This window comes from Rhinatrema bivittatum, chromosome 8, assembly GCF_901001135.1.
Source record: "Rhinatrema bivittatum chromosome 8, aRhiBiv1.1, whole genome shotgun sequence".
Taxonomy (NCBI): domain Eukaryota; kingdom Metazoa; phylum Chordata; class Amphibia; order Gymnophiona; family Rhinatrematidae; genus Rhinatrema; species Rhinatrema bivittatum.
In genome coordinates this window covers 202,311,782-202,383,724 of record NC_042622.1, presented here as the reverse complement: position 1 = coordinate 202,383,724, position 71,943 = coordinate 202,311,782, and the positions used below count along the sequence as shown (strand labels likewise).

The 71,943-nt window shown below is 46.3% G+C and overlaps 1 protein-coding gene across 1 annotated transcript; it reads left to right on the top strand.

Moving 5' to 3' along the window:
- Nucleotides 1-29,886: 29,886 nt before the first annotated feature.
- MYL10 (myosin light chain 10) lies at nucleotides 29,887-60,522 on the top strand. The gene is made up of 7 exons (XM_029612828.1): nucleotides 29,887-29,996; nucleotides 38,389-38,478; nucleotides 41,402-41,477; nucleotides 43,945-44,049; nucleotides 49,817-49,895; nucleotides 58,847-58,895; nucleotides 60,001-60,522. The coding sequence occupies exons 1-7, from the start codon at nucleotides 29,994-29,996 to the stop codon at nucleotides 60,103-60,105; spliced, it is 507 nt and encodes a 168-aa protein (XP_029468688.1). The 5' UTR covers nucleotides 29,887-29,993; the 3' UTR covers nucleotides 60,106-60,522.
- Nucleotides 60,523-71,943: the final 11,421 nt, after the last annotated feature.

The following is a 71,943-nucleotide window of genomic DNA, read 5'->3' as shown; positions in this document are numbered from 1 at the left end:
AAAATAGAACCTAGACATGATGATCCAGTCACAAACTTCACATGCACTTTGTGGTCATTCTGAAGCTCTAAAACCATGAAGGATCAGGTCTAGATTGACACATAGACCTACTAGGCCTCTGCCTAGGGTGGCTACATTTTGAGGGCAGCCAAGTCCCTGCTCCCTTCCTTTCCATGGATCAACAATCCTGCCCCGAATCTCCAAACCCATCAGTCCCACACTACCCCTTTCCTCCCCCCCACACCACATCTCAAGGGCTCTGCTTCTGCAGAGACATCATCAGGCTGCAGTGAGCATGGGAGCAAAGTCAACTTGCAATCGCATGCTCTGCCCCCTCAGGATGGGCCTTGAATGTAGGCTGATTTAGTCTCTGCATGCACTGCAGTCTGCTGACACTGTCACTGGTGCAGAGCCCCTGAGGTCTACATATTGGAATAGGGAAGTGGGAGGAGGGAAGGGTTTGGAGGTCTGTTGTGGGGAAGGTACAGTGTGGCAAGAGCACTCACTCACAGTGCCTAGGGAAAACATTAGCTGAAATCAGGCACTGTGGAAGGTGCCAAGGAATATTCAGATGTCCTGCTTGAAACTGCACGAAAATTAAGGTCAATAAACAAACAAACAAAAAAATAAGGTGATACCTGTAATTCCCTACTTCGGTATTTAGGGCTGAATTGGTGCAGGGGACACACTCAGTCCTGGGGAGTTCTCTATCGCCAGTCCTTTCAACACTGGGGCGTTAATCCTTCGGGGGTGGGAGTGGCTGGAACCTCCAGGACCCAAGGCATAGCAGGGGGAAAAGCCCAGCCTCTTTCTCCCGTTCATTCTCTCTCTTGAATGTACTCACTGCTGGCTGACCTTTGCTTCAGGAATCACCTGCAGCTCCCAAAACACACTGGACATTCAAGTGGGGTGTTCCAAAAATCAACTTTACTGAAACAAAACTCTTCAATGTCAGTCAACTGGTACTCCTCAATTGATCTTCAAAACAATCCAGGCCCACTTTTGGTCTCAGTTCTGCGCATCTGAGTGAGTGTCCCTCAAGGTGTCAGGCACTAAGAAAAAAATCCAGCCCTCCAGGTGGTGCAAGATGGGGCTCCCAGTGTGGGTGCTGGGATCTTCTGTTCTCCTATGATGGTCACTGGACCTTTCAATCAGAAAGTCCACTCTGCAGTAAAAAAAGGATTCTTACTCCTTCTCCACAGGCAGGAACGGTGACAAAAAAAACTTCCTCCCATCAAAAAAACCCCAGAAACAAACTCTTCTCAACAATAATCTTCTCTCTTGCGGCAAGGGAACTGCTGCCCCTCCCTGTACGCTAGGATGGGAGCCGCAGAGACTCTTTTTCCTGCCCTCCTCCAGGCAGGGGGAACATTTCCTCCCCTAAGGCGGGAACAGGAATTAACAAAACCACTTCAAAATAAAAGTCCCATAACTGCTCCAACACCTGAGCCAAACCCAGTCAGATCGGTCGGGTACTGGACCAGAGATCTGCCTCTGAACCTCTTCCTGGTATCAGGCTGTGGGGCCTGAAGTGGGAGTCACTCACTTCCACTGACTCTCCTCCTCCTCCAAACTCAACGAACAACTGTCACGCAGGACCTTCTGTCCTCCTGCAGTTAAGCAGGTGGGAGACACCACCCTCAGCATCCTTAGGGGAGGTGCTGATTTGGAAAAGTGTGCTCCCCTCATTACTCCCTACTCAAAGGTCTGAGCTAGGGACATCTAGTGGAGACCCAGGGAGCCTCTACATACCTTCTTATTGGACTAACAATATATTTCTTGTCCAGCTTTCGGGAGTCATTCAGGTCAAAGCAAAAGATGAGGCTGCTTGAACATAGTGGTAAAGATGGGGCCCCCCCATGATCCCACTGACAGAAGAAATAGACTTGAAGGAAGTAGGTTTAGGGGAAAAAGCCAGGGATCTGAGAGAAATCCTAGATTCGAATTTCAATGTAGGCACTCATATTTCAGGGATTTCGCAGAAAGCATTTTTAAAATTGCGACAGTTATGACCGTTGTTATCTCTATTGAATAAAGGTTCTTTTCGCAAGGTTGTACAAGCATATTTTACTCCATTACTGGACTAGTGCAATGCTATGTCGGTGGGGCTACCGGAAAGATCAATTCGTAAGTTGCAGATAAGTCCAGAATATGGCAGCTAGGTTAATCTATGGTTGTCCAAGGAGGGTGAGTGCAGGACCCCTGGTTATATCGGTTGCACTGGCTTCCAGTAAGAGAACAGATTAAGTTTAAGGTCATGATGCTGGTTTTTAAGGAGTGAAAGGAAGGGGAGCCGGACATTGGTGCCAGCTGCTAAAAATGTATATTCCATCTAGGAAGCTCCGATCAGAAAATGAAAATCTGTTACTTGTACCTACATGGAGGGAGGTGAGTAAGGTGAAGAAGCGAAGAAGCATGTTTTCAGCGTGTGGGGCGGAATTATGCAACTCTGCTCCTGAGGAGGTGTGACAAGAGAAGGATTTTATGGTTTTTAGGAAGGAGTATGGTGGAGAGGGTAGTGTAGGAAACTGAATACTAAAGGGGCAGGTTGTAGGAAGTCAGTTCTATTAATTGAATTTAGAAGCTGTTAGGGTTCTACATTGTTTTTATGTATTTTTGTTGTGAACTGCTTTGATGCAATAAAGTGCACTCAGCCCAGCGCACAGCTTAATGCGTGGTTGGACACTTACAGTGGGAGGAGGAACAGGGTTAGAAGAATTCTTAGTTGAGGGAGGTCCTCACAAGCATTTCCTATACAGGATAGATTGTCATGACAACAGTATACGGTATTTTGTCTTTGGCCAGTTACGTCATTCATTCTGGAAGCTTCGGGAATGTTGTATTTTGATTATATAAGTCAGGGCAGGTCAGAGATTCAGGGAGATGCAAGTTGTTACAGATAGAGGGCAGTCATATTGTATCTCACAGGAACATTTGACTTTTAAGAAGCCAAATAAACTAAATTTGAAAACCTCTTGTTGATTTGAAATGTTCTTGTTGCCCTAAAGCTTTGAGTCCAGCAAAAATTATACAGGACGTACGTTTTGGATGTGCTAGAATAACTCCCGATGTAGTATTAATGGGATTAGCGTGTCCAAAACACGCATCCAAACAAGCGCGTAGCCAATAGCGCTCACCATATGTAAATGCCATGTAGATGAGGCTTTTAGCTATTACTCCTGATGCAGAAACCCCCCCCCCCCCAAAGCACATTTGTTAACGCAGGAAACTTAACGCCAGCCCTGGAGCTGGCATTAACTCATAGCGCGAGCCAAGGGCTCAAGAAGGAAAACAAAAAATCCTGCCGTCAGTGGTTCCTCCTCCTTGGTATCATTGCGATACTCAGATCCACCGCTTGTGGGGACTGAAATTTACGAAAAAAGAAAGAGCTCGATAACAAACAAAAAAATGTGTGATCACACAATATACACGCATAAAAAACCACACTGCACATATATGGAGCATGTGAGTTATCTGTGGCGGGATAAAATGGATGCTTATATTGAGCGCCTGTTTTCCTAACCTGCGCACAGCCACGTCTCCAGCGCACCCGGTGCTTTTGAGCGCTAGGGGTGCACAATTTGTCCTTGGCGAGTCCTTTTTAGCGCAGCCACTAATTTACGTACTGCGTCGGGCGCCCAGGGGTTTGTGGATGTGCATGCATTAGGAAAATGGGCGCGCAACACAAATGCCCATTTTACCATGTGCTTTTATTGCCTCGGCCCGTAAGCTTGGTATGAGTGGCATATAAACAATAAATGAAATGAAAGAGGAGCATGCATTTGCTGTGTTAGGAGAGGGATAAGAAGAGAGGCAACGGGATTATGTCGAGTAGTGAGTTAAAAAAAACCAAAACCTCTAAACTCTGTTATGTCTTTTTATGTTAGTTTTGAAGCATTTGATCATTTTAACGTGAAATGATTTACATTCTTGTATGGTTCCTAATTTCCCTTTTATTATCCTGATAAGAAGGTTATTGATGCAATGGTCTGCTCCTGAAAAATGTTCCCCCCAAGGAGCTCTTGCCTCGCTCTTCTTTGTGATACAAATGTTGTGCCCGTATAGGTTTTATTCTTGTCCTTAATGTCTGTCCTGTTTTGCCAGGGTAGCATCCCTCTTCACATTTTCTGCATTGAATCTCAGTTGCCTGCATAGGGCTAAGGTTTGCATGTATAAAGTACACATTTATTTTATTTTATTTATTAAAGGCTTTTATATACCGACTTTCTTGATACAAATCAAATCAACTCGGTTTACATCGAACAAGCAGTAACTATAGATTTTAGCCCTAATTTTCAAAGTGGACTTAAACACATAAGTGGTTTCCCCACCCCAACTCCGCCTCATCCGAATGCCTATTTCTAGTGCATGTAAAAGTAGGTGTTAAATTGTTTCTGCACAGACATTTATGTGCATACAAACCCACCCTCCCATCCACCCCATGGCAATTTTTAAAAGCCCATTTACACGCATAAAACCACGTTTTACTTGCAATACTGTATAGTATTCCAAATGAGATCTCACCAGGGACTTAGATAGGGGCAAGATCACCTCCTTTTTCCTGCTGACCATTCCTCTCCCCATGCACAAAGGATCTTTCTGACTTTTGCTGTCACTTCATCCACTAGTTTGGCCACCTTAAGATCATCAGATATGATCACCTCCAGATCCCACCCTTCTTTCATGCTTAGAAGAATTCCACTCCCTATTCTGTACCTCTCCTTTGGTTTTGTTTTGTTTTTTCAGCCTAAATGCATCATTGCATTCTTTTTAACATTAAATCTTGGTTGCCAGACCCTGGACCATTCCTCAAGCTATGCTAGATTCTTTCTCATGTTTTCAACACCTTCCTGGCTGTCTACACTGTTGCAGATTTTGGTATCATCAGCAAAAATGTAAGGATGTGCATTTGTTGTTTTCTGTAGTCCAATAACCTTTCTCAACAATCATTCTGTATTGCTGCTCATGAAAATGTTAAAAAGAACAGAGCCAAGGATCAATCACTGTGGCACACCACTAGTAACATCCCTCTCCTTGGATTGAACTCCATCTATCGCTATGCTTTGTCACCTCCCACTCAACCAGTTTCTAACCCAGTCAGACCCTGGAGGGTCCATGCCCAGAACGTTCAATGTATTTATGTCTCCTATGCGTAACTGTGTCAAAGGCCTTACTGAAATCCAAATACACTATATCTAGTGCTCACCCTTGATCCAGCAAATCACCTAATCAAAAAAATTGATCAGATTTGTCTGGTAAAGCCATGCTGCCTCAGATTTTGTAAGCCATTGGATTACCTCTGATATCTACTGCTTTACTGCGTTACAACTAAAGGTGTGAACTCCAGATGGCTACTCCATACTCTTAATTCTAATTAACCTTGATGGTGTTCAGTTTATCATTTTATTTATATTAGTTTACATATATGTATTCTCCTACAACATCTAAGCTAACATATTTAGTTACACTGAATAGGGGTTTTGGATGTTGGAATGGAGGCTTTAAGAGGGCCCTAGGCTGTGTTCTCATAATCAGTATGCAGTGGCAGAGCTGCTATTACTGCCCATTGGGTGAAACCAAGCTTGGGGATGGCACTAAACTCTTTAGCTACAGTTCTGAGTCACGCAAGCATGATTCAACAAAAAGAAAGTCTGAAAGATTTCTCAGAATTGCAGATCTTTCTGGTTTCTTCCCTTTCCATAGGCTAGGGATGCTCAAACCAGTCCTTGGAGGCCTCCAGTCAGTCAGGTTTTCAAGATATCTCTAATGAATATGCATGCATTACCTCCTATGTATGCAAATATTTCTCATGGATATTCATTAGGGATATCCTGACAATCCGAATGGCTGGGGGGGGGGGGTCCTGAGGATGAGTTTGAGCAACCATGCTATAGACCAGTGGTTCCCATACCTATCCTGGGGGATCCTCAGTCAGTCAGGTTTTCAAATTATCCACCATGAATATGCACGTGATAAATTTGTGTGCAATGGAGGCAGTGCATGCAAAGCTATCTCATGCATATTCATTGCCAATATCCTGAAAGCCCTGCTGGCTGGGGGTCCCTTAGGACAGGTTGGGGAACCACTGCCGTAGACGGTCCGAGATAATGGGAAGCTAAATGCAGATAAAGCAGCTATCCGCCCTCTCCAGGGAGTGTGGCTTAAAATAGAAAGCCCATGAAATCAGACACCTCCAAATGGATGCACGGGTCTCCGAGATGACAGCAAAGAAATAAATGTGGCAATTGGCAATCTCCCAGTCTCTATTGTTATGGGAAGCATGAGGAAAAGCCGCTGCTCTTTAGTCCTTGACCTTACTGCAGGGCTGCCCTCTAAGCGCAGCTTAATCTAGCACCTAACATGGTCACAGAAGGGAGCGGAGACAGACTGCTGGTATAATTACACGGGGCTGATATCATCCAGACTAGTTTAACTCCATCGCTAAAAGGGGGTGAGGGAGGAATGCCTTGAAGAAAACAATCCCCAAATACCACAATACTACACATTTGTTAGCTTTGCAAATTTGTTTTAAACTCACTACAAGAGTGGTCAGATGTCTCTTTCTTCCTCTCCTTCCTCCTCCCCTCCCCTCCCCAACACAATCTCTCACTCCTGTACTGCAAGCACAAGGAAGTCTACTTCTTTTGTTTTCAAGGGGAGGAGAAGGTCAAGTGGAGCACAGCCCTGTTTGCCAGTTTATAAGTCAACTGTGTAAAACAAAACTTGTAGCCATCACACCTGCAGCGCTCACCTTCTTATGGCATAAGAAGCATCATGTTATGTTGGCTGGACAAGAGGATAGCAATGTAGAGCTGAGCGGTTTTGGCTATGCCAACCAATGTGAGGTAACTAGGGGGGTCTACATACATACTCACCTGCGTTAAAATTGCATGCCTTGGGCCAGTTCAGTGGCTCAGTCAAGGGCAGCGTGGTTTACCATGCATGTTAAATGTTTACCAACATGTGGAGTACCTAGTTTTCTTTTACAATGAATTTTAACATATAGGCTCCAGTGTGTATCTGTGTAACATCTGAATTTTATTGTTAGCCTTTCAGAAATTGGTGGACATTTAGTACAATTATTTCACCGTTAGATGTCTTGGTAGCATGCAGCCTTCACTGTATATTGTTATGGTCCCGGGCCGTGCCCTGATCCCTCCACCTACCTCGGGGCCGGCCTGGGCCGCAGGAACTCGTCTTCGGCCGTCCAGGCCCGACATGGCTTCCACTGTGGCTCTCCCTTCACGAGGGAGATGCCGCCGACCCAACACGCTGGGCCCCGCCCCCTAGGCGCGCGTGCGCATGGGGGCTCGGCTCTTAAAGGGGCCAGCGTGGGAAATCAAGGGGATGGCCTTCAGATGACGTCAGATGCTGCAGGGTATTTAAACCCTGCAGCTTGGTCAAATCTCTGCCTTGCAACGAAGTTCACTCAGTCCCCTGAGTTGCTAGTTGCTGCTTTGGATCTTGGATCGTCTCTTCTATCTCTGGCTTCCGACCCGGCTTCGTCCCTTGACTTCGTCTTCGCTTCCGCCCCTGGTTTTGGTTTGGACTTCTGACTTCTGGTTTCTGACCCGGCTCCGTCCAACGACTCTGTTTCCAGCTTCCGCCCCTGGCTTTGGCTTCGGATCTCTGACATCTGACTTCTGACCCTGCTTCGTTCCTGAACTCCGACTTCTATTCGCTCCACCTCTTCAGGTATCCAGTTCTTGCTGGCCCAAGGGATTCTCCTAAGTCCTAGTGGCTCGGGCTCTCACTGGCTCCTCCCGGGGGAGCTGCGGGCTTCCGAGGGTGAAGACTCTTCCAGCCTCCTGGGCCCTACCGTCCTCATCGACTATCTCTTCAACCGCTTCCTGGATCCTTGGTCACAAAGGGTCCCACCTAAGTCCAAGAGGTCCGGGTCCCTACGGGCTCCTCCTGGGGGGACCTCGGACTTCCAGTGGTGAAGTCTTCTCCGGAGTTTCTCTTCAGTGCCGCCTCACGGCTGCGACGCTCACTGTGGGTTCCCACAGTGCTTCATCTGCAGTCTCAGCCAGCCCAAGGGTTCATGACCATAACAGTTTGCAAGGCCATGGACCCGGTGGACCTCGCAGGCTTGAAAGCCATCCCGGGCATTGCACAGAGACTGCAACAGCAGCAAACTTGCCTCGACTCCTTGGTGGCAACTTAGCAGAGGTTAGCTGACCGCATTGATGGAGCCGCCGCTTCCAGTTCCCCGTTACCTGGAGTAGTGACCAATACCGGCCCAGCTGCACCTATACAGATGCCAGCACCCTCGCGGTATTCAGGAGACGCGAAGTTATGTCGAGGATTCCTGAACCAATGCTATATTCGCTTCAATCTACTACCAGCTCAGTTTCCCACGGACTAGATCAAGATGAGCTACATTATCTCCCTGTTGGATGGGAGACCCTTGGCCTGGGCCTCTTCACTGTGGGAGCATCAGGACTCCCGCCTAGCTAACCTGGTACAATTCGTCACCTCCTTTTGGTGGATCTTCGATGAGTCCTCCCGTAGACCTACCACCGCATCTGAATTACTCCAGCTGCGTCAGGGTAACCGGCCATTGGCTGAACACGCCGTGGAGTTTCAGACTCTTGCTGCTGAACTGAACTGGGGAAGTGATAGCCTGCACGGCATCTTTTTGGAAAGTCTCTCCCCAAGACTTCAGGATGAGTTGGCGGCCAGGGATCTCCCAGATGACTTGAACGATCTCATCGATCTGGCGGGCCGCATGGACCGTCATATCCAACGCCGGTTCCGGGAGAGGAAACCTGCGCAGAGACCCGGCAGCTCTGGAGACATACCTTCCTGAAACAGGCAATCCCAGTCTGCCTCTCCGGAGGATCAAGATGCAGAACCCATGCAGATGGGCCGGGGTCCTATTTCTCAAGAGGAAAGGAGGAGACGTCGGTCCCAGGGTCTGTGCCTGTATTGCGGTGGTAAGTGTCATTTCCTTGCCCGCTGTAGCGAGCGCCCGGGAAACACCCGGACCTAGGGACAGTCGGGGAGCTAACCCTAGGCCACACCACTTCTGCCTCCCCGTGTACCATTCCGGTGACCTTACTCCTTCTTGAAGGGGAGTTTGATACGCTAGCTCTGATTGACTCCGGAGCCGGGGAAAACTTCATCATAAGACCTCTTTTCCATGCTCAAGACTTCAGAACGATCATCCAAGCAGTCATTTTTTCGAAATTAGACTATTGCAATTCTCTATTGCTAGGTCTGCCTTCAGCCTACTCCAAACCACTACAGATGGTTCAAAATTCAGCAGCCCGAATACTGACAGGCGCAAGGAAAAGAGACCACATTTCCCCCATCTTGAAAGAGCTTCATTGGTTACCCGTATACTTCCGTATCATGTACAAAGCCATATCTGTTATCTACAAAACTATACATCAACTCACCACCCTCGATCTACAAATCCCTCTCCAAGTACTAATCAAGCTAGATATTTCACTTGGATGATATTTCACTTGGATGCAGCTCCATCACTGCTCTCTACATTAAAGGTGGGGATGGAAGGGAAATAGAACCAAGAGCTAAGAGAAACAGATAAGTATGAGAGAAAATATGTGTGAAGCTTGCTGGGCAGACTAGATGGGCCATTTGGTCTTCTTCTGCCGTCATTTCTATGTTTCTATGTTTCTATGTAAGTATACAACTCGACCAGACCTACCAGAGATGTTTACAGAGGCTCCCTCCAAGTTCCCCCCGCGAAAACGACCAGACACATTACCCTAAGAGATCGTGCCACCTCCACAGCTGGCCCTCTTCTGTGGAACTCCTTACCTACAGATCTCAGACTGGAGCCCTGCCTCCTAACTTTTAGGAAAAGACTTAAGACTTGGTTATTCAAGCAAGCTTTCCCGGACACAATCTAATGTCACAATCCAATGACTCCAAAAAAACACTCAGCCCTTAACCATGCCTTTTGTACTTAACATTTAATTTGTATATTGTTTAACCTCTTCTATTCTTCTCTTCTTCCTTTCTCCAAGTTCTGCTACCCTTGTTAAATGTAACTGTATCTTTGGTCACTATTTTTATGTATATAATGCACTCCCGTTTTATGTAAACCAGCAAGATATGTTTTCATGATTGCCGGTATATAAAAACACTAAATAAATAAATAAAAATAAATCTTCAAGGACCTTGTCCAGCAACTCCAGATTGGGGTTCAACACCAAAGACCCTCCCTCCGGGTGTCTTCTATTCAGGGGAAACTCTTTCCTGGGACCATCTCCACTCGCACCAAGCCTCTCACGCTACGCACTGGTATCCTGCATGTGGAGAAAATGTCCTTCCTCATCTTGGAAAAGTCCATGCATCCGGTCATCTTGGGGCTACCTTGGCTACGGAAGCACTCTCCTGTAATCTCTTGGGATATGTTAGAAACGCCGGCTGCGGCGCCCCGAAGCCGGGTGTCATGGCCGCCAGCTGCGGAGGGCCGCGACCAGGGTCGGGCCAGCGGCCACGGCGTTAGTAGTACTCACCGGGAGTATCAGAGGAGAATGCAGCGGCAGGCAGCCTTCTGTTCAACTTCTTCGCGGCCATTGCCACTGCCAAACCCGGCCGCATGGTTCTCGGCGGTCCGGCTCCTCCCCCTCAGCCTCCTAGGAGCCGTGCGCGCGGCTGAAGAGAAAATTTAAAGGAGCCATGACAGGAAATTGTCATGGCTCCTCCGGAGACTCCTCCTTCCAGTTCCTGTATATAAGGCAAGGTCTGATACTCAGACCTTGCCTTGGTATTGAGGCTCTTGCTTGGTTCCTGTGTCTGTGTTCCAGATCCGCTCTTCGTCCCGCTTCTGCTCTTCTCCTCGTTGGACTGACTCTTTGGCTCCTGACCCTCGGACCAGTGGTGATGATCTCTGGTATTGACTTGGATTGGCTCTGGACCCTTCTCCTTCTTTGCTCCTGGATTGGCTTTGGACCATTCTCTCGTCTGCTCCTGGACCGGCTCTTGACCTCTCTCTGGACTTCGACCCTTGGTCTGGATTTGGACTATCTTTCGACATATACTCCTGGACTGATCACGACCTGCTGGAGGCACCAGCCGTCTGGAACCCATGACCTGCAGGAGGCACCTGCATCCAGACCATCTTCACTCTTCAGGGAATCTCCTAAGTCTCAACGGCCGTGTCCCTACAGGCTCCTCCTGGGGGGATCACGAGCTTCCAGGGTGAAGCCTTCATCTGAACATCTTCTACAGGCCTTGCCATCCGACGGTAGAGACCGAAGAGGGTTGACTTCCTTTTCGGTAGCACTGACTCTACTTTGGAACAGGGGTCCACTTTCCGATTCATAACAGGATACCCTCCAGGTGGCATCCTGGGGGCCCTCATGCTTCGACTCCTGTTTGGCCACCATTCCTCGTCCACCGGTACCTCTCCTGATGACTTCATTGTCACTGCCGCCCACTACCAAGACTATCTCGATGTCTTCTCTAAGGAGAAAGCCGAGATCCTCCGTAGTACCGCCCTTTTGACTGTGCGATCAACTTGCTCCCGGGTACCACGTTGCCACGAGGACGGGTGTGCCCGTTGTCTCTTCCAGAGACGCAGGCCATGTCCGCTTACATCCGGGAGAACCTGAACTGAGGGTTCATTCGACCATCCAAATCCCCGGCTGGAGCGGGGTTCTTCTTCGTAGCTAAGAAGGACGGGTCCCTCCGACCCTGCATAGATTACCGTGGCCTGAACAGCATTACCCGGCATGACCTTGATTACGGAACTTCTGGACAGACTACAGGGGGCCAAGGTGTTCACAAAATTGGATCTCCATGGGGCATATAACCTAGTAAGGATTCGTCCAGGTGACGAATGGAAAACCGCATTTAACACAAGGGATGGCAACTACAAATACCTGGTCATGCCCTTCGGTCTCTGCAATGCCCCGGCGGTTTTTCAGAACCTCATGAACGAGGTTTTAAGGGAGATGCTGCATACCTCGGTAATTATCTACCTAGATGATGTGCTAATATATTCCAAGGACTTGGTGACGCACCGCCACGATGTCCGACGAGTACTACAGAAACTGCGAGACAATCGACTTTAAGCAAAATTTGAAAAGTGTCTATTTGAGCAGGAATCCTACCCTTTCTTGGGTACATCGTATCCTCCACAGGCTTCCATATGGACCCAGAGAAGGTCGCGGCAATCAAGGATTGGCCGCAACCAGTGGGAGTGAAGGCACTCCAATGGTTCCTGGGGTTTGCCAATTTCTACCGGCAATTCATTCCACACTATTCACGGATGGTGGCGTCTCTCATGGCCCTCACTAAAAGAGAAGCGGATGCTAGGAATTGGCCAGCAACAGCGCAACGAGCCTTTCAGGAATTAAAGATCGCCTTCCTCCAGGATACGTGCCTTCACCACCCGGACCCCCAATGCCAGTTCATTGTGGAAGTTGACGCCTCCAACATGGCAGTCGGGGCCGTTTTAAGTCAGCTGTCCAACAGGGGTAAAGCCTTACCCTGTTCCTAGTTCTCTCGCAAATTCTCGCCCGTAGAGAGAAACTACAGCATAGGGGACAAAGAGCTACTGGCCGTCAAGTTAGCCTTTGAGGAGTGGCGACAATGGTTGGAGGGGGCTCAACACCCAGTTTACACAGACCACAAGAACCTAAAATACCTGTGTCGCGCTCAACGCCTTAATCCTCGGCAGGTGCGCTGGTCCCTCTTCTTCAATAGATTCAACTTTTCTTTACGCTACCGGCCGGCATTCAAGAACGTGAGAGCGGACGCTCTCTCCCGTACAATGGAAACTGAAGATACCATCGACCCGCCTCAATATATCTTGGATCTGGCCAAAGTTCTCCTAGCCGCATCCGAGGTGACTCCCGCGGGTAAGACAGTGGTTCCATCTCGACTTCGAAAGAAGGTACTGGCATGGGTCCATGATTCTCTCACCGCTGGGCATCCAGGAACAGCCCGGACACTGGAATTCCTGACGAATTCTACTGGTGGCCGCAGGTCAAACGAGATGTTACTCTCTATGTCCGGTCCTGTCCTACCTGTGCCTGGCAGAAACCCTTGTATGGTCGCCCCTGAGGCCTCCTCTGCCATTGCCTTTGACGGTACCGTCCCCTACAGTTCAACTTACAGCACAACAGCTAAGCACCCTCTGGAACTCCACCCAAGAGAAACTCTTTCAGACGGCCGCCAAGGCTAAAGAATATGCGGACAGGCTACGACACCCTGCCCCGGTCTTCCGTCCGGGGGATAAGGTATGGCTGAGTACCAGGAATATCCAGTTACAGATTCCCTAAAAATGCCTGGCTCCCAGGTATATTGGCCCATTCACCGTGGCCAAATGGGTGAGGGCAGTGTCCTACCAGTTACGCCTGCCGTCCACCCTAAGGATCCATAATGTTTTCCACGTCTCTCTGCTCAAGCCAGTGGTCCTCTCAGCATTTAATGCCAAGCCTCCCGAGCCTGCCATCGCCACTGCCGAATAAGATGTCATTTATACCGTAAAAGATGTCCTGGACATTCGCTTCCACCATCGCCGGTGGGAATACCTCCTCTCGTGGGAAGGATACGGTCCGGAGAAGAATTCTTGGGAACCCTCATCCCATATCCTGGACAAAGGTCTTCTCCACCAGTTCCATCTGGACCACCTGGCTAAACCCAGACCCCCGAGAAGGGGGCATAGGAGAGGGGGTACTGTTACGGTCCCGGGCCGTGCCCCGGACCCTCCACCTACCTCGGGGCCGGCCCGGGCCGTAGGAACTTGTCTTTGGCCGTCCAGGCCCGACATGGGTTCCACCTTCCTTCACGAGGGAGACGCCGCCGACCTGACATGCTGGGCCCACCAATTTTCTGCCAGCGGAGAAGTTCCTACTTTGAGCAGGGTTGTACAGGAAGGATAACAGAATTGCATTGTCCCTAGGTGCTTGTGGTAACTGGAATAAGTGATACTATCAAAAGCATGCATCTTCTTACTGTAAAGAACCTATACATTTTATTTTTGCAGGTGCTTTATGGTAAATTACTTTATTTAATGTAAAAAAAAAGTGCCTCAAGGAAAGTTTTCCTCCCAAAGTTCTCAGTGGAACGGTCCAATTGTCAGTCCACTATTTGCACCAAGGCTCATCCAAGAATTCAATGCCAGGGGCATGACAGTCAATCAAGCTAGACTGGGCAACCACCTCCAATGCTTAATCATTAATAAACCAGGTATATAAAAAATAATCATGACAATACTATGTTAAGCCCCTGCCTCTTTAGGCATAAGATAGCATAAGAACATGAGATATGCCATACTGGGTCAAACCAAGGGTCCATCAAGCCCAGCATCCTGTTTCCATCAGAGGCCAATCCAAGTCACAAGTACCTGGCAAGTACCTAAACATCAGATAAATCACAAGCTACTATTGCTTATTAATTAATGTAATAGCAGTTTATGGATTTTTCCTCTAGGAACTTCACCAAACCTTATTTAAACCCACTTACACTACCTGCTGTAACCATATCCTCTGACAATGAATTCCAGAGCTTAACTATGTGCTGAGTGAAAAATAATTTTCTTCGATTTGTTTTAAATGAGCTACTTGCTAACTTCATGGAGTGTCCCCTGGTCTTGTTATCTGAGAGAGTAAATAACTGATTTACATTGACTTGTTCAAGTCCTTTCATGATTTTGTAGACTTCTTTCATACCCCCCCCCCCCCACCCAAGTCTTCTTCAAACTGAACAGCCCTAAATTCTTTAAGCCTTTCCTCATAGGGGAGCTGTTCCATGCCCCTTAGCATTTTGGTCACCCTTCTCTGCACTTTCTCCAGTGCAGCTTTATCCTTTTTGAGATGCAGTGACCAGAATTGTACACAGTATTCAAGGTGCGGTCTCACCATGGAGCGATACAGAGGCATTATGACATTCTCTCTTTTATTTGCCATTTTCTTCCTAACAATTCCTAGCATTCTGTTTGCTTTTTGACCACCACAGCATGCTGAGCTGATGATTTCAATGTATTATCCACTATGATGCCTAGTTCTCTTTCCTGGGTAGTAACTCCTAAGATAGAACCTAACATTGTATAACTACAGCAAAGGTTATTTTTCCTTATATGCATCACTTTGCACTTGTCCATGTTAAATTTCATCTGCCATTTAGAAGCCCAATCTTTACAGTCTTGCAAGGTCCTCCTGTAATGTATCACAGTCCGCTTGTGATTTAATTACTCTGCATAATTTAGCATCATCTGCAAATTTGATCACCTCATTGGTCGTACTCCCTTTCCAGATCATTTATAAATATATTAAAAAGCACTGGTCCAAGTACAGATCCTTACCTTTTTGCACTGTAAAAACTGACCATTTAATCCTACTCTCTGTTTCCTATCTACTAACTAACTTGCAATCCACAAAAGGACATCGCCTCCTATCCCATGACTTCTTAGTTTTCTTAGAAGGCTCTCATGTGGGACTTTGTCAAATACCTTCTGAAAATTCAAATACACTACATTTACTGGTTCACCTTTGTCCGCATGTTTATTCACCCCTTCAAAAAAATATAGGAGATTTGTGAAGCAAGACTTTCCTTGGGAAAATCCATGTTGGCTGTGTCCCATCAAACCATGTCTATCTAAATGTTTTGTGATTTTATTCTTTATAACAGTTTCCACAATTTTTCCTGGCACTGAAGTCAGGCTCACTGGTCTATAGTTTCCTGTACCACCCCTGGATCCATTTTTAAATATAGGGGTTACATTGGCCATCTTCCAATCTTCAGGTACATTGGATGATGTTAATGATAAGTTATAAATTAATTGAAATAGGTCTGAAATTTCATTTTTTAGTTCTTTCAGAATCCTGGGGTGTATACCATCCGGTCCAGGTGATTTACTACTCTTCAGTTTGTTAATCAGGCTTACCACATCTTCCAGATTCACCGTGATTTGGTTCAGTTGATCTGAATCATCACTCATGAAAACCTCTGGAATGGGTATCTCTCTAACATCCTCTTCCGAAAATAGCAAACCAAAGAAAATTAATGTGACGGCATTAATTTCTCTAAGTGACCCTTTGGCCCCTTGATCATCCAACAGTCCAACCATCTCCGTTATATTTGTAAAGCCTGTAGCCGTTTTATGTTCTACTGTTTAACCTGTTATATGTAAAGCCTGTTGCTAATTTATTGTTTCACTGTGAACCGAGGTGATGTATGATTATACGTACCGCGGTATATAAGAATCTATAAATAAATAAATAAAATAAAATCTCCCTCGCAGGCTTCTGCTTCGGATATATTTAAAAATGTTTTTATTGTGAGTGGCCAACTTCTTTTCAAATCCACTCAGCCTGTCTTATCAATGTCTTACATTTAACTTGCCAATGCTTATGGTTTATCCTATTTTCTTCTGATGGATACTTCTTCTAACTTTTGAATGAAGATCTTTTGGCTAAAATAGCCTCTTTCACCTCACCTTTTAACCATGCCAGTACTCGTTTTGCCTTCCTTCCACTTTTCTTAATGCATGGAAGACACCTGGTCTGTGCTTCTAGGATGGTATTTTTAAAAAATGTCCACACCTGTTGCACACTTTTTACCTTTGTAGCTGCATCTTTCTGTTTTTTTCTATTTTTCTCATTTTATTAAAGTTTCCCTTTTGTAAGTTTAGTGCTAGAGCCATGGATTTACTTATTGTCACCCTTCCAGTGATTAATTCAAATTTGATCATATTATGATCACTATTGCCATGCAGCCCCACCACCGTTACCTCTCTCATCAAATCCTGCGTTCCACTAAGAATTAGATCTAAAATTGCTCCCTCTCTCGTTGGTTCCTGTACCAATTGCTCCATAAAACTGTCTTTTATTCCATCCAAGAACTTTATCTCTCTAGCATGCCCTGATGTTTCACTTACCCAGTCAATATTGGGGTAATTGAAATCTCCCATTATTACTGCACTACTAGTTTAGTTAGCTTTTCTAATTTCTCTTAGCATTTCTCTGTCTATCTCACCATTTTGGCCAGGTGGAAGTTAGTATACTCCTATCACTATTCTCTTCCCCAACACACAAGGGATTTCTACCCAAAAAGATTCAATTGTGCATTTAGTCTCATGCAGGATCTTTATCCTGTTGGACTCTATGCCATCCCGGACATAAAGCGCCACCCTGCCACCAAGATGCTCCTCACTGTCATTGTGATATAATTTGTACCCTGGTACACTATCCAAATGGTTATCCTCTTTCCACCATGCCTCTGAGATGCCAGTTAAGTCTATTTCATCATTCACTGCTATACACTCTAATTCTCCCATCTTACTTCTTAGACTTCTGGCATTAGCATACAAACATTTCAATGTGAAATTTTTATTGTATTTACATTCTGCTTTTCAGTTGACAGGGATAAATTGTTTTCAGTAACTAATGTGCTATTAGCAAACAATGCATGCTATTTGCTAATAGCGTGTACTATTTTCTGAAAACACAAAAAGACACAAAAAGCAAAAAGAATAAAAATCCGTGAAAACAAAAAGTGAAAAAACAATGAACTGCAAACAGAAAACTTTTGCCTGCACATCCCTAATCTCCATACCTCATACAAACTTTTAACCCTTGCAACCACTCCCTTTAGTTTTTTTGTAACTCATTTCCTCCATTTTATTGGTCTCTCTTTTTAAAGATAAATGCTATTGCAGTAGTTTTGCTTGATATCCTCCTTCCAGTGATTGCATTATGATCACTATTGCCCAGTGACTCTATCAGCTTTACTCTTTGTGTCAAGTCCAGCATTTCACTGAGAATTAGATCTAAAGTAGTTCTCCCTCTCTTTGGTTGCAGGACCAGCTGCTCCATAAGCAGTCAAGGATGGTATAGAAATTAGGGATGTGAATCATTTTTGAACGATAATTTTAAAATCGTCCTAAATCGTCAGAATGCACGATACAATACAAATGCCCCCGATTAATTGTCATAAATCGTCCTAAATCGTTAAATAGGGCACGGGAATTATTTGGGGGAGGGCGGGAAAACCGGCACACCAAAACAACCCCTAAACCCACCCCGACCCTTTAAAACCAATTCCTTACCCTCCCCCACCCTCCCGAACCCCCCCAAAATGTTAAATTACCTGGTGGTCCAATTGGGGGGGGGGTCCCGGCGCGATCTCCCGCTCTCGGGCCATCGGCGCCATTTTGGCTGCCACTAATTAAAATGGCGCCCGATGGCCCGATAAAAAAAAACCCACCCGACCCTTTAAATCGACCCCCCTTAGCCTCCCCCACCCTCCCGACCCCCCCAAAACCTTTTAACATTACCTGGTGGTCCAGGGGGGCCTCGGGGGATGATTTCCCGTTCCCAGGCATCAGCTGCACTAAAAAAAAATGGCGCCGATGCCCCTTTGCCCTTACCATGTGACAGGGTATCTGTGCCATTGGCCGGCCCCTGTCACATGGCAGGAGCACTGGCACGGATACCCTGTCACATGGTAAGGGCAAAGGGGCATGGGCGCCATTTTCTTTTAGTGCAGTTGATGCCTGGGAACGGGAAATCATCCCCCGAGGCCCCCCTGGACCACCAGGTAATGTTAAAAGGTTTTGGGGGGGTCGGGAGGGTGGGGTCGATTTAAAGGGTCGGGTGGGTCCATCAAGCCCAGCATCCTGTTTCCAACAGTGGCCAATCCAGGCCATAAGAACCTGGCAAGTACCCAAAAACTAAGTCTATTCTATGTTACCATTGCTAATGGCAGTGGCTATTCTCTAAGTGAACTTAATAGCAGGTAATGGACTTCTCCTCCAAGAACTTATCCAATCCTTTTTTAAACACAGCTATACTAACTGCACTAACCACATCCTCTGGCAACAAATTCCAGAGTTTAATTGTGCGCTGAGTAAAAAAGAACTTTCTCCAATTAGTTTTAAATGTGCCCCATGCTAACTTCATGGAGTGCCCCCTAGTCTTTCTACTATCCGAAAGAGTAAATAACCGATTCACATCTACCCGTTCTAGACCTCTCATGATTTTAAACATCTCTATCATATCCCCCCTCAGTCGTCTCTTCTCCAAGCTGAAAAGTCCTAACCTCTTTAGTCTTTAGTGAAGGAATGAAGCAGCGCCTTTTTATAGGGCAGGACCAGGAAGAGCCCTGAAGACGTCATCTGGGAGGGCTGAAGTGGAACTTCCTGCCATGGCCCTTTAAAAGAAGAGAAGAGCTGTGTGGCCAGCCCCTAGAGGGAGCCCTGGTGCACAGGGGGCGGAGCCAAGGCCTGCAGCGACTCTGCAAAGCAAGAAGGAAGGCCGAAGGCGGTGTTGGCGGCTCTCTGCCATGAAGAAGGCTTCGGCGGCAGCACTCGGGCCATGGAGGAGGGGAATCCCCACGGGGGAAAAGCACTCCAGTGATGGCGTTCAGCCGCGGAGAGAAGGGAATTCCCCGACGAGGGGAGTTCCCTCAAAGAGACATCAGTGGTGTGGCTCTGGCCGTGCAGGAGGGAGGAGAAGCAGCTGGCGGCTCACACAGCCGCGAAGGGAAGGGTAGCGCGGTTCGGTGGCAGTTCGGGCCACGGGACGAAGGTGAGGCCCTGTCCGTGGAGCAGCCGCAGGCAGGGGCGTAACATGAGGATAGTGAACTATCTACAGTCAGGAGGATTGCTGGAACCGAGGCAACATGGATTCACTAGGGGAAGGTCCAGTTAGACAAATCTGATTGATTTTTTTTTTTATTGCATGATTAAAGAACTGGATTGAGGAAGAGCGCTCGATGTGATCTATTTATTTATTTATTTAAAAGCTCTTCTATACCGTCGTTAAGTTAGATAACTGTCTCAGCGGTTTACAGCAAGGCACGATAATGAAAAAAATAAGTGGTATAGATTACAATTGATCATGTGCCATCATAGTGCGGTAACAATTCACTTCAATAAACTATGTGTGTACATTAAGCTTGTCTGCAGGGAGCATATTAGGCGGAATGAATTTAACCTTAATGTGCATTTGTAGGTTACAATTAACAATTTCTAGTTTGGTGCGTCCTAATCAATCAACTGTTTTTTTCCTTCTCTTTATCTTTATAATAAGCGTGTTTAAATAGCCAGGTTTTCAGATTGGATTTGAATATTTTGAAGTTTCTCTGCAGCCTTATTTCGAGTGGTATGGTGTTCCATAGTACGGGGCCAGCCAGTGATAATGCTCTCTTCCTAACTTGCGTGAGGCATGCTGTTTTGACAGAGGGGACAGTTAGTAGAGCCTTATTAGCAGATCTTAGGTTTCTTTGTGGGACATGTATGCGCAGAGCAGTGTTAAGCCAGTCAGCTTTTTCATCGTGGATTAGTTTATGTATTATGCATAAAGCCTTATATTGAATTCTTTGTTCAATTGGGAGCCAGTGTAAATCGGCGAGCGTTCCTGTAATGTGATCATTCTTTTTTTTTGCCAGTCAAAATTCTAGCAGCTGAATTTTGTAATATTTGTAGTGGCCGAATTGTGGATTGTGGTAGTCCTAAAAGTAGGGAGTTGCAGTAGTCTGTACTTGCGAATATCATTGCCTGCAAAACTGTGCGGAAATTGTTTAGTGTTAGTAGAGGTTTAAGTTGTCTCAGGATCATTAGTTTCGCATATCCTTCCTTTATTTTCAATGAGATGTGTTGTTTCATGTTTAGCTCAGGGTCAATTATTACTCCTAGATTTCGTACTTTAGTTGCTAGCTCAACAGTTTGGTTATTTTTAGTTGTGAGTGTTGGTTGGATGTGGTGTATGTTTTTAAGTTCAAGGTGTAGGAATTCCGTTTTGTCGATGTTTATTACCAGTTCCATCTGATTTACTACTTGGATTTCAGCAAAGCTTTTAATATGGTCGCACTTAGGAGGCTTGTGAATAAAATGAGAAGCTTGGGAATGAGTGCCAAGGTGGTGGCATGGATTACAAACTGGTTGATGGACAGAAGACAGCGCATGATGGTAAATGGAACCTACTCTGAAGAGAGAACGGTGTCTAACGGAGTGCCACAAGGATTGGTGTTGGAACCGGTTCTGTTCAATATCTTTGTAAGCAACATTGTGGAAGGGATAGAAGGTAAAGTTTGACTATTTGTGGATGATACTAAGATCTGCAACAGAGTGGACACGCTAGAAGGAGTAGAGAGAATGAGACATGATTTAAGGAAACTTGAACAGTGGTCAAAGATATGGCAGCTGGGATTCAATGCCAAGAAGGGCAGAGTCATGCATCTGGGGTGTGTCAATCCAAAAGAGCTGTATGTGATGGGGGATGAAGGACTGTTTTGCACAGAGCAAGAGAGGGACCTTGGAGTGATTTATTTATTTATTTAAGGCTTTTATATACCGATGTTCCTGTACTAGTACATATCACGTCGGTTTACATAGAACCAAAGTTGGAGTGATAGTGTGTAGTGATCTGAAGATGGTGAAGCAATGTGTCTAGGACTTTTCCTCCCTAGCATGTCCTGATGAGATTTTACCAATATTGAAATAATGGAAATATCCCCTTCTTATTGTGTTGCCAATTAGCCTGTTTAATCTGTGTTAGCATTTCAGAGTCTGTCTCTTCAGCCTGGCCAGGCAGGTGATAGTATATCCTCACTGCTATACTCTTCCCCATCATGCATAGAATTTCTACCATAAAGATTCCAGAGTGCAGTTTGTTACCTAAAGAACTTTTATTCTGCCTGATTTTATGCCATCCTTAACATATAGTGACACCTTCCACCGATTTGGTCTGCAGTGACACTTTGATACACTTTGTACCCTGGAATTACAGTGTCTTATTGGTTATCCTCTTTCTATCAGATCTCTGAGATGCCTATTATGTCTATATCTTCATTTAGTGCCATACATTCCTATCTTATTTTTTAAACTTCTGGCATTTGTACACAGTTGTTGTAGAGTTTGGGGTAGAAAGGGGGGAGGGTGCATTTTTGAGCTGGAGTTATGGCGGTTAGGGCACTGATGGGTGAATAGGTCTATGTTTTCAGTTTTTATGTTTTATGGGTTGGGGAGTTAGAATTATTATATGCATTTGGTTAAGGCAGCTAGATAAACTAATCCGGCTAACATATACCAGATATTTAGCAGCACAAACATGCTTCTGAATATGCATGGCTAATGGAAAGTTAGCAGGATTAGTTTATCCGGCTAACTTTAGTGCTATTTAGCTGTATAACTCAAAGGTGTTCATTGTGCAGGAATTTTGTGTTGCATCGGAGGTGGACCCTTGGGCCGAGGTGGGGTTGATGCAACCCGTAGGTAAGGACCTACAGGTCCCCACTGTTGGCAGGTGGAGTGGGCTGACTGACAGAGGCCGCTGGAGCTTCATCTATATCAGCCCTCATTCCCCACGGGTTGAGCCTTTGGGTGCCGGGGCCGGCAGGACTTAGGTGGGCCTCTGTATATAGTTGCAGTAGGAGTTGGTTCAGCCCAGAGACAGCAGGTGAAAGATGGTACAGTCTTACTCCGGACTGGGTAATGTCCTGGAAACTCGGGCGCCAATGGAACAAAGGCAGACAGGGGGCGTGCAAGCAAAAGTAGGCCAAAGCCTGAAGAAACCACGTCCAGGGAGTAAGCTGAAGAGGCGTCCAATGTAGGTGTGCGTTAGGGCTGGCGGCAATCCGAAGGTAGTGACAAGCAAGGCAGAGGTCTGATCACGGAGATAGTCAAGAGCGTAGTCAAGCAAGACAGAGGTCTGATCACGGAGAAGGTCAAAAGCGTAGTCAGACGAAGCAGAGGTCTGGGTCTGGAGATAGACAGTAGCATAGTCAGATGAAGCAGAGGTCTGGGTCTGGAGATAGGCAGTAGCGTAGTCAGGCGAAGCAGAGGTCTGGGTCTGGAGATAGGCAGTAGCATAGTCAGGCGAAGCAGAGGTCTGGGTCTGGAGATAATCAATGGCAATGTCAGGCAAAGCAAAGTCAAAGTCCATGTAGTCAATCCAAAGGATAAGCAGGGTAGGAACGAAGAGACAGGAACCAGGAACAACGAGGAACAGGAACGCAGGGATGAGACGAATCTCTAGGAAGCAATGAGTACTCGACCAGTGAGAAGACCTATTGCAAAGGCATCGCTAGGGAGCGCAGCCTGAGCTTAAATACTGTAGTTAGGTTGACGTCATCATCCGGGGCCGCGGCTAGGTTCCAGCTGCAGTCCCGTCTTAAGAATCAATGATGCGCGCGCGCCTAGGGAGGGGCGCAGTGTGAGTAGCAGCATCTCTCTGCGGGCCATGCGGAGAGGCCTGTAGAGAGGTGGAAGCAGGACCAGGAATGCCGGGGACTGTGGCACAGCTGGAGGCACCGGGGGAGGCCCGAGGACAGAGCTGACGGCCCACTGCCGCCAGCGAGGAGGAACCAGAGGCTGGAGTCACTGTAGAAAGGTGAGGGGGCCTTGCCACGGGTCTGCTGTGGATGGCACGCATAACAATTTGAAACCCTAGGTAGATTTTACACGTGTATGTGAGCCATGCGCGAGCAATGCAAATTTTAAGAAACCGGGAAGTACGTGTGCACATACCTGTGCGCACATCAAGAATAAGGAGGCAGAAAAGGGGCAGAGCATGGGTGTTCTGAGGTGGGGCCAAGAATATTGCATGTAACCCCTGATTTTTGCAAGGCTGAACATGAGAGAGAGAGAACGAGAGAGAGAGAGAGAGCGAGAGCAAGAGAGACAATCAGCACTCTATATATCTCCCACTATAAGAGGGGCACTTTCAACTCAGGGTGAGTTTTGGGGGTGGGCGGTGATACATTGGTCTGCATAGGGCACAAGGGTCTGTAGACCCTTGTAACACCGCCCCCGCCCAAAACCCACCCTGAGTTGAAAGTGCCCCTCTTATAGTGGGAGATATATAGAGTGCTGATTGTCTCTCCAATATGGTCACTTGTGCGGCAGGGATATTTCAAATGATACTAATGCACTTGCATGCATGATATGAAATTAAGCATATCTTTGCTCGTGTGTCCAATGGACACACGCACACTCCTTTTAAAATGTACCTGCTAGTGTTTATGCAGCTAAGTGCTGAACTTAGCTAGACAAACACGCTGAATATTGCCTCCTCCGTTTTTAAATTGTTGTGCACCACCATAGGCAAGTTGTTGAGCCTGGAATGATGGTATATAAGAAATAAATGGAATGAAATGGAAATTAAACATATGCTTTATACTTCTATTGACAACCTACTTATTATTAGCAGTTGATACAGGTAATTTAGAATCATTTGTATTTGTCTGATTTGTATTTAAATCCATCTGAGCTAACTCAGACCCAGGGCTGGTGCTTTCATTAGGCAAACTAGGTGATTGCCTAGAGCACCAAAATTTTGGGGCAGCAAAATCCTGCTAGTGTGAGTATAGAGTGATGCTGTGCCAGATCTAATACTGTCAAAGGAGGGAGCATTTTGCTGGAACCACTGCTGCTAATAGGAGGGAGCACCGTGCTGGAGCTGCCACCAATCGGTAACTTGGGAAGGGGTGTGCATAATTGAAGGTTTGCCTAGGGTGCCAAATACTCTTGCACTAACTCTGCTCAGGCCTCACCACAACCTCTCTATCAGGTTACTCCCCCTTTCCTGGTTAGACAGTATCTGACTCTGAACCATGTGCTTCTGAGTGACCATCAGCTTTTTTCCATGATCTAGTTTAAAAGCTCTTCTATTTCCTTTACGAATGTTAGCGTCAGCAGCCTGGTTTCACTCTGGTTAAGGTAGAGCCCATCCTTTCAGAATACATTCCCCCTTCCCCAAAAACATTCCCCCATTTTTAACAAATCTACATCCCTCTTCTCTGTACCATCATCTCATACATGCATTGAGGTTCTGGAGCTCAGCCTGCCTCTGGGGTCCTGCGTTTGGAACTGGGAGCATTTCCGAGAATGCAACCCTGGAAGCTCTAGATGTCAATCTCCAGAACTTCCCTCCTGCACCTTCCCAAGTAGCTGGTACGTACATGTACCATGACAGCCAATTCCTCTCCAGAACTTTCTAAAATCCTATCTAAGTGACATATGAGGTCCGCTACCATTGTACCAGGCAGGCAAGTTACCAAGCGATTGTAATGCCCACCAGCCACCCAGCTATCTTTAGTCGCTCAAAAAATGGACAGTCCCAAGGGTGAGGATTGAGAATAAGTTAGACGGCTAATGCTTATCTTCAGTGCTAGTCAATTAATTTAGCCAGCTGACTATGATCGCTGGCATTGCAAGCTTAAATCTATCTTGGCATTGGTTTCACACAAACCTGCAAATTTTCACAGTGGATTTATAGATCAACATAGTAAATGGTGGCAGAAAAAGACCCAAGTGGTCCATCCAATCTGCCCAGTTTTGCGGATGTGGACCCTTAGGCCGAGGTGAATTCCCCACTGTCGGCAGAGGGAGCTGGCTGGAGCAGAGGCCCAACTGGAGCTTCGGCAATACCAGACCACTTTCCCCTTAGGTTGAGCCCTTGGGTGCCAGGGCCAGCTGGTCTTAGATGCGAGCCTCCATGGAGATGAAGATCCATCGGGATGAAGTTGCAGGCCAGCACATAGGAAGGAGCAGTGACAGGACAAGCTGCGGACAGCAGCGTCAGGTGCAGGCTGAGGTCTGGGGCAGGTAATGATTTCGCGAAGTCTGGTTCAGGCAGTGGTCTGGGCAGGTAGCGTTCGGTCAGAAGTGAGAACAAGCAGTGGTCAGAGTAGGTGGAGGTCAAGAGGCATCAAGGTCCAGTCTGAGGTCAAGCCAGAAGTCCAATCCATTCAATGCCAAGGTCTGGTCTGAGGTCAAGCAAGAAGTCCAATCCATTCAATGCCGAGGTCTGGTCTGAGGTCAAGCCAGAAGTCCAATCTAAGGAGACGAGGAACCAGGAGGAGGAGAAAGGAGAACAACGAATTACTGGGACAAGATGAGACGTTGAAGAGGGTAAGTCTGATCACGAAGACACAAACTCAGGAGATGACCAAACTACCAGGGAACCACGAAGAGGACACAGGAAGCAGGAATGCTGGCAAAGCACTTCTCCAGGAGAAGTCGACCTATTGCCAAGGCAAGGAGGCAATGCTGTGGGAAGCCTTAAGTAGTCCTTATCCAATGATGTCAACATCAGGTGCCCTCGACCTTTTCCCGCCATAGACCCTTTACAGGAGCTCAGTTAGGAATGTGGGGCCCAGGGAGCAGTGCTGGAGGAAGGCTGTGCATGAGGCCCACTGCCTGCATCCTCTGAGGCTGTCGGCATTGGAAGGAATGGCCGCGAAGCTGGCGGCGCCCAGCAGACCGGAATGCCCTGGAGCAGGGGCTTCCCCAGACACCTGGAAGCACTGCGTTGGGTCCAGAGCTGGCAGCGCCTCCACCCCGGGTGGTGGTGCGGCGCGCAGGAAGTCGCCCAATGTGCCAGGATGCAACGCACCCGCATGGGCTGGCCTGGAGGTGAGAGCGGCGGTCCGAGGAAATAGCCCGTGGACTGCCGAACATAACACCCAGAACGTTTTTTAAGGTAGTAACTGCTGCTTTATGCAGGACACCCCCATATCTTCTGTTAAGGGTAGTAACTTCTGCTTCATGCAGGTTACCCCCTTGCCTTCTGTTAAGGGTAGAAACTGCCACTTTGTGCAGATTACCCCCATAGCTTCTGTTATGGATAGTAACTGCCTCTCCATGCAGGATATCCCCATGCCTTCTGTTAGGGGTAGAAGCTGCCATTTTGTTCAGGTTAACCCCCATGTCTTCTGTTAAGGGCAATAACTGCTGTTCCATGCAGGTTATCCCCATGCCTTCTGTTAGGGGTAGTAACTGCCTCTCCATACAGGATATCCCCATGCCTTCTGTTAGTGTTATGAAAGTGGACCCTTGTGTCGAGGTAGATGGCTACCGTCGAAGGGCGAGGCCTCTTGGACTGTAGAGACTTGCTAGAAGACTTCACCCTGGAAGCACGTGACCCCCCCAGGAGGAGCCCGTAGGGGTCCGGCCGCTGGGACTTAGGCGATTCCTCTAAGGACTGTAAAAGGTCTGGATGCAGGCGCCTCCTGCAGGTCGTGGGTTCCAGATGGCTGGCGCCTCCAGCAGGTCGAGACAGTCTGAGGATGGAATCGAGGAAGAGTCCAAAGCCAGTCAGAGAATCAATATACCAGCGGGGTCCGAGTCCAGTCCAGGGTCAAAGCCAGGAGAAGGGTCCGAAGCTGTACCGGGGTCAAGCCAGAGAAGGGTCCAAAGCCGTACCGGAGTCAAGCCAGAGAAGGGTCCAAAGCCGTACCAGGATCAAGCCAGGAGAAGACATGTCCACCAGTCCAGAGGTCAGCAGCCAAGAATCAATCAACGGAGCAGGGGAGAAGAGCGGGACGAAGAACCAAGAACCAGGAGCCAGGAACACACTCAGGCAGGAACCTCAATACCAAGGCAAGGACTGAATGCTCAGCCCTTGCCTTAAGTATAGGAAACCGGGGGAGGAGCTTCAGGGGGAGCCATGACACTTCCTGTCATGGCTCCTTTAAGAATTCTCTTCAGCCACGCGCGCTGCCCTAAGGGGCAGAGGAGGAGGAGCCGGATCGTTGGAGCATGCTGCCGACAAGGCGATGGCAGCGGCCAAGAGAGGGAAAAGAAGAAGGGCTGCCTGCCCCCGCAGGCACCCTCAACCATACCCGGCGATCCGGGTGAGTAGTTTAGCTGCGCCGTCGGCCTTGCCTCAGTTGCGGCCGACCGCGGCCGGCGGCCATGACACCTGGTCCCGGTCGCGGCCGACGCCACTAACAGTTAGGGGTAGAAGCTGCCATTTTGTTCAGGTTAACCCCCATGTCTTCTGTTAAGGGCAATAACTGCCTCTCCATGTAGGTTACCCCCATACCTTCTATTAACGGTAGTAACTGCCTCTCCATGCAGGTTACCCCCATACCTTCTATTAACGGTAGTAACTGCCTCTCCATGCAGGTTACCCCCATACCTTCTATTAACGGTAGTAACTGCCTCTCCATGCAGGTTACCCCCATACCTTCTATTAACGGTAGTAACTGCCTCTCCATGCAGGTTATCCCCATACCTTCTATTAACGGTAGTAACTGCCTCTCCATGCAGGTTACCCCCATACCTTCTATTAACGGTAGTAACTGCCTCTCCATGCAGGTTACCCCCATACCTTCTATTAACGGTAGTAACTGCCTCTCCATGCAGGTTACCCCCATACCTTCTATTAACGGTAGTAACTGCCTCTCCATGCAGGTTACCCCCATACCTTCTATTAACGGTAGTAACTGCCTCTCCATGCAGGTTACCCCCATACCTTCTATTAACGGTAGTAACTGCCTCTCCATGCAGGTTACCCCCATACCTTCTATTAACGGTAGTAACTGCCTCTCCATGCAGGTTACCCCCATACCTTCTATTAACGGTAGTAACTGCCTCTCCATGCAGGTTACCCCCATACCTTCTATTAACGGTAGTAACTGCCTCTCCATGCAGGTTACCCCCATACCTTCTATTAACGGTAGTAACTGCCTCTCCATGCAGGTTACCCCCATACCTTCTATTAACGGTAGTAACTGCCTCTCCATGTAGGTTACCCCCATACCTTCTATTAACGGTAGTAACTGCCTCTCCATGTAGGTTACCCCCATACCTTCTATTAACGGTAGTAACTGCCTCTCCATGTAGGTTACCGCCAGGCCTTCTGTTAGGGGTAGTAATTGCCGCTCCAAGCAGGTTACCCTCATGCCTTCTGTTAAGGGCAGTAACTGTCGCTCAGTACAGGTTACTCTCATGCAGAAATGTTACAAATAAAGTTAACACAGGTTACCCTTTTTCTTCATTTTCATCCTTTAGCCACTAGGGATCCTCTGTGTTTATCCCACGTAAAAATCAATTTTGAAAATTCGAGCTGGTCTGCAGATAAAAAGTATCTGCAAACTTTAGCCTATGCAGGACTGTTTAAAAGTTACCCTCCTCAAAGTGCATTTACAGAGCTTTTTTTCTATGAGCAAACAGCTGTTTATCCATGGAAAAAGTCCCACTGAGAATTGTCCTCCCCCTGGCACTGTGTACAAGGTGGGTACTTTTACTGGCATCAGAAAGGGACATCTGGGGGCCAGGGTGGGGGATGGGACAAAATGGGCACCCGCACACGGGGAGTTCATTTTGAAATCTCCGCAGGCGAGCCTGATCCACCGTCTACGTCCCTGCTACAAAAGCAGGTGCACAGTCCACAGGTACAAGTGTCCCTGCGGATTCCAAGTAAATGAGGAGACAGAGAGCCCGCTGGCTGACTACCACTAATACACATTTACGGTCACTGCTGAGCTCCAAAGGGGGTAAAATACGTCTCAGAGAAATATTTCCCATTGGTTCTCCTATTTGTGCCTCTGGATTTTGCTGCATCACAGCCGGAAGGCGTGGGACTGGCCTGATGGTCTCCTGCTTCCCGGGTGAAAAAAGGGCTAGAGATGCAGAGGTAGCGCTCACAGCCTTGGGAGAGGGGAGGGAGAAGTCAGTCACTGTCATTGAGCAATGGCAATACCTAGTGGCTGGATTTAGAGCCCATGACTGCAGGGTTTCCCCTGAGTGTGTGTGTGTGTGTGTGGGGGGGGGGGGGGCTCATGTCCTTGCACCTCCACAGTCAGGAACCAGAGTCGATATTTCCATTCTGGCACAATCTGAATTCGGAGGAGTCCCGAAAGTTTGTGAATCCCGGTCTCCTCATTCAAAGCACCTGCGCAAGCTCTGCTACTGAAGAGCAGCCTCAGTCTCTGCCCAATGGATCCCGACTCTCGACTCCTTTGTCTTGCAGCCTGGGACCGCGAGCACATGAGAAATGTCCTACAGCACTGCCTTACTTCTCAGTCTGTGTCCCACCTGCCTCCTCTAGTGTGCTCATTGGCCGATTATTTCTGCGAAAAGCAAATGCCCTGCATGGATCAGATACTTGGAATGGTATTGGGATCCAATTACTGCACTTTCCAACCCTACATCTATTGTCTAAACTTGGAGCAGGCATATTTTTACTCTTCGGTGACACTATATATAAAGAGACAATCTCTATTGTGTCAGCTGGCTTGCCACTGGGCACAGGAGGGGCACAGAGAACACCAGCATCATGGTAGGGGTTTTTTTTTTCCATACTCTTTCCTCCTTCATTCTCTCTCACTCACTCTTTCTTACTTTAGCCACAGGGCACTGCTCTGAAACAGGACCAATAACAATGAGTTAGAGATGTAGAACTGTCTGTTTTATGTGCAGGGACCACATCCTCCACATTCAGCCTCATTCCTCATTTTCCTGCTGTTCTGCATTCTGAATATCCTAACCTGCTTAACCCAATCCTGGAGCAGGACTATGTGTAAAGGGCACCGTCTCTTTCTTCACACGCATGCACACAGTCACAGCACACACTTCCTCAGCTTGCTGTGCCTTTTGAAAGTGAAGGACATAGTGATTGGTGCACTGAGGTTACGAAGGAGAGGATGCTGTACGCATACACTCTCCTGGAGTGGGTCTGCTGAGGCTAGACTCCCAGCACATAGCATGTCGAGCCCTTCCAACTTCTATTATGAGCCTAATTGGCCACACTTGAGCAGGTTAAGAAGCCTTTTGTTGTACCTGCAGATGATAAAATCTCCATAGCCTTCAGCCGTGCCTAATTAAGTTCATAGTAAAAGTTGAAATAGCTCAAACTACCATACACTGGGAGCCTTAAAATATTCCCTGGCTGAGGCCTCCGAAAAAGTGTTGGATAAAGGGGATCCAAAAGAAATTTTAAACTATGACAATTCTCTTCCTATTTGAGCATGTATGGCATTCCCATATTAGATATCATCTGCATGCATATGTGGAAGAGATGTGTGAAATTTGAATTCCAGGCTTATGCACAGATGATATGCCAAAGTAAGTATTCCAGATGTCAGTGTATTTGGTATCCCCTGCAGAGAAACATGGTTATGTATCTGTATTTTCTTGAGGAAACAGCAGGGCAGGTCTGTTGACAGGTTTGGATTCGCCGTGGACATGCATCTGCCTAGATTAGTATCTTGGTATACCTGTGCATCCTAGCTCAGCATGACCGTTGCATGTTAGGATTTTGAAGAACAAGCTGTGGGGCCACTATGCCACAGCCTATGGCTTTTTGGACACAGTGCAGCCCTTACATGGCAGAATAAAGTGCAAGCAGTACTTAAATCTGAAGATTGAGATGGAGCACACCTCTGATTGTGGCTCTCTGAGATTCCTCTCAGCTTTTAAATAGCTCAGAAGATGAGTAGCTGTACTGTCACAGGCTGGAGCTGAGAGGTCAGAATATCATATTGGGCTGCAAGGAAATGGAGCATGTTTTATATCCAGTACAGTGGAAGTTCCCTTTGATAACAGAGGGTAGCCCACAAGCCATATGCAAAAGTCTCATAGTGCTTTCTGTGCAAGTTTTTGCTTTTTAATTTCTCCCAAATTTCCCCCCTCCCCCACTATTTGTTCCCCTCAGGACAAATAAATTTTGCCAGCAAAAATCAGCTAGCTCAAAACTACGTCAGTTTTCTTTTTCAAGTATATCTTGGCAGATATACTTCATGCATGTTCATTTCCAGGCAGATCCAGGACAAACAGTAGGTGTGCACGTTGCAAATCACGAGTGTTTCCTTCCCAGCTTTCCTTTTCCTGGAGTAAATATTTTAAGGAAATTTAACCCTGGTGCAGGGAGCTCAGCCACCTTGATTTTTTTTCCCTAGCTTGCTCTGTTAATGATGCACCTTGATGAATACACAACAGAAATGGAAGATCTTCCATTTGCCATATACAGTCATCTGGATAAACTCTCATTTTGTGCCTTTATGAAAATAAAAGGGGCTTCATACTTTAAATGTGGCCCTTAGGACAGTACTTAAGGCAATGGGGCCAACCTTTTGCCAGATTTAAAGGGATGCATGCAAATTATTATTTCATATTTTTTTTTTGTTTTACTTGCATTTTACTCCTGTTCCTTTGGGCCTCTTTTACTTATTTATTTTTATTTACTTTTTTTTATATCCTGCAAATCCAATTCAGATTGATCAGTGTGGTTTACAGTCTTAAGATCTGAACAATACCTAAAACACTCTACATTTAAAACAGAAGCTAATGAGATTATCCTGCTAAAAAACTCTAGCTCTGTCAGAACCAGGGCTGGGCTCCAGGTGCCTTCATCAGCTGTTACTGGGGAAATGTTCTCCCTACTCTGGTCATTGCTGAATCTGTCCTGGGCTGGGGGCCATGCACCAAGGCTCCTTTGAGAGCCCTGCAATCATGGACCCTAATTTCAGCCACTAGATGTCATCCTTAAGCATTGACCGTGCCCCCACCTACTGTAAAAGCTGCTTCCATCTGCTGTCCATTCCTTACCCTAGCTGAGCAGGGGAGCAGAAAACTCGACTTGGAGATCAAACCAGGGACCTTCCTGCATAGCAGTGCAGATTGCTGTCACCGAGTCAATGCGCTCTGCCTTCATGCAAACGCTTATCGTGAGAAAACCGTATCTGAGAATTTTCACCAGGCTGGCTCCAATATCTTTTCTGCAGCATAAGGAAAAAAAACCAGGAGGGCCAAATATTTGGTCATTTTACTTTTTGGCTTAACAATTTGACAGAAATCAAGGCCTTACCCCTCCCTGAGCCAAGTGCAGATCCAACCCCACCCCCAAACAGAAGCTGAAAGAGGTAGGGCCGTCTTGAACATGTCTGGCCTAGGGTCAGTTCGTTTTCGCTCTCTGCCTTCGGAATGCGAGGTGACCCTTTGGGGGCGGGCGGCAGGCTGGCACGGCCCAGAACGGCAGCAGCAGCCGCCGCCGCAAACAGCGAAGGCTCAAACTCCAAAAGCATAAAAGCCAAACTCTCCTCCTCCCCGCCCCCGAAGAGAAGAAACGCCGAGAGTGTCTCTTAACTGAAGGGGGTGGTAATTGTTTATTAATCCTGAAGAAATGTACTTGTAATTATGGAAGCTGAACTCGGTGGGGAGTTTGTTCCCTCTCGATGTCTGAGGGGGGGATTTGTGAATAGCAGAAAGGCTTTAAAGCATCACAATATTTCAGCTGTGCGGTAAAGCTTCTTTGAAAGGATTAGGGGCAGACAATGCCGTACAGTAAAACTAATTGCTAGTTTCGCTCTGCGCCGTTGGGCTCTGACAGAGTAAAGAGTGTGGCAGGGTTTGGGCACGATCATTGCTGGCTCTCGGCGAAGACGGCGGACCCCACACAGATGCTCGAGCGCTTCCGCTGAGGCGCCCGCTAGGCGCGCGGCGGGATGCGCGCGGCGGGGGGGCAGGCCTTGTCCTCGTGCTCGCTGCCCCGCCGGCGGACCCCTTGTGGCTGGCTCTGCCGGAGGCGAAAGGGTTCAGCACGGCCTGGGAGGAGGACGTGGGGACGGAAACTTACGCGCGCGCCCCCCCCCCCCCCCCCGTGCGTCTGAGGAGCCGTTGCCCAGCGCCGTGCTGGATGACTTGGAATTTACCATCTGGGCGATGAAAATCCCACGTCGCGGTGAAACGGGGGAAGGATTTGGTTGGAGGGGGAGGGGTTGTCGGCAGCTGCCTGCTTGGAATGTGCTGCTCTTGAGCTACGATCAGCGCTGAAGGTGCATTTCCTGCCCGGTTGTCAGGAACCATATGGCTTTCTGCATGGACAAATTTAGGATTTTGTGTCCCCCCGACCTCCTGAGCGCTAGCCATAAAAGAAAGCATGCAATGAAAATATCCAAATGTCCCTGCCTCAATTTTATCCAAGAAAGGAAATGAAATAAAAACAAATCGAGAATATGAATGGAAGTATCTTTTTTTTTTTTAATTGGTATTTTTTCCTTCCAAGTTCTCAAAGTATTTATTACATAGTGACAGACCTTTTTATTTTTTATTTACTTGTATTCCCCAACTTCCAAATTAATAATTTGTCTATCATGGTTTTTAATATCCATCACTGGATAGGCATCTTTTTCTTACTGAAAATTATGAACTGCATCATCAGCCTACAGGAGGGGTGGGGAGCCTCCAGTCCTCAAGAGCCATCAGGGTTCCCTATTTATCAGGGATAGCCTAAAAATCTAACTGACATGTGGCCCTTGAACACTGGAGGCTTATCTACTGCTGGCCAAAGGTTTCACTCTCTTGTCTTGAAAAGGGGCAGCCTTGGCATTCAACTAGGGCGGGGATCCCACAGCCAGTTGGGTTTGCAGGATATCCGCAATGAATATGAACGATATAAATTTGCACAAACTGGGTTTCCAGTGTATACACATTTATTTCATGCTGAAAGGCCACCAGGACAGGCCTGGGAAGCTCTGACCTGGGGGAGAGGTGGGTGGGTTCTGCAGTATGTTGCTTGAGGAAGAGATTGTAGTGCTGAAAGCTTGTTTCTTTAAGCATTGGTTAGCCTTGGAAAGGCATCAATTCAATCCTGCTACTTTGATGTTTTTCTTTTAACTAATTCTATTTCAGTTGGAATGATTTTAGGGCGATTACAGTGCAGGAGGCAATATTTTAAAGGCAATGCACCCTACCCCAAACATCAGAATATCCCTTTTTTTTTTTTTTAAAGAAAACAAACAAAATCCCTCCATGAGCCAAATGTCTCCAGATAGTTGCCCATTTTAAAGATTTGGCATGCTGTTGCTCAGATTGCTAGCTCTTCGGTACAGGACCTCTCAGTTCATTGAGTTATTTTGTATAACACTCTGAGCACTGACATTATAAATACATCATTAGTTTAACACCGCATGAGGGCAAGTAAGCAGAAGTAATATTCTTAGAGAAAAGGGTGTGACAGTCTGGGGCTGGGAATGCCATCAAAGAGGCCTAAGAGCACACTGTTGGCAGATGGAAAGGTTCTCTCCTCCTTTGACTTATGTCTCTTTCCCTGCTAAAATTACTGTGAAGCGGCTGAGAACACACAATCCAGCTGAGTAAGTATTAGCATCTGCAATATTACCGAGCGATTAGCGGCCGCTGTGAATTTTCACATTTGATTATTCAGTGCGGTGAACCATTCCATTCCTCACAGTGGGATGATTTAACGTGTGCAGCCAGGATATTAACAGGCTTGTTCCAGCCCAGCCAAGTACTTTCCCCGATCTCAGAAGGCATGCACTGTTGCAGGCCCAGTCTGTACTGCTGCATCCTTGCCAACAATGTAGTGCAGGTTTGGCCAACTCCGGTCCTCAAGAGCCACAAACAGGCTAGGTTTTCAGGATAGCCACAATGAATATGCTATGAGATAGATTTGCATCCAACTGAGGCAGTGCATGCATATCTATCTCATGCATATTCATTGTGGATGTCCTGAAAACCTGGCCTGTTTGTGGCTCTGGAGGACTGGAGTTGGCCAACCCTGCTGTAGTGGGAAAGAGAAACTGGACTCAGAAAAAAAAAACTGGAATGCATTCCTGTGATCCTTCATGGATAGCAGCGGTGGGGCACCTCCAGTCCCCAAGTAATCCATGCCAGCCAATTTTCAGAATATCTCTAATGAATTTGTATTAGATAGATTTGCATACCCTGCCTCCAAATTGATCTCATACATATTCATTAGTGGAGCCTGAAAACTTAACCAGTGTGTGGCCTTTTAGGACCGGAGATTCCCCAGCAGTGCTGTTTAGGGCTGCCAACTAGCTACACTCTTTTTCAGGAGAGGCTAACCCAGTGTTGGGTTTGCTCCACTGCTTGCACTGATTTGTAATTCTACTTTTCTTAGGGGAATCAGTGTGGATACCAGAACTATAAGTCCCTGCATGCAATGGAGTAAAACAAAAAATGTGTATGGAGAGGTGTAAGCTAATCACAAAAATAACAAAACGCAAGGAAAATATATTTTTAAATGATCCAATGCAACTGAAAAGAAATTTTTGGCTGAAAAACTAAACTAACAGTCAAGGTGTTAAGAGTTGTTTTATAATGTCTGATTCATTAAATAAGCAATCCAGCAGAGCTTTATCACAGTATAAAGAATATAATAATTCATATCACACCAAGTGCACATGTTTATGAACCCAACACCAACAATCCTTTCAGTGTTTATAAAAACAACAAAAAAAAATCATTTCAAACAGTTCTCTACGAGATCTCCTTATACACTCCTCTCCGTGTTTACAACAATTATTCCAAATTGTTAGCTTCAAGTTCTCCCTCTGCACAATCCTCTCCATGTGTAATGTGACGTGCAGTCAGCCCCGACGCAGCCTGCGTTTCGCTCCAGTGAGCCGCTTCAAGAGGTAGAAACTGGAGAACAGTCCTCATCTTCCAGTCAGCGCAATGAGAGTCCCCCCCCCCCCCCCCGACCCGCCAGATCTTCCAGGAGAGTGCAAAAAGGGAGCTGGCAAGGCAGGAAAGAAGCGAGAAGAACACCCACAACAACATTCCCTCCCGCCTCCCGCTGGGCCGTGAAGGAAACATTGCTCTAGCCACCCCCGAGAGGCCCATCCAGGCCCTTTCGGGGGTGGGGGCTTCACACGGGCCTGGCCCGGCGTCAGACGATTCGATGTATTCTGCAAAGTCCTGCCCTGCTAAGAGCGCTGTCACGCTGCCCGGGTGTCAGCAGCGCTCGCAGGCATTTACCCGGATAAACAGCCCTCCCTCTCTATCTGGCTAAGAGTACCAGCTCTTAGCCGGATAGAGAGGGAGGGCTGTTTATCCGGGTAAGTGCCCCCCCCTGTCTTAGCAGGATTGAGGGAAGGCATCTTCGGGGGAGGGGGCGATGTTCCGGGCAGGGTGAAGAACTAAGCCAGAGAGATTGGATTATTAGATCCTCGCATGTCTGTTTCCCTGCAAAGATGCGCCCGCAAAGAAAGCAGAAGCAAAGTCGACAGGGTTTCCCCACTGGGCAATTTTCAAAGAGCAAGCCCACACCGTTGTTTCCTTTTGAAAATTAGGAAGGATGTCCACGGGCACTTAACTGTTCCCTTTGCACCTAGACAGTCTGTTCCTTATGTGACACATGCTAAGACCTCAACCTCTGGTAATCGATTTTTTTTCCCACTAAAATGTATTTTTGATATTGCTTTCTTAGTTAATTTAATAATATGTTCTGACAACTTCTTTCAGTGCAATGGAGCAAAGTTAGGGCTGGATCAGCCTATCCCAGGTAGAAAAAGCCAGTTTGCAACCCACTTCCTGGTAGCGGTAAAATGAACCCCGAGGGCCAAAGGGCCAATGTTAACACTTGGGCTAGTTGCATGTTTGACTTTGTTGTCCAAGTTTTGCAAACTGTATTTTCATTCTCCATGCTCTTTTATGCAGCCTCGTCCCCTACCACAACTTCTTTCTGCCCTTAGTTCTGCTTTTCAAAATGATTTCATTCAGAATATCACTGTGTTCCCTTTCATTCTCTCTAGCTCATGTGTTCTATGTTCTTTTACATTTATAACCCCCGCCTTAGTAATCCCCAAGACCCAAAGCGGTGCTGGCTTACAGCACTTTAAAAATACATTTCATAAATACAAAATACAAAAGTAATATAAAATATGGGTAAATGCAAAATTTGAAAAATATTCTCTATCAATATCATAAACCAACACTGTTAATATCACACAGCTGGGACTCACTTCCTACTCTCACCAAGGAAAAAGACCACCAGTGTCATAATAAACCATACAAGCATAATGCATTGCTGCTTGCAATTACTAGAACCTATATCTCTGGGCATACAGTAAGGTAGAAGCAGGACTGGCATCAGACTCTCTTGAAAAAAGTAAAAGGTCCAGTTGAAGATGTATGGTGCGTGCCATGAGGCAACCCCAGGACTGGATCAGCCCCTCCATGATGACGCAGGGAGGGTCCTTTTCAAAGGGCTCTCCTAGACTAGAGCCTGCGGCTACTTTTTAACCCGCAGGCTTTCTCCAGAGAGCGGGTGTTCCCGTGCGTGTGGATTTTAGACGCTCACTTTCGAAAATTCACAGTATGCACTGAAGTCCCGTTCCCGTCCCCCAGCTCTGCTTCCTGGAATGCCTGTGTTACATTTAGTTCATGCCTTTTATACCCTTTTTAGTATGCGTGTGAAAGTACCCAGGAAATTGTCTTCTGCATGTACTTTTGCGTGCTTAGCCATCGGGGGCTGTTTTCCACAAGCCACCCGGGCCCATAAATCTGGGTTTTTTATAGGCATGCGGAAGTGCCTTTGAAAATTACCACCAGAACTGGTTGTCACAGCAGCTGCAGCAGCCGAAGTGGTTAGAAATGAAAATATTCGATACAAGGGAAAGATATTTTCAAGGTAATGACATTCCAGCATTTATTTTGTTTTCCGTAAAGGAGCTCTTCATCTTGCTTAAAGCATCATGACCGGGAAATTTCTCTTTTACATAGTCCAGTCAGCACTTAAAACCTATAAAATAATAAACATCCATCCTGTTCCTTCTGGGGTTTTTTTTTTCATTATTATTGGTTTCCTAAGGAGATATTCCTGTGTGTAAGTTCTTGGTCTTTAGCCACATTGTCTGTGAGGAGTTGGGCAAATGTCATAAATTACATGACTGTTGTTTGTTTCCTAGGCTCCAAAGAAGTTAAAGAAGAAAGCAGAAGGAGCCAGTTCCAATGTATTTTCCATGTTCGATCAAAGCCAGATCCAGGAGTTTAAAGAGGTGGGTTTCCCTTGCCCTCCCGTTATTGCTGCGTACAAATTACTCGCCCGCTTTCTCCCCTGAGACCTTTCCAGGCATGTGCATTTCTTTAAGCTGAGTGTCTCCTGAGGCCTGCTCTGGGCCTTGTGTAATCAAACCCCAGCGACCTAGAATTTTCTGTTAAGATGAAGCTGCTGTGGCTTAGGTGTCTTTGTCTTAAACGCATGGCCTTGCACCAAACTGGCACGCACCCTGCGGCAAGAGTTGACCGAGTGATAATGCTAACAGCTCCGGGTTCTATCACACACACTACCCACCATGCACAATCCCACCACTCAGGCCAGCATGCACCGTTCTGTAGATTATGGAGTTTAAGTTCCCGACAACAGCCTTCTCTGGATTTTGGATTTCCTGACTCAGCTTTCCTAACCCGAGCTCCAGGTGAATTAGGGTAGTTGGTTCCCTTCCCCGGAGGGCTTACAACCTGTTATGTACCCGAGACAGTGCAGGGCGAAGTGACTCGCCCCAGGTCACAAGGAGTGTCAGCGGGATTTGAACCTGGGTTTCCCTAGTTCTCAACCTGCCGCGCCGACTCTAGGCTGGTCAGGTGTGAATAATTACTTGTCTGTGGGATTCCAGAGGGCGGAAGTAATTATACCGTAAAATTCAGCAGAGTGCTAATCAGTTATGAGCAATGCGCCCTCCAAGGAGTGACTAGGTGTGTGTCAATTTTTTTTTTTCATATGAGCAACAATATTTTAAACCAATTTTTGAGTACCAGTAATAGTGCTGCATTTCTGTGTATAGCAGAAAGGAAAATTAATGTGAGCAACCAAGTAAAACCTGCAAGCGATGTATGAGCAATCGCTCACCTGCTCAGCTCAGAGGGAACTATGGTTATGATCCCTGGGTAAATAGTTTCTTCCTGACTGCAGAGTAGCTCGGGGGGGGGGGGGGGGGAAAGCTGGTGGATCAGCATCTCCTATTTAGGATTTCATTGAATCTGAATTACCTGGACAATCCTGGCCCTTCACAAACAGGCCGATGCTCTATCAGCGCACGAAAAACAGGCGCCCAAGACTGAGCGCCCACTTTCCTAACGCGCACCCGTCCACCTCTCCCGGGAGCTTGCTGCGGTAGGTTAACGAGCCACGGCATTAAAAGGGAGGCGCTAGGGGAAATCGTGTGTCCCTAGCGCCTTCTCGACATCGGGCACTCAGGAGAATTGGCTGTGCGCGGGTTAGGAAAACGGACCCTCAGTTTTACAAGCTTCCATTTTCCTAATCTGACCGCTGTCAAAACTTTTTTTTTTTCATGTTGCTTTCTATGGTTCCTCCGACTTAATACTGCGATGATATTAAGTCGGAGGAACCACAGAAAAGCAGTATTTTCTGTTTTTCTGTTCAGGTTTTGGGACGCCGGGGCTGGTGTTAATTTTTGAGGATTACAACGTGCGCGTCGGGCACACGGTTATTTTTTACATCAGGGGTACTCGCTAATAGCCTCATCAACATGGCATTTATATGTGCGCTAGCCTGAGCTCAGATATTGCATCGGCCTGAAAGTGTTAGAGATACCCTGCAGAGAATAGATTAGCCAGGTTCCACTCTGCATACCATCTTTCTTATTTTACATTTGTTAACTTTACTGTTCAGTTTCATATCTTTATTTCTCTCTATGGAATATATGGGTTTTACAACAAAATCTTCCAGAATCCAAATTTATTGCCAAGTTGAGCGTGAATTCCACAGTAACCCATTGCCCTGTATTATTGAATCATTGCTGTACCACATAATCTTATATGCAGGGGGAACGGGGCCGGATTTAAGTGTAAGGAACTGGGGATGTGAATTGGTACTGGACTCGTTTCCGGTATCGAGTTCGGGTAAAAACCGCGGGAAATCTTCATTCCCACGATACTTACCAGTTTTAATTGGCTGTGTCGTGCCGAAAAAAAAGCCCACCCTGACCCTTTAAATTTAATTCTTTCGCATCCCCCACCCTCCCAACCCCCCCCCCCAAATTTTTTTTTAAAGTACCTGGTGTTCCAGCGGGGGTCCCGGGAGCGATCTCCCGCTCTCGGGCCGTCGGCTGCCACTAATCAAAATGGCGCCGATGGCCCTTTGCCCTTAGCATGTGACAGGGTATCTGTGCCACTGGCTGGCCCCTGTCACATGCTAAGGGCAAAGGACCATCGGCGCCATTTTGATTAGTGGCAGCCGACGGCCCGAGAGCGGGAGATCGCTCCCGGGACCCCCGCTGGAACACCAGGTACTTTAAAAATTTTGAGGGGAGGGGGGATGCGAAAGAATTAAATTTAAAGGGTCGGGGTGAGTTTGGGGTTTATTTTTAAGTGCCCTTTCTTCCCGCCCCCCCCCCCAAAACGATAAGAGAACCCCACGAAAAATTTGGTGGGGGTTTTCCTATCGGGTTTGGAGGGCCCCCCGAATTCTGACGAGTTTGAAAATATCTCTTCCGATATTTTCAATCGTCAGAAAAACGATTCACATCCCTCTAAGGAACATAGACTTTCACCTAGCGTGGCAGATTCTGAAGGCGCCTACAAACTGCCCACGCTGCTCTCTGTCTCCTCCCCCTCTGCCAATGGGCCCCATAATCTTAAATCCAGCCCTGCAAGGGAAACAAACTCCAGAGATGGATGGCACGGCGCAGCTGGCACTGATGCCTCCTTGGATGGCACTGGCTCCTCTCCAGCCGTACACTGTGCTGAGAACTAATTTAGTTGGGGGGAGCTGGGGGTGGGTTAATTGTTTTTAAATCAAACCTCATGCCGAGATATATTAGCATGTTGGAAGTGAGTAAATCGCTGTGTGCCGCCACGTGTTATATGCAAGCGAAATGTGTCAGGCACAGCGAATGGGCTTCGGGACTGCAAGTTTTGGGAGAATGAAGGAATAATGTGGAGCAACTCTTCTGTCAATAGGCTTTTACCATCATGGACCAAAACAGGGACGGCTTCATTTGTAAGGGAGACTTGAGAGACACCTTCGCTGCTTTGGGTAAGAACCAATATCAAAATCCTTTGCACGTTCCCCCCCTTCCCCCAGCTTACAAGAAAGGACTTCAGGAAGATGTAAGCCGGCGCAGTCAGAGGAGATTTTATCAGGTTCAGGGAGCCGGGGGGGACGTCATCTGTCGAACCCGCTCAGCTGCAGCGTTCATGTCGGTAGCGGGCAGCTGCTCTCTCTGCTCGTGGTCTTCAGTCGGGACGGCCCGGGAGCTAGAGATTTGGTCTCGCTGCCAGTTTGAACGGCGATGTTAATCAGCGCCATTGATAGCCATCCTGTCGTGCCATTCACCTGTCATTTTCAAAGCCGTGTGCTCGTGTCTGAAAATCGCAGTCCTCCAGTCTGTCCCAAAAGGGGGGGGGGGGCTTTGTTCCGCAGCTCGCAGATTTTTAGCCACATTTACAGGAGGTATTCCCGGGGGGGGGGGGGGGGGATGGGGATGGGAGGAGCAGTGATTTGGGCAGGATCAGGAAAACAGCGCACTTAGATTGAATTTTCAAGTACCTGAGTACATGGAAAGCAGGGACAGAGTCTGGGGGCGCCTTGCATCTGTGGTGCGTTTGAAAGGGAAGGTGCGGGCACCTATAGGTACAGCGGCTGGGGGCACAGGGATGTGAAGGATGACCCCCCACCCCCCACCCCCATTTGAGATTTCATCCAGACTTTCTTCTTCTGATTAATGAAAAATCCCCCAGGTAGTTGCAAATGAAGGCTCGTAGGTGCCAGATCCCAGCCCTGGGTCCAAATCAGCTGAAAGTGCAAAGGAGCAGGAGGAACCTGCTGGGTCAAATCCCACCCCACCCACAAAAATAAACCCCAAAGCGATGTCACTGGGTGCGCCAGAGTTAGTTGCTCGTTTGGGAATGGCGCTGGAGGCACTCGTCATGCCGCTTCCAAACGTGGCTGGTAATTTCCAGAGGCAAGCTGTGGAGAAGAGCGGGCCTGGCAGCCAACGACCGAGGTATGCGCTGGAATTTCGTTCTGAGATCCTGATGCATCGTATCTTTACCCCGCGTAACTTTGCACTTATCTTTGCAAAGCTTGCTGGGTAGGGGAATCCCCGCGGCACCGGCTGCTGGCGGAATTTGAAAGGGGGAAATCTGCAGGGGTTTTTTCCCCTTTTAACAGTTGGTTTGCTGGCCCTCGAGTGCACGGTGCCTGCCGGCCTGCAGTCTTTTCTGGTGAGGGGTGATCAGCAGAAAAAGGGAGGTGATACTGCCCCCGTATAGGTCCCTGGTGATCCCTCACTTGGAATATTGAGTACAATTCTGGAGACCGCACCTTCAGAAAGATATAAACAGGATGGAGTCGGTCCAGAGGGGGCTACTAAAATGGTCAGTAGTCTTCATTCTAAAGCCTATGGGGATAGACGTAAAGATCTAAACATGTACACCCTGGAGGAAAGTCGAGTTAGGGGAGATATGATAAAGACATTAAAATTTCTCAATGGTTTCCATGCACGGGAGGTGAGCCTTTTTCAATGGAAAGGAGGCTCTAAAACGAGGGGTCATGAGATGAGGTTGAAAGGGGAGAAACTCAGGAGTAGTCTTAGGAAATATTTCTTTACAGAGAGGATGGGGGATGCGTGCGGCCACCTCCCAGTGGAAATAGCGGAGACAAAAAGAAGAACGTATGGGATAAATACAGGGGATCTCTAAGGAAGTGATGAGAATTATAAGGCTGAATTAATTGGACGGCTGGGCAGACTGGATGGGGCCATACGGTCTTTTTCTGCCATCATGCTACTATGAAAATAGATCTCCATATGAGAGAAATCTGTTTAGAGAAGAAAAGCACGATGGTTCTTTTTTTACCGAATGTTCCAACCAAGTGAACATTTCTCAGAACATTCTCTTGCTAGCAAAAAACCAATGCTCTCTATGAATTAAACCTGGGCAAATAGTGATTTTTTTTCCAATGGCAAAAAGTTGAAATTTTCAGCATCATAATGGCCAATAACATTTTCTGAAGTTAATGCGGGAGGTTTTCTTCCAGTGTAACCTGCTCATTCCAGAGGCATTTTTCCAATGACCTGCAGAATTGCATCACACGTATTTTGTGGCCAGTTGTCAGAGAAGGATGATTTTTAGGCAGGTCAGTTTACCAGGGTAAAAGGTTTCGAAAATTACCTTCTTCATGCTAACTAGAGAAAGTGATAACTAGGCCCTGTTTTCTTAGGGCTTCTCTCCCATTCTGCGTCTATAGGAGAAGGCCTTGATGAAGCCTCAGTCTCGGTATTATTACCTGTACTGAAGTCACCAGTGCTTTCTCTTTAAAAGGGTTAACTCCTTCTTCATCAGCAATCTCACCAGTTTTCCACCCTCTCCCTTGCTGGAATGTCCCTTACACCAGTGCGTTTCCTTGGTAGGCAAATGATGGCGCAGGTAGTGGTAGTTATTTTTAGAGGTTAAGAGAAAATAAAAAAATTGCTGTCTTCTCAATGTGATCTCTGTTTCAGGCCGTATCAATGTAAAGAGTGAGGAGCTGGAGGATATGGTGAAGGAGGCCCCGGGAGCCATAAATTTCACTGTCTTCCTGACCATGTTTGGAGAAAAGCTGAAAGGTATCTAGAGCTAAAGGAGGGGGCTATTGACAAGCGTAAAGGCATGCATACATTCTTTTCAGGCCCTGTACAAACACAAAAATGGGCCAAAGTAGCTTTTCATCTGAAAGCATGATGCAGTCTAATGCTTTCCCTTAACTGAAGTGATAGTTTTCTTCTAGGTAAGCGAGGATTACACGGGTCAGGATACTTTGGAGTAGGAATGAATGGAAGGAGCCCCATTAGATCTTAGTGAAACCAGTGACAATACTGATTAGAGGGTTGCCGCCTCACCCGGGTCAGCTCAGACGGGCCCATCCAAGCCTGATTCTGCCCCTTTGCTTGCCTGGACATGTAATCCTGCTGTACTTGGGAGAAAACAGAACTACATCTCCAGGCATGCACTGGGGGAAAAGCCAGAACCGGATCAGCTTGTTCAGGCTGAGCCAGATGGCAGCCTTACTTCCCACGCATGGATTACTCACCATACATTGAACAATGGTTAACGATGTAGGACTGATGAGTGGATGCATAGCCAATGAAAAGTACTGGTGGTAGTAGTAAGTATGTTCTATAGCACTTTCAGCTACAAATTAGCATACAGATTCTTGCAGTAAGCTGTCACAGGAGTTCGGACTGCAGTTAGAGGTGGATAGTGAGGCTGGATTCCTGTGACTGTGCTTCCACCTGGAACATCAGAAGAGGCAGGCTGAGTGGATCTGCTCCAGCTCTGGCCTCTGCAGGAGCCTTTGGCTGAAGTCCAGGCAACTGTGCTCGTCCGCTGTTTTGTATGCCTAATCCATCTGAAAGCTTAAGGATAACTGGACTTTGTGCCCTTATGTTCTGGTTCTTTTAGGGGACATTTTCCACAGGGATATAGCCAAGTAACTACCTGGCTAGGTTCCTCCTGGGGGAAATTGTGCTCCACCGAGCGGCTAAATAACACCCACCTAGTTTACTGATAGAGAGAAAGGGGTAGTAGGGATGGGTCGTGGGAGGGGCAAGCACGTATGCATATTTAATTTACAGATATATAATATGGGTGTAGTTTCTCTGCACGAGGTCGACCCGCAGATAAAGCAGGTACAAGGCCCGCTGGTACTTTTGCACCTGAGCAACTTGTATTTCATTTTCAAAATTACTCTCAGACCCTGCGCCTGCGTGGGCAAGTGAAAATTGCTCCCTTACCGTGCCGCTATCATAAACCAAGAACAGTAGCAGACAGAAAACATTTGTTGTCTTTTCTGCCTGGGGCAATATCTGCCATCAGCCTTGGCAAAGTGTGGATTGCAGGACCGAGACTGTGAAGGATTTAATGAAACCTCTGTCTTAAATACAGAGCTAGGTGTGTGTTCCTCTGTTCCAGACATATTCATGTAGGGCCCGCTGCATTCTTTGCCCCTGTATCTAGAAGGAGACTACACTGTGCTATCGTCCTGTCTGACTGCCCTGCACTCTTCTCGTTTGCCCTTTATACTGACATAACCTTCTAGTGCATTCTTTCTCTCTTGTTCCTACTGTAGTTAATTATTCATCTTCCTTAATTCTTTCCTTCTATTTCCTTGACCTAGTTACTCCTCCTTCTTCTTTCTAGCTTGTTCTTTTTTCCCGTGGTATCTCCTCTAAATTGCTCTCTCTTCCCATTTGTTCCTTTCTGATATTTTTTTTTTTTTTGCTTTCTTACTTCATGCTCTCTTTTCCTCTCTTCTTCCCATCTAAGTGCTCTTCACGGTCTCTGATGCCGAGGCTCGTTCGCAATCCCTGGGTCCTGTGGCCCGGCAAGGGGAGGTAGATGGGTGAAGTCCAGGGCCTGCCCTCTGCCGCCCCAAAGGTCTGAACACGGCGAAGTGCCGCCACTGCTCTCTCTCTTTCACCAGCACTGCTTGACAAAGAGAGAGATGCTCTTTTGTTTTCCAATTTATAATAATAATTTAATAAGTGGCTCCTGGGAGCCCCCTCCAGCACATCGCCGGTAGAACAGCTCTACTTTTGATTCAAAGGAACAAAAACCGAAAAAGATCACATCTGGCACGGTCATGCCCTTCTGGTTGGGTCCTGTCATTGCAGACCAAACAGAGCCCAGCACTGCACTTGCCCAGGGAAATCCGACTGCGGTGAAAGGTCTTTGAGAGAGAGGGAGGTGAAGTGGCTCGGGTAGAAAGGGTTTTAGCAGCCGTGCCCTGCAGGAAGAGTCACTCAGAGGCCGGTGAAAGGCATTTTACAACATTTGTAGTTGGAACTCATTTCCGAGCGGAGACCTATATAAATATTAAGATATGTATATATATATATATATATATATATATATATATTTTCGTTTTGTAAAGTAATCCTGTGGCAACCGATGCACGGTCGACAAACTATTGTTATGTAATGCCAGCCAGATGGAATTGTCTCTGCAGGGATAAGTAATGCAATTTGTATAGAAAACAGAGACCCCGCACATCAAAGAAACCACTTTATTTACCAACTAATCAATAAAGGATGCCTGGTGCATTACAGCTTTTCAAAACAAGAGCCGGCGGGCATGGCAAAGCAGAAGCCGAATGGGAGGAAGCAGTTGCAGTTGCCTGTCTTGTGCTGTGAAATATTCCAAGGGACATGGGAGTACGGGAGTACAAGAGACAGACAGAAACGCTCTTGTAGCCGTTTGTGCTCAGAGGGCAGCTTACTTTTATTTAGACTTGAGCATCTGGTTTTGGGTCCTGGATTTTGCTTCTCCTGTTGAGAAATTCCCAGAAGGCTTTGAAACAGAAGTTGAAACACCCAAGACTGGCTCAGCTGGTTCTCAGAATACGCATACAGGGGATTTCTCTCTTTTAATTGCTCAAAGTCGAGTCGGTCTTTTCAAAAATTCTCACTGCGTAAAAAAACCACCCCAAAACCCCCAAAAAAGCCATTAGGTTATCAGTTGCAGGCCTGGATTTAGGAGCCCAATTTTGGAGTAGCCCGCTCCCACCATCCACTTCGAGTGGATGCTGCTGTGGCGCTCTGGCACTTTGGTAGGTGGTGGTCGGGGGGGGGGAGGGGAGGGATTTCTACCACGTCCCAATCTCCAGGGTATCCCACCTCCCGCTCTGCTCTGCCTGTGGGCACCAAACTCTTAAATCCAGCCCTGGTCAATCGTCGAGGCTTCACTCTTAGCGCCTGACCTTTCATGTAGGTTTCATAAATCTTCATTATTAAGGGGGGAAAAGCCTTGTTTTCATTCACCTCGTTCTTGGGTTCAGAGAATGCCAACTCTGGGCTTTTAAAGACCACAGTACAGAATTTAATTATCAGGGGAAAATGAAAGTTTGGAGGAATAAGGGGACATGTAAAGCACATATTTCCAGTTGCTGGGAAGCTGCCCTGGGGAGAGGATCCCGCACGCAAATATCGGACGCTTGGTAACAGACGGCAAAAAAAAAGGGGTTGAATTAGCACAAGTTGGAAACTTGTGAGCAGTTGTGCCAATCCTGAAGAGTTAAACCCTGGCTACCGTCCATTTGCGTGGCTTTCACATTCATTCATAAGTCAATCTCCTTAGAAAATGCAGTCTAAAGTGGAGAGTGCATCTCACATTTACTTACCTCCTGCTTGGACCTGAAACGGCTGAACAGCATTTAGATTGCAACTCTTAAGCAGTTACTTTGGGAAATTTAATGTCAGTAGGTGAACAGTTTGTAGGGGGATGTGATGGTCCAGGAAAGGGAGCTGGGAGAGAAGCACATTTTTTTTTAAAGTAGCTGTGACGCCGTCCCAGGGAACAGAGCTAAAATCACCAAAAATATAGGACGGATCCTACATTACCGCCGATCGCAGCGCGGTCTCCTTGGGGATTCCTCCTACATGTTTGTGCTTTTTTTGCCTTGACTCGATACAAGGAGAGGCTTATGAGATTGAACTGAAGTCTGTATGGGTTGCAGGTTCTGGCTTTTGCTTTCTGTGTCCCCCTCTCCCGTTCTTTATAACTTTGAAATGGCTGCATCTAGCTCAATCAGATTTGGTGTGGGGGCATTAAAGTGTTTTAGCTTTTAAACCTGGGGAGGGCTGTTGGATGGAGGAAAGCACGGGAGGGGCGCAGAGTTGAGAATTTTGTCATGGAAATGCCTCGGGACTCGAACCGAGGCTAGATCAAATGTGGCTCCTTCTTCTTGCCTAGTTTGCTGTGCTTCAGGCATTTGTTGGGTAAGCGTGTACTAAATAAAGGGGTAAACTGGTTTCCCCCCATTCCTTGGAAGGATTTCCTTCTCTCTCCACTGCTCCTTAACCTCCCTCACAATCCCACCCCTCCCCTATTTCATACTGAGGTCTTTAAGACCACAGGGCAGGCATTCTTTCATCTCTTATAGACCCAAAAGCCTCTGTTGTAAGCATGAAGTGTTTGAAGATGGCACATGGCATTTTTTTTTAAAAAGGTGATTGAATTACGAATGTTTATGAAAGATGTGCAACTGGCCAGTAGCTAAGGCGAAAATTGGTGCTACCGCTCTGGAGTTTTCAACTTAAGTTGTGCTAATTCAGCCCTTTGTTACCAAGTGCTGCCAGGGCTACAAACCATCCAGGTGCACTTTTCTGTTTAACCTTAGGGAGGGAAATTTACAAGGGGGGGAACGACTTCTGTGATTGAGATAAAAACAGGGCTTTACCCACAGAAATGGCCCTTTTGAAAACCCGCCTGCTGATATGGGCGTAAAATTATGCACATAGTAGAGAGGCATTTCAGAGGAGATGGGAGAGAAGAGATGTGGAGTCTGAGGGGGGGGTTGGGATTTACACACACACACTTTTTGATTTTGAAAGAGGATGGTGTGTAGATTTTGTCAGAATAACTTCCCCCATTCAGATTAGCAGATCTAACTTTTCCGGAGTGTTTGCCCTGGATAATTTTTCAAAGCCAGTGGGGCAGATTTTATAACCTGCGTGCGCAGGGTACATTTGTGCGGGCTACCCGGCGCGAACAAACGCACACCCGATTTTATAACATGCGTGCGCTGCCGTGCGCATGTTATAAAGTCCAGGGTCGACGCGCACAAGGGGGTGCACACTTGTCACCTTGCGCATGCCGAGCCTTAGGGGAGCCCCGATGGCTTTCCCCGTTCCCTCCGCTCACCCCCACCTTCCAGTCCCATCCCCCGGCACAGCCGCTGTGCTGGAGGCCTTGGTCCCACCCCCAGACCCCCCCCGGACTGGCGTCACGCCCACGCCCCCTTCCCGCCCCTTTTTCAAAGCCCCGGGACATATGCGCGTCCCGGGGCTTGCGCGCGTCGCCGAGCCTATGCAAAATAGGCTCGGCGCGCGCAGGAGCAGGTTTTCGGGGTTACGCGAGTAAGGTACGCACGTAACCCTTTGAAAATCTGCCCCAGTGTGCACAGAAGTACACTCTGGGAAATGGTGTAATTTTAGGCAGGCTGTTACAAAATTAACCCCATAAAGGCTTGATTTCTGTACTTGGTCGACTTCCTTTTAATAGAAGACATTTAGAGAAAGAGAAGCTGTCACCTTAAATACTGTAAAATTCTGCTTCTTGCATGCCCAACGACAAAGGTCCATGACTATTCCATTTGCTAGTAATATACAACACAGGATTAGCCAGGAAACTGTCTTTTCATGGAACGTAGGTGATATACGCACATATATCTCATCCTACGTATTCTATCCGGCGGTGCCAGGAGACAGTGAGCATCTTTTTAAGCTGAAACAGGAAACACAAACTTCAAACATGATTGACACGGTCTTGTCAAACTGTAATGTTAACTCCGTAATACCTAGACTAATAATATATACATTTATTATTTTTCTTCAGGCACGGACCCAGAAGAAACCATTTTGAATGCTTTTAAGATCTTTGACCCAGAGGGAAAAGGTCATATAAAGGCTGCCTAGTAAGTTTTTCTTTAATTTTTCTTGGCCTTGTGTGAAGAAGTCCGCCATTTGTAAAACAGAGTTTGCCACAGGCACAAACCAGGGGAAAATTTTTTGCAGTGCAGAGGTCGATATTCAAAAGGGGTTGGCCAGCAAAGTTTGAGATTTAGCCGGAGAAGCCCTGAGTTTTAAAGATCCCGCCCTGCTGAATTGACTAAAACTTAGCTGAATAAAAAAATGGCAAAGTAGGGGGCGTTCTGGGACCGGGGCTTAAATTTACCTGACTAATGCTCAATATCAGCACCAGCTGGGTAAAGTTATCCGGCTAACTCTGGTAGGGAAAAAATAGTGGCCTAAAGTTAGCCGGATAACTGAAAAAAAACAAACAAACTAATGTGCCAAGCGGGTGCCAAATCCTCACCTCCCGAATCCCCAAAAGTGCCCCCTCCTCCCCTGGGCTGAATACTAAGTGCAATAGAGCTGACAGCTCCTGGCACATTCGCATGAATTAAAAGTTATCCGGCTAAATGTAGGCAGATAAAGTTACTCAGGTCTGAAAGGGGTTTGGAGTGAAGAAATGAATATGAATATGCAGGGAATCCTTCCAGCCCAGAGGGGCCACTTTGGGAGGTGAGGATTTGGCCAGCACCTCTCTGCATGCTAGGTTTGTTTTTTTCCCCCCAATATTCAAAAGCCCAATCTGCAGCAAAGTGTGTCCAGTATATGCGCTTGCATTTTTTTTTAAACTGTACGAAATATCGGATAGTTATTGCTATTTTTGATAAGAACAAATACGTTTCAAAATGGAATATGTGGTGTGGTTTGAATCACTTCAAGCTGTAATTTCTTAATTTGAGATTGTGTTCTGAAATTCCTTTAGCAGCTGTCATATTGGTAAATCTAACACCAGTGATGTCAGTCATGCACAGGGCAGGGAAAGTCCCAATGCTCTGGGTGTTGGCATTGTTAAAATGGGGCAACCAGTTGTAGTCTGTGTATGAGATAAACCTTGTATAGATTCCTCTTAGCTTTTTTCTTTTTTAAATGTATAGAAATGGTCACTTGACTTTATATATCATGTAGCGAACTTGACCGTTTCACTTAAGAGAGATTTTTGGAGATGCAGCTTGCTGCTTGCCGAGGAGGGTCAAACTCTAACTTTTTAAAAATCTGCTCCAAGACAATGATGACCCATGAGTTTGATATCCCTTTGGGAGCCATTTTTAGAATCTGTGCAAGGCCTGATGACCCCTAGGCCCTGTAAGTGAATTTTCAAAAAAAGAAACTCTCATGTGCAAAGCTGGCTCCAGTAAGTCATGAGTGGGGATTTCATTTTAAAATTATTTAATGAATTAAAAGCAATACATTGCCAGATACAAATTAGTTCAAAATTAAAAGCTCTGGGCACCGTCTGCTGCCTCTGCCTTCCCCTGCCCTTTGCACAGCCGAAAGCACCCATGCTGTGAAAAATGTTTTCTGTAGAGGGGGAAGGCAATTTTCAACTGCAAATTTTACCTGGGTGATTGCTTAATCATCTGGGGAAAATCATTTGAAAATTGCCCTCTTTGGGAGAGGGGTAATTTTCAAGCAGCCCTCATAAGAAAGTCGACAAAAAAAACGTTTATGTTTATCCAATACTTTGATTAATCCATCTTATTACAAGAGGTAAACGAGAGCGATGTTCAATAAAAGTCATAATGCTAACATCAAACAAAACAGGATAAAATCAAACTAAATAATATAAAAAAATTAGAACTAAAAACAATCAACACAAAAGCAAAATATAATTAAAAGCACATTACAGAGTAAAAAACAAAACAATACATAAAATTAATACAATCAAGGAAAGGAACAAATAGAAGCTGAAGAAAATCTAATAAGTGGGAAATGCCTTTGAGTAAAAATGGGCCTTAAGGGCTTTTCTAAATCTTAAATATTCCATCTCGAGACGAATGAAGAATGGAAGGGAGTTTCAAAGACTTGGGGTCAAGTAGGAAAAATCTGTTTCCCGGGTTCCTGGGAGGTCAGCAAGGTCCGTGTGGCTTGGTAAGGAGTGCTAAGCATGGAGAGATAAGAGGGTACAAGGATAAGTAACACTGAATTTCAAAGAGGACTGATGCGCCTAAGTCCACTTTGGAAATGATCCCTCTAGATTTTACCTGCACACAATTACACCTGCTATTATGCATGTAGAAAATTTGCACACATAAATTTGAAAATCCAAAAATGTGCACGTCAGTGCAAACCGCTCCCTGACACTAACACCAGCAACATCTCTGCTCAGGCTAGGGAAATTTACAGACATATAGGACAGATGTCCATAAGTTTATTAGCATATGGGCAGGCAATTTTGTAAAACTACCCTCCTGAGAGATAATTTTGTAAAATTGCACATAAGTTAGCCGGCATATACTCACTTAAGTTAGACTGGTTTTTCAAAGCAGACTTGCATGCATCAGCATGTTTTGAAAATTATTGCAGCAAGACTGTGCCTGCAATGACACCTGCAAAGTAGCGAGCATGCTTGACGAATGAATTTCTTCACATGGAGTCAACATTCAAAACTAGAGATGTGCATTCGTTTATCACGAATTAGGCAATTTCAATGAAATTGCCTAATTCGTAGTGGCTTGGGGGACCTGAACCACGAAATGGATTTTCCCCGAACTTCGGGGGAAAATTCGTTTTTCGGGTTAGTGCAGGGGGAGGGGCACATTTATTTAAAAAAACAAAACAAAACAAGCCACCCCAACCCTTCACATTTACTGTATTACAACCCCCCCCCCCCCACCAACCCGATCCCTCCCCAAGACTTACTAAAAGCCCTGGTGGTCCAGCAGGGGTCTGGGAGCGATCTCCTGCACTCGGGCCGTCGGCTGCCAGTATTCAAAATGGCGCCGATAGCCTTTGCCCTTACTATGTCACAGGGGCTACCGGTGCCATTAGTCGGCCCCTGCCACATAGTAGGAGCACAAGATGGCACCGGCCGTCCATTGCTCCTACCATGTGACAGGGGCTGACCAATGGCACCAGTAGCCCCTGTGACATTGTAAGGGCAAAGGGTCATCGGCGCCATTTTGATTTGCAGCAGGCCCGACAGCCTGACGGCACGGAGGGAGAGATCGCTCGAGGGACCCCGCTGGACCACCAGGGCTTTTAGTAAGTCTTGGAGAGGGATCGGGATGGTGTGTGTGTGTGGGGGGGGGGGGGGTTGTAAGAAAGTAATCAAAGGGTTGGGGTGGTTTTTTTTCCGATTCGGTTGGTTTTTTTTAAATTTGTTTTTCCGGTTTCGGGTTTGGGTTCCAGCTTCGGTTTTTCCGGATAATGATCCGTGGGAAAACTTGTTTTCCCACGAACCGCCCGAACTGAAACCCGACCTGAGCCAGAAAAACGAAGCTCATCTCTATTCAAAACTGGCCGATTAAGTAATTTAGCTGGTAAGAACTTATCTGTCTAAGTTACGATGTATATTCAGTGGCATGGCTATGCCGCTGATTATGCATTTATAATTGAGCGCTTAGCCATATAAGTCTAACTAGCTAAGTTTAGACCTGCTCTATGGCACATCTAAGTTAGCTGAACAACTTATGTGGTTGTCCAAATATTGGCAATTAGCCGGAGTGATAAGTAATTCTGTTACCTGAACTTCGGTATAAAAAAAGTTATAAACAAACAAATAAATAAATAAATAAGTAAGTTGTGCAGCTAACTCACTCAGCCCACTTTTCGCCCATATCTTATGTGGCTTACTTTTTAGCTGTATAAGGGACTTATATAGGCAAGCAGTGGCTTCTGAACATGGCTGCTTATTCAGCAGCCGCACTTAGCCACATAAGTCCTGTTTACCTGGTTAAAGAGCATCGAGCACACTTTGAATATTGGGCCCATACTTTTTAAAATCAAAAAGTTTGTTCGTCTCAGTCCCAACTAAGTCCACCCCCTGGAAAGCCCCTTGCTATGTATTTAGTGTTTATGTGTGTCGTCCTCTCTTCAGTTTAGTACCAGAATAAAGAGGCCACACAGTTCCCAGGGCCAATTTCACTGTCCCAGACCTCTCTGTTCGCCACACTGTTAACCACTGGGGTGCTGAGGAGGACAAGCCTCCGGGGCCATGGGTGCACGCTAGGTGGGGATCAATACACAATCTCTCCAGTTCCACTTGACCTTTCTCACAAGGGCACTCATGCTAGCAGATCCTAATAGGCTGGTTCTCCGAGTCAGAAAGAGCAGGCAAAATGGTTGAAGAGGTGTTCAAATACGTTCGTAAAAACTTGATCAAAGATAAATAGAAAAATCACAAAAAAATACAAAATAAAAATCTCTTAATAGAGGTGGAATGAAACTCCAAGTGCCTTAATCTCTTTCTCTTGCTCCAACTCTGACTCGGTGTTCCTTCCTGGTGGCACGAAAGTAAGAAAAGTCTCTTCCCCAAAAAGCGTGGCGGTAAAAAACTTTCTCCCATCCAAGAATAAAGAAAAAGTTCAGCAAAACACAGTTCTTACTTCTTGGAAAATACAGTCTCCACGTGAACTGTTTGCAGGGCAAAATGGCACCCAATCCCAATCCTAATCCCCTCAGGCAAGGGGTAACCATCTTCCTGAGCTGAGAGCAGGTCAAAAGAAAACTAGCTCTCTCAAAAGGCAAAAACTCTCTTCATCTCTTCTCCTCTCACAGTTCCTCTTCCAGGGCTGGCAAACATGGCAAAGACCAAGCCCTTTGAAGTAGGCTGTGGGGCCAGAATTTGGGAACCACCAAAATCACCCCTCTTCATATCCTCAATCCTGGGTGGGGAAAAGCCTTAGCGGTGGTCTTAGAAATGGAAAAACCCTCTCCCTAGAGCTGGCCAGGGGCAAACAAGCGGTAAGGGAACAAAGTACCCCTTACGTGTGCTGTTTTCTAAAGCACTTCTAATTTTTCTCTCTCTTCCGTTACCCGCAGAAGTCCCTTTGAAAATTATCCTCCCTGTGTCTCAACTGTGATGAAAAATCTTTCTTCCTCCCCCATCTGGCACGATGAGCTAACTTGAGCCACCTAGCACTGAATATCCAAAGTTCTCACACTAAAATCCAAGATGGCTCTCTTACAAGAAAAACAACAGCTGAGGAGAGGGAAACTAGGTGAACCTACTCTGGCCCAGAAAGTTCAGATTTGTTATTAGACCTGGCTTAGAATTCCAGACTGGAGTGAGCTGTGCACCAGCATCTGACTCACCTATTCTCTCCTAACCAGAGCTAAGGAATGCCAACGGACATTTTCTATACAGGTTTAGAAAGAAAAAGAACCAGCCTGCAGTTCTCAGTTGATCTTGGCCAGAGCAGACATGGTATGACCAACCTCAAGGCAAATGGGTACTGGTTTCTGTAAAATCACCAGAGAGATTTAAATTTGGTTTTCAGACAATTAGTAGATTGAAAACCTCTAATTTTGGAAATCATGAGTGTTCATTTTCCTATAAAATAAATAATGGAAACCATATGTAGAACCTTAGCCCAATCCTTCTTCCTTGTACCCATGCCAGAGGCTGCTGGGGTATGCCTCAGAAGTATATATTTAGACATATGACCTTCCCTTTCCAACGAGACTTCAAGCACACCATGCACTTGTCTTCTCCTAAATCATGCCATAATTTGAAGTGCTGTGCATTGTACCTCTTACTGATTTTTAAGAGCATTTCTGTGTCCCGGTTCGGGTGAGTGGTCCTGTCAGCCTGTCTGGCATATAATAATACTCAGAGACAATAAGAGAAACCGCATAAAACACCGCTTAACTCGTTATAAAGCACCTAAGAAATGTAAATTTGCAGATACTTTGTAATCTTTGCTTTATATAGAAATATGGGACATTTTCCCTCTAACCACACAGTAGAATCGGTCCCCCTGTTTCCTTTGAGGTGAATTTTAAGACCTGCGTGCATGCAAACATGGGCGCGTGATTGCCAGCTTGCGCACACAGACGCGGTGATTTTATAACTCACACGAGTAGATGCTGGTATACGTGCGCCTGTTATAAAACCGGCTATACCCACGTACATGTGCGCACGACTTTATATTGACACGTGCACGTGCGTACAAATGCCACCTCGATCGCGTAAGTGCGAGGGCCTCTGGCTAACTTGCCTCCCTTTTACCCTGTTAGCCCCGACCCTTAAAACCCCACTGGCTAGTCTAGTTTTTTTTATGTTTTTACTTACATGCCATCCATAGCAGAAGTAAAGGTACGTGGTAGGGGACCCTGGCGCGTGTGTGTGCGTGTAAATACTTGTGCACAGACCTCATGTTACAACCTCGGCCTGCCCACGCCCCGCCCAGACCCACCATTCCCCGCCCCTTTTGAACTTTATGATGTGTGCACATATCAGGAGAGATTCGCAGGTACTTGCACGGGTTTTTTAAATCCGCGCGGTGTCCGCCGGGCCAAGCCGCGTGCGTATCTTCTGGCTTTGGCGCGCGTAGGGGGTTTTAAAATCGACCAGTAAGTGTGCGCCAGCACTGTAGCCGGAAAAAACGTTAAGGGGGTGTAAATATGAAGTCAATCAGGTGCTTGGATTAACTGTAAGAATGAACTCAGAAACGCAGCAATCGCTGCGTCAGGGAAGCGAGGTCTTCTTTCCATTCACAATCATTCGCCTACGCTAGCTACATTACAGGCATGCATTATTGGTTGCACTAGGAAATTCCAGTGCAAACAATGTTATGGATGAATTATTGTCTCAAGGTTGTAGGAGTATTTAATGCATTTATTTACTGTGTTCTGTAATCTTTATTATAAATTTATAGCTATTGGATGTGATATTTATTACTGCATAAACAGTGTTTCCATATGCACACTGGAGTGGAAAAACACCAGTGGAGTGGATGCATTATCCCGAGCATGACCTATTGATTTTTCTTTCCTCCTGCTCCTTTGGGCTTCCAGCTCAGTCAGAACCGGCCCCCTTTGGGCTATGATGCCATAAGCCTTTGTTTACAACTGCCCAGGGCTTTCTCCCCATTATTTAATGCCCCCCCCCCCCCCATCCCCAACTAATCCAGCCATCGTGATCATAATCCTTAGCCAGGGGCCACAGCTCTTTTCCTGACCAGTAGGTGTCGCTGTTACGCAATGGCTGGAATTCCCTTCCTGTCCCCAAGCCCTGGGACAGTGACTACTGCCTCTACAGCACCCCAGCACTAGTTGGTTCAAGGAGCATAAGCCAGGCTTGGCAGTTGAACCTAGCTCTGCCAATGAGTAGTCAAGCCAGCCCCTTATGACTTTTCTTAAAAGCCTCACACAGGTTTACACAAAAATGGCACGTTTTGTCCTCTTAACATACATAAATGAATTTTTAATGATGATTCTAGGCCAACTCCAGTCCTCAGGAGCCACAAACAGGCCTGGTTTTCAGGATATCCACAGTGAATAGGCATGACAAAGATTTATTTATTTTGATTTATTTGAAATTCTTATATTCCGTCTTGTTTCCACAATCAGTTCAGCACAGTTTACAAAAGATAATAATAAAACCGTAAAAACAGTCATAGCACATAAACAACAATTTTGATAGCTGCATGCACTGCCTCCATCGTATGGAAATATATCTCATGCATAGTCGTTATGGATCTCCTGCTAATAATGGCCTGGTTGAGGACTGAAGTTGGCCACCCCTGGTCTAGACAGTTCAGGAAGAAGTCAAATATGTGAATAAATCCAGGACCCTGGTCAGGAAGATCCTTTGAGAATGCTATGAAGTAAGTGCAAAGCACAAATCAGTGAGTGAAAAGAAATCTGTAATAGTTTCACGGCAAGATATAATTGTCAGTAAAAATATCCATTGTATACTACAGCTCATGTATATTAAGCACTTTTCTATGAACCTATCATAGAGCTCTGTGTACTAAGAATGTTTCCTTCAGACACAACAAGGGAAGGAGACCTTTAATACAGAATTTTCCAAATCTGTTCCCACTGAGCCCACAGCCAGTCGGTTTTTCAAGATACCCAGAATGAACATGTATGAGATAAACTGGGATCCACTGGGTCTCTAATTTAGCTCTTGCGTATTCTTTGTAGACATTCTGGAAACCCGACAGGCTGTGAGGGCCTGAGAACAGGTATGTAATGCCCTGCTTTGGTGCATGGGTCCCCATTACTGACAGATCCTCAGCAGTAGGACTTGCTTCCTTATTTAAATCCCATTTATATTACGGACTCATCTCTTAGCCTCATTACTGTCCTGCATTATAAAATGTATGCTGTAACCGTATCCACAGAAGTAAACTAATTCATCTCCAAAGTCAAAAAAATTCTATGCCGCCAGACTCAGTTGTGAAATTGTTGGGAAGTCAAAATGATCAAACCCACAGAGATCAATATTTAGCTGCTAGCTGGCTGAGCAGATTAGCCTGCTAAACATATCTGGATAACTGGTCCAGGATGTTCAGTGGTGTGGCTGCGCTGCTGAATAAACCCGGCTATCTAAGAGCCAGATAAGTTTATCCGGCTAACTTTAGACCTGTTTTATAATAGGTCTAACTTATCCAGCTAGCTTAGCCAGATAAGGATGAATATCAGCACTTAGCTGAATAACTAGCTCTACCTGGAGCACCTCCATCTCACCCCTCGCTTAACCAGCTATATAGCCAGATAAACACATATCCAGCTAAGAAGCGGCTGCTGAATGCAGCTAAAGATTGAAAGCATGCCCGGTCTGAACTTATCCAGGCAAAGTGATGCTGAATATTGAACTTACAATTTTTAAAGAAATGACAAATTCTAAATGTTTATAGATAAATAAATAATTCTACTGCTTTACCCTTTTAATATGGAAAGGTTTTCATACATCCAGATTATGGGTGACTGAAACACTTGCTTTCATGGCTAATTTCTTACTGCTCAGGTCTGCTGAATTCCCCACCTGCTGGTAAAGACTCTCTGTAGTATCATTGCACAGTTTACAAGCGATGAGTGAGCCCCTTCAATTTTGTTTTAACAGCATCAAAGACATGCTGATGACTCAAGCGGACCGTTTCAATCAGGAAGAGGTGAGCACCCAGCATTTAAGGTCCGGCCAGTGTTGGTTACCAGCGAGTTCTCTCTTCTTATGTTGGACTTGGATTCCCACTTCCAGAGCTTTCCAAGATTTAGGGTCTGACTTGTCCAGGTCTTTTCCCATTGACACAGAATGGAGGAAACCCTTGCTAAATCAGCCCCGTCATCAGTTGCTCATCAGTGCATTTTAAATGACGAAAATGAAACGTCACGATAATCCCTTCTAACTCATGCATCCTTTTTCTGTTCTCTTCTGAGTTCCTTCTGATTTCCTCTTCTCCAGTTACTCTCTCTCTCTCTCCCTTCCTCTCCCAGTTCTTTCTTTTCCAGGTGTCTCTGTCTTCTTTTTCAGTTCTGTTTGTCTCCCTTTTCCTACACCCCTCACCATCCCTATCACAGTTCTTTCCTGCTGCTCCTCTGGCTAGGACTGCTCTTTTTTATTTTTTTTTCCTCCTGGCATGTCCCTGCTGTGATTCTCTCACTCCTCAACTCAGTCACAGTATCCTAGTCAGGTTCTGGCATCAGAACGATACAGAAACGACTTTTTTTATAATCTTTGTAGCAGGAGAATAATATCAGACATGAATTTTTCTCTATATGATGCTGCATATATATTATCATGATAGTTTTATTCTGTTTGGAGATGTCTTCTATGTGGAACATGAGTGTTTCCTCTTTAGATATTAGGCAGAGCACTCAAATTTGTCTATGAAGTGACTTTATGCATGTTGGTGGGGGAGAGAAGAATGCAGGGGGTGATGTCCCCCATTCTGTTCTATATGATGGTGATTTCAGGTGGGTATAAAACTATTGAGAAAAGCTCTTTTGGAAAAGAAAATATGACCCAACCAATCTCTCACCCAATCTGAGTTGAAAACTGGTTGGGTAAAGAACCGGACTGGATTCTGTAAAGATTTCAGAAAGGCAGGGTTTGGGTTGTGATCTCTTTGGTAGAGGCTTTGGGTTGGGTTGGGCTGGGTTTGAAGATTTTGTTTTTGGGGAAGGGGGGGGATACTGAACTCTCGCAGATTGTAATGCTGTCTGGAGCAGGTCCATGCAAGTTCTCAGCCACATAAAACTGTTTGTTTTTCTTTGCAGGTCACCCAGATGTTCAATGCGTTCCCCCCAGATGTTTCAGGCAACCTTGACTACAAGACCCTGTGTCATGTCATCACACATGGTGAGGAGAAGGAAGGGGAGTAGCATTCCCTTGAAGAGATCCCTAGTGGAAGCACAGAACTCTTGTATGGCAGACACGAGGGGAGTAAACCCACAGCATTTGAACTCCAGTGGGTCTTCAAGCAAAACTGTATGATTGGAAATCAGGTTCATATGATATTTAGAAAGTGCTTTTAAGTCATTTTCCACTCACTGCATATGCAATGTTGTTTTTTTTTCATGAAGTCTTCTAATGAATGGAAACTTTTGATTTATTGATGGTTCTCATATCCACCAGATGGAGGGCAGTGCAGTATTGCTAGAGCTGAAGCTTGTGTCTTCCTTGCATGACCTCTGTGTTCTGGCCTCCAAATGTCATGGCATCAGAGACAGCGTTTTGTAAATAAATCATTCATGACACAAATGAAAGTGTAAATAAAAGTGACTTTTTGTGAACATGAATATTGTTTGTCCTTTTTTTCCCCATATGGCATGATTGCCTTCATACTGAATATTTGTGCAGATGGATCATTTTCAGGCAGTGTTGATAGTAAAAGACCAGAATTATGGATACAAAGACATTTCCAGCATATATTTGTAATAAATTGGATGGCTCTTATAGAGGGGGTATGCATTATCGATCATTATACCCCAGGATATCTGAAAATCTATCATTACATCTCACTGGAAGACCTATGTATTCAAACCTGTTATATGCTTCTAGACTAATTGAGAATGATGCATCCCTAAGTCATTGAGCCAGAAATATCATCTTTAGTCCGCAGGTCTCCAAGTTGGGTCTAGAAGAACTCTTTATCCTAAGAAGCGTAAAGTGAACTATCAGCAAAATAGTTCCATGTTCTTGGAACCAGACCGGCTCTCTGATTTCTTAAAGAATCATCAACAAGAGTTTAGAGAGCGGATGTTTGAATCAATATCACTGTTAGAAGACTGAGGCTTTTTTTTGTCCCGAGTCTGGTTTAGTCCTACTGGCATTAGGCATTTACTATTTTCCTTTATTTTGAAACTTGGAATTCTTCAAATTGTGGTCTTTTCTTTTACGATGGGTTCATATTATTGTATATTTTATTTTATTCATGTGCCTAACTTCACTGTATTTTTTTCAAAATGCTTAATAAATAACAAGCAAAAATAAAATAAAAAAATTCCTGATTTGGATACAATGTTTAGTTGCCACCTTTTTTTTAAAGCATTTCTGTCACATTTTTGGAAACCTCCAAAACTTGTACTACATATAACAGGAGGGGCATATCTCCAACACAAAGGGCCTGATTTGTTAAGAGTTTTCTCCCATTCTGTGCCAATGGGAAAAATGCTTGGGCTGATTTTCAAAGCCCCAAAGAGCGACTATCTTAACCAATCAGATTCTGGCTGGCCTGGCTGGTTAGGTTTAGGCCTGCCAGTTAGTGGTTTGGGCATTAGCCAGTTAAGTACTCTCCCCATCCCAGGAACACCTCCAGGGTCCTCCCACTTCTAGAGCAGCTAAATCTTGCCGCTTAATGAAACTAGGCCTGGCACTGCTGCAAGATCTAGACAGATTAATAACTCCCTAGTAGGATAGATCCTGCTGAAAACCCAACCCTTAGTGGATCAGACCCCAAGATGCATTTGATGACATTTTCACTAGAATTTTCAGTTTCTTAGCATTCAAACAGGTGGATCCAGAACCAGTGGGTAATGCACCTCTACCAGCAGATGGAGACGGAGCAAAGCTGATGTCACGGTATATATACCCCTGCGCTGACACCAGCCTGCCAGTATTCTCCATGTCCAGCAGATGGTGGACTTACATCTCTCTATTGGGGAGTGCTTAAAGTTTTAAAAGGAGAAAAGGAGAAGGAAATTTATTTGCCCTGCTCTCCTATGGTAATACTTTATGGTCCCCCCCTCAGTTGAGAATTCCTGAGGTGATATCTTTGGATCCCCCCTGAGATGAGTGCCTTGGTCCAGTAGCTGGTTTTCAGCCGGTTTGGACTTAGCTGTAAAAAAACCCCAAAACCAAAAAAAACAGCTGAAAGACAAGCGGGTACAGGAAGCCGAGCGCAGCGGTGAAGGTGTTTGCCTTTTGCCCCTGCAGCTGGAGACCGACTCTGTACTGGGCTGGGACGGGCTGAGCTTGGGTAAGGAATTTAAAAAAAGGGTAGGAAGGGAGTTTTGTAAAGATTCCTCCTCCCTCTGGTCTCCATGCTTGGAGTGTCGTCCGATGTTCGTTCCCATCTCTGGGAGAGCTTAGGGGATGTGGGCAGCCTGACAGGTTGAGCAGCCTTTTGGCTAGGCCCTGCACTCAGGCTTTTCTTGTTTGCCGCGTGGTAGGCCGCAGCAGTGTTTTGCATGTTTTTTTCTGAGTGTTAGACTGCCCTCTTCAGTTTCCTTCGGTTAGTACTAACGCATCCGGCTGTGCATCCAGTTGTGCATCCAGTTTGTGCGCCTAGTTGAATGCCTAATTGGACACCTGGTTGGGCATCCAGTTGGTTAGGGGCATCTATCTGGGCATTCACATGCATGTGCTTATCTGCTCAAACAATCCAAGCAGCCTTGTGGGAGCTCAGTTTTTGGATGCTCATCGAGGCACAGGTTACGTGCCTAATTTTTGGGCACCTATTTTTTTTGCAGTGTGACTACAGCTAGACGCCCACTCTTCAGATGCCTGTTAGAGCGTACTGACAAACTGATGGCGCCAATAGCAAAGAAACCTAAGCGACTTACCCTCTGTGATGCTTGTCATATTCGGGCATCTCAGCCTGGCATTCCCTCTAACTTGTGTCAGCGCTGCTTGGAGGCTCAGGGGGAATTGCCTTCATCTGATTTTACTAAACCTGGTTCTTCCTAGCCTGATGCGGGATTGAAAAAAGAGCTGCCAGAAGGGTCACTTGACTTTTGAGCTCCCCGAACTGGTTTATCAGTGGGGGAAGGTAGTTCAGTGGGCACAGGACAGATGCCCCTTGGTTTTGTTATGGATCCCTCTGCCTTTTCTTGGGTAGAATTTTTTTTAAGGACTGCAGTCCTTTCTTCAGGCGCAGTCCTCAGCCCTGACCAATCTTATCAGGTTAGAGTCACAGGCAGCGAAATCCCACATACCTGGTGCTGTGGGTAAGTGTCGGAGTACGCCTAGATCTGCTGGCAGTCTTCCTGATAGGGACCCAGATGGCACAGATGATGAAGCCAATCCTTATCCCTGGAGGATGGGGAAATTATTCTGGGATTGGAGCCATATAGAACTATGTTGCGGTTCTTCCATAGAGATGAGTTACCAGCTCTGATTTTCCAGACATTGAAGATTCTGGGAGTTCTGGGGACTGAATCTATGTCTGAGCCAAAGAAAGATCCCATTTTGATTTCTTTGTGTAATGCCTCATGTTTCTTCCCTAGTATGGAGGCCATTCAAGAACTGATTGATCTTGAATGGGGTGCCTTAGAAGCTGATTTCAAAGGGGAACAAGTCTTGGAAGGACTGTACCCCTTGGATCCAGCTGCAAGAGAGCAATTGCACTTTCTGAAAGTGGATGCAGTTGTTTGTGCTGTTACCAAGTGGATGACTATTCCCGTAGAAGGGGGAGTGGCCTTGAAGGATGCACAGGATAGGAGAATTGAGGCTATCATTAAGCAGGCCTTTGAAGCAATGACAATGAATTTGCAGATAGCTTCTTGTTGTTCTTTGGTGGCTCACTCTTGTTTTCTTCTCTCTCAGGAAGTCGATTAATTTGGTGTGAATTCCAGGGCAGTGATGGAACCAGCAGCCACCTTTTTGGCAGATACAAGCTGCCATTTAGTTGCACTTCAGCCAGAGGGGTGGCTTCAGTAATAGTGGCCAGGCATCAGTTATGGATGAGAAATTGGTCAGCCAATGCAACCTCCAAGTCTAACCTTACGAAGTTGACCTTTAAAGGCTCACTCTTGTTTGAGAGCAAGCTGGAGGAAATGGCCAATAAATGGGGTGAGTCCCAAGTTCCTCAGTTGCCAGAGGATAAGAAACAGACACTGCGCTCCTTTAGCATGAGAGGTCGTACTAGGGGATCCAAACATTTTTAACCCTACAGAGGAGCGGCCTTTCAGAGGGCTCGACCTTTGGGTAGGTCTTAGTCCGTTCATCCCAGGCAGTCCAGATGGGGTGCAGGCTTGGGTACTGGAGCCCCTTGAGCCTCCCAATGAAGGTATGCCGACCCACCCCCAGGAACAGGAGATGGGGGGGGGGGGTCGTCTCTCTCTCTTTTATCAGAGGTGGGTTGAAATCACATTAGACCAGTGCATTCTAGAGGTGATACGAGATGGCTATGTGTTGGAAGTCCACAGTATTCCTTGGGATGTATTCATGGTGTCTCCCTGCAACTCTCTGCAGAAGAAATGGGCAGTGGAGTGTATATTGTCAAAACTCCTCAGTCTGCGGCTGTGGTTCCATTGCCTACATCTCAAGAAAATTGGGGCCGATATTTCATTTATTTTATTGTGCCCAAGAAGGAAGGCTCTTTTTGTCTCATCCTGGATCTCAAGGGGGTCAACCATCATTTGCGGGTGACTCGTTTTCGCATGGAAACCTTGTGCTCGGTAATAATGGGAGTACAGTTGGGGGAGTTTCTGACATCTCTGGATTTGTCCGAGATATACATGCATATTCCCATCTGGCTAAAGCATCAATGATTTCTGCGTTTTGCAGTTATGGGGCGTCATTATCTGTTTTGAGCACTACCTTTTGGTTTGGCCTCTGCACCCAGAACTTTTTCCAAGGTTATGGTGGTGGTGGTGGCGGTGGAGGAGTTGAGAAAGGATGGGATCCTGGTACACCTGTACTTGGACAAATGGCTGATTTGGGCCAAGAGTCTGGAAGACAGCCTCTGGGTTTCGCGCAAGGTGATCTCCTTGTTGTAGGAGAAAGAGCAATCTTCAGCCATCACAGTTGCTAGAGTATCTCAGTGTTCAGTTCGACAAGAAACAGGACAGGGTGTTCCTGCTGGAGGGCCGTATTCAGAAGTTGATAGTGCAGATGCATCTACCGAAGAGCATAATATGCCCAATAATGTGGTCCTATCTACAAGTGCTCGGATTGATGGCAGTGACCCTAGAGGTGGTGCCGAGAGTGAGGATGCATATGTGTCCTCTTCAGCACACTCTGCTGTCTTGTTGGAGCCCACAGTCTCAGGACTATTTGATTCGGCTTCACCTACTGAAAGAGGTCTGCCTTCACCTGCAGTGGTAGTTAAAAGCAGATCATCTAAGAAAGGGGGTTTCTCTAAGATCATCGGACTGGCTAGTACTCACGACAGATGCAAGCCTCCAGGGTTGGGGAGCTCACTTTCAGGAGCTGAGCGTGCAAGGGCACTGGAGTGCAGCAGAGTCTTTCTGGAACATCAATTAGCTGGAAACCCGAGTGGTTCAGTTGGCATACTTGCAATACGGTGACCAATTGCTGGGTCGAGCGGTCTGGATAATGTTGGACAATGTAATGATAGTGGCTTACATCAATCGGCAGAGAGGAACCAAGAGCCAGCAAGTGTCGCAGGAAATAGCCCAACTTATGGAATGGGCAGAAGTGCATCTTCAGGAGATCTCAGCCTCACACATTGCAGGAAAAGACAATGTAAGAGCACTTTTTCTCAACAGACAAAATCTGGATCCAGGAAAATGGAGATTGTCAAACAAGGAATTTCAACTAATAGTGGATCACTGGGGTCTTCCATTTCTGGACCTGCTGGGGAGTTCTTGCGATGTGAAGGTTCCTCGCTTCTTCAGTCGCAGGAGAGATCCAAAGTCCTTAGGCATTGATGTCCTTGTCCTGGAGTGGCCGGAGGGCAAGCTGCTGTATGCTTTTCCCTCATGGCCTATGTTGGGCAGAATGATTCGGAAGATCGAGAGTCACAGGAGGATGGTGCTTCTGGTGGCACCAGATTGGCCCAGGAGACTGTGGTATGCAGATTTGTGAAGGCTCCTGGTGGACTTTCCCATCCGGTTTCCGGCACACAGGGATCTACTATGGCATGGGCCTGTTCTTCATGAAGATCTGACTAGATTTTGTCTTATGGTATGGCCCTTGAGAGGGCTTGGTTGCTGAAGTGTGGATATTCTATTGCGGTGATTGCCACTTTGCTATGAGCAAGAAAGTTCTCTACTTCTTAGCGTATAATGCGGGTTTATTGAGTGTTTGAGGCTTGGTGTGAAGATTGAAGGGTTCTTCCTTGTTCGATTAAGATCTCGCTCATTTTGGAATTTTTGCAGGATGGATTGAGTAAAGGGTTGGCCCTTAATTCATGAAAGGCCTGATTTTTAATCCCCTGCATGCAAGGAAAACGGGTTACGCGTGTGGCCGGGCCTTGTGATCGCTGCGCGCATTTTAGACGAGGCCCCCATTACTCACACAAGAGCCAGGCCTCTTCCAAGGGGTGGTCCCGAGGGTGGGGAGGGGCGGTCCATGGGGTGGGGCAGGGCGGAGCTGGAGGCTGTTGGTACAGTGGCCATTTGCTGCTGAGCTGCAGGATCCTGCGCTGGCAGCCTGCCGGCTGACGTAAATTCAAAAACAAGAAAAAAACAAAAAGGTAGGGCCTTCAAAGGGGTCGGGGAAGAGAGGGGAAGAGGGAGGGAGGGTAGGTAGGGGGGAGAGGAAAGTTCCCTCCCAGTCCGCTTCTTAATTGGAGCGGACTGGGAGGGAACTGGGGGAGGCCTGATCTCGTCGCCGTGCGTAAACTGGCAAATCTAACCCCCTGCTTGCGTCGGCCCGCATTTTATAACATGCGCACAAACATGGAGGCGGGTAGCGCGGGCACATGGAGGTGCGCACATATTTTTGAAAAATCTACCCATAAAGGGTACAGGTGGCGGCTCTTGCCTGTTTCTGAGGTCAGGTGAATGGTGGACCCTTGTCGGCTCATCCAGATGTGGCCAGTTTCTTGAAAGGAGTGAAGCATCTTCGTCCTCCTTTGTGGTTTCCTGTGCCCTTGTGGAGTCTTAATCTAGTTTTAGAGTTTTTAGCGGGCTCTACTTTTCGACTGATGCGTAACCTTTCCTTGAAGTTGCTGACCTTGAAAACGGTGTTTCTTATGGCAATTTGTTTTGCATGTCGAGTATCCAAACTGCAGGCCTTGTCTTGCCAGGAGCTGTTTCTACGAGTGACTCTGGGCGCCATACAGCTGTGTACTGTTCCTTCCTTTTAGTCAAAAGTGGTCTCGGATTTTCATTTGAATCAGTCCATTTCCCTGCTGTCTCTGGACAGGGAAAGAGGTGCGGAGGAATATTGCCTGTTATGGCCCTTGAATGTCAAGAAGCATATCTTGAAGTATTTGGAGGTTTCTAAACCTCTCAGGAAGACAGATCACCTGTTTGTTCTCCATGGTGGAAGTAAACAGGGTGAGCCGGTGTAGGGGGCTACATTAGCTGGCTGGATTAAGGAGGTGGTCACGGCCACGTATGTGGACGCTGAGCAGCCTTTTCCTAATCAGGTTAGGACTCATTCCACTAGGGCTCAGGCAGTGTCATGGGCAGAGGTTAGATTTTTGTCTGTCGTCATTGACATTTGCTGAGCTGCGATGTGGTCCTCTTTACATACCTTTTCCAGGCATTACCACCTGGATGGGCAGGCCTAGGAGGATGCAGCCTTTGCATGTGCGGTTTTGACCGGACTGTGGGCAGCCTCCCGCCCTATTCGGGAGTAGCTTTGGTACATCCCACTGGTTCTGGATCCATCTGTCTGAATTCTAAGAAAGGAGAAATTACTACTTATCTGATAATTTCCTTTTCTTTAGTGCATCCACCTTCCCGCCCTTGGCTGCTGAATGGTTGTGATATGGTCCTCCTGCGAGACTGTGTGTTCCAGGGAGTACTGGTAAGTGTCAATCCAGGCCTTAGACTAGTGTTGTTGCACTCCTTGTCTGAGCTCAGTGGTTTCCTGTTGGCTGAGTACTGGAGTGGTTGTTTGTTGATAATCAAGTTTTTGTTAGTTTGTCCACAGTTGCTTTTGCAGAGAATACTAGCAGGCTGATGTCACTGCAGGGGTATATATACTGTGACGTCAGCTTTGTTCTTTCTCCATCTGCTGGTAGAGGTGTATAACCCAGTGGTTCTGGATCCACCTGTCTGTACTAAAGAAAAGGAAATTATTAGGTAATTAGTAATTTCTCTTTTTCATCAAAAGTCTCTAGAAATCACAGGCAAGTCATAAATATATATAGAAAAGTCATGGACCCCCATGTCTACATCACCCAACACTGACCACATCTGATCCAAACTCAGATTTGTTCCGTGAAGAGACAACAATTCCAGTGTTATTTTGATTAATCAGCAACAATTTATTTCTTTTTATTTTGCTTCCAACTTCCAGATTCAAATGTAATAAGTGATGGGGCAAAAGACAAACAATCAAAATGTAATGAAGTACCCAGCAAATTTCCCATAGTTTTGGAAAACCTCTAAATTTCTTTTCGTCCTCACATATGCAGAATCAATATTGCTCACCTAAATGTATTTTTTTTAATTCAGATGTTACTTTGTGACCTGCAAGCCCACTGATCTGTGCAAATGATTGAAAAGAGAGCCCATTATCACCTTCTTATACTTAGTAAGCATCATTGCCAATGAGAGAAAGCATTTAAAACATATCTAGAACATTTTGCACCCTTTGAATAAATGCAGTAAACATAGCACAGCCAATCCGTGTCTTGTAAGGCTTTAGATCTATGAGTCAGACTTTTGAGATCTGACATCGTTCGAGACATTCAAAATGTGCACTTTCTCAAAGGAGCGTCCTATTTTTGAAATGTGGGAATGAGTTTCCTTAACCTGGTAGTGCTTGTTAAAATATGTGTTGTGAGAGAGTAAGAATGGTGTCAAGATTACAGCACGCTGTCTGTGCTATAATGAAGAACTAATTAGTAACTGAGCATGAGGTGCCTCGTCTCCTCTAATGCCATCCTCCTCAGCACGGCAGCTCTGGCCTTCCTCCCCGGTGGCAACCTGCATGTGCAGGCTGGCCCCCTTGTACAATACAGTCCAGGTATATTTCCTGTGCACGCCCCACTGATGGGCTTCTTGGGGAGGGAAGGATGAAAAATATCACAGGCCTGCAGTTACGTTTTTTTAAATTAGGGTTTAAACCGATTTTCACCTTTGCAGAAGCTGGGAACTTATTGTGAAAATCGGTTTAAACTGATAATGAATAAGTCAGTATAATACGAAAAACAATCTGAGAGACTATTTCTTTTACCACACATTCTGTACGTAGAAATCTCTGAAACCTCTAATACAAAACTTGGACAATTACCGAAGAAATAAACTGATTGACTTTTGCCCTGTCAGGCACTCAGCAGCAGAATTTTGAATTGTGCTGCAGGTGGAGGCCTCAGAATGTACTCCAAGTAAATCAGACCTCATATTCTAGTGATGTTCAGTAATAGATCTGGCACTGATGTCAAACCTAGAAAGCACTAATGTCCTCTCACTGGAAAGCAAAAAAAAAAAAAAAAGACCCGGGGTTAAGAGGAATTAGTGAGATACATTTGATTTGGAAGGATGTTACTTTACTGAGCAATGGCTTGCAAGACAAAATCCATATACTGCATTCTTAGCCAGGGAAGACATGCTCTGGTAGTTAAAGCATCGCTGTAGTCCATCAGAAATCCTGGTTCGGGAGCTCAAATCCCTACTCTGCTGCTGGCTCTGTAGTGGTACCTTGCAAACACTACCAGTTACCAGCTATTTGCAATAAAATGAATGATAATAAAATAATAGTAAAGTGAAACCAGGACATGCTGGATGCTTTTCTCAAAACAAAAGGTGCTGCGTTGTACCAGATCAGTAGAGAGCTCCAAAAAGGATTTCAGCTCATGTAAGCCATCTGCATGGAGCCAACGGGAAACTGTATTAGTTTACAGCGCTGGCAATGGAGTCCACAATCATGCTGACATTTCTTAGCTTAACCACAATTATTTAAAAATTGCACCATTAGGTTCAGTGGTGATTTCTGACAGATTGAAAGGATTGACTCTGTGCATGGAGCTACCTATGGAGATATGCAGCTTTTAGCAGTCTGCACTGTGGAGGACTCAGCCCTCTGAGCTTTCAGTAGTTGTACTTAGGTCATCCTGGTGCCTAAGGAGATGATTCCATTCAAGTCCATGGAGGTAGATTGCAAGGGCATGAGAGTGGCTGCCTTCTTAACAGAATGCCAACTATACAGTAAGGAAAGAGATCAGGGCCATTGCTACTGGGCATGCAAACTTGTACCTTTGCAGGGGGCAGCAACTTCTTGGGGGTGGCCAAGAACAGCAGCAGTCACAGCACAAAAACGCAGGCCCTGACAGCACTCGAACTCAAAGAACTGTGAGTGTTTTAAATCACTTCATCATCACATCTACCAAGTGTATAACTGGACAGCCATACTGCTGTATGTCATGTTTTTCGCCATTTAGTGCTTCGTTTATTTTTGTGTTTAAGGTTTTATAATGTTTAAGTTGTTTGACTTCTTTTGTGTCTGCGCCTCTGACCGGACCCCGAGCCGGTAACTTTCAGTGCTGCTTCTGTTCCCAGGGGCTTAGGGAACGAGGTTAACTCCCCCCCTGGAAAGGGAGTGCGTGGACGCTTCTTCCTCTCCTCCCTCTGCTAGCAACAGTGGCTGGAGATGGAAGTGTTTAATAAACTGTAATGCTTCTTTTATTAACTCGGCCTTTCTACTCTAAGACCCCAGAACCTTTTCTTTTGCTCTGCTTCCTAATTGCAGCAATTTGAGAGGCTTCCCAGGAGATGTGAAGCATTTTAAGTGTTCGCCCCCCCCCCCCCAAAAAAAAACCCCAAAACCCTCCCAGCCTCCTATGCTGGTTTATATTACAACAGCCTTGTAAAGGAACCACTTTGATTGCTCACAGAGCCACCAAGGCTTGTTGCTGCTGAAAAACTGGCAAACCTGGAGGGAGGTGAGAGAGACAGAAAGGGTGCAGGGGAAGGAAGGGAGAAGGGCAGAGAGGAGTCGCTGCTGAAGGCAGGGAACTGCAAGGGAGGGTGGGAGGGAGGAGAAGTGTGTGTGTGTGGATGTGTGTAGGTGGGGGTCGGGAAAAATTAGGAAGATTGGGAGGAGGGTCCAGGAGTGTTTTTTTCTTCTCCAATGGGACTGACATTTTTTTCTGTTTTGTTTGTTTGTTTGTTTTCTTCATTTTTTTAATTTCATTGTTTGTTTTTGTTTTAAATAAATGAAAAGAAAGAAAGCAAACAAATGAAACAAAAAAAGACAAACCCCCCCCCAAAATGAAAACCAAAAGAAAATGAGAAAAATGTCCGTGCACACCCGTACTTTTCAGAATGTCTACAGTAACATGCATGAGATAGATTTGCCTGCCATAGAGGAAGCACATGCAGATCTGTCTCATGCATGTTCACTGTGTACGTCCTGCAAAAAATAGGCTGGCTAGGTGTTCCTCTAGGATCAGATTGGAGACCACTGGTCTAGCTGCTTGTTGCTTTCCAGGATTTCACAGTGGAGGTCTGTACTGAAGAATCCTCCTGGTGTTTTCTATGTCAGCATGTCCTGCCCTCTTTAAAGAGATCTCATTCATCTCTGTGGCAGAAGAGTGAAACCAGCTTCTGTAGATACAATAAGAGCCTGCAGGGATTTTCCGTGCTTCTCATAAGATGCTGGCGTCTTTGGGCTTGTATGATTATAATTACTGTCTATTGAAGCACAGCCCCAGTTTGAAAGAAGATAGTTAGAGCAATAGTTTGATCGCTAAAGAAAAGGGCAGGGAGAGAAGAGGGAAAAAAAGGTCTCCATTTGCCTTGAAATAGAAACATACCGTTCCATGTTCTGACACACCATATACTTAAGTGATTAAGAAACAAAGGAGGCTTTAAAAAAAATGTTCATTTTCAAAAGTAAGCCTAAAAGGATTCTGC

Excerpts from the sequence above, each read along its gene's own strand:
- MYL10 (XM_029612828.1), top strand. Across the intron at positions 38,479-41,401 it reads AGATCCAGGAGTTTAAAGAG|GCTTTTACCATCATGGACCA; the intron begins GTGGGTTTCCCT and ends TTCTGTCAATAG. Across the intron at positions 44,050-49,816 it reads GTTTGGAGAAAAGCTGAAAG|GCACGGACCCAGAAGAAACC; the intron begins GTATCTAGAGCT and ends ATTTTTCTTCAG.